This window comes from Populus trichocarpa, chromosome 18 (genome assembly GCF_000002775.5).
Source record: "Populus trichocarpa isolate Nisqually-1 chromosome 18, P.trichocarpa_v4.1, whole genome shotgun sequence".
Classification (NCBI taxonomy): Eukaryota; Viridiplantae; Streptophyta; class Magnoliopsida; order Malpighiales; family Salicaceae; genus Populus; species Populus trichocarpa.
The window spans coordinates 5,558,598-5,630,686 of NC_037302.2; the positions used below are offsets into that span (position 1 = coordinate 5,558,598).

The window sequence follows — 72,089 nt, forward strand, 5'->3', positions numbered from 1 at the left end:
GTAATTCTACCCCTAAAACCCTAAAAGTAATATCATAAAATATGCAAGGAAAAATCATAATTTTTCCCCTTATGACTGCCCACAACCAGCAACAGTGCTAGTATCGGCTATCATTACTCCTCTCAGAGTGAGGCGCAACCCTTGCGCTACCTCCCTTGCAATGCGAGGCTATTACCTCATGTTGTGCAACAAGCAATAGCCCTTGGTTGTTGCCTTCCCTACTAGTGGTGACTTAGCCATCTTTGGTGCTTTTTCCAATCAACATATGATTGTTTTTTAATTAAATGGTGGATTTCGACCAAACATGAAAAATCCAGCCAAATTTGACAAGAACAATAACCAAATGACTTTTGGGAAAAAAAGTTCATAAAAAATTTAATTCAAAATTAACATTAATAACAATTAAAAAATGCAATCAACAACTTTAACTGTTTAACGAAGGCTCCGTTATGACTGTTGGGTTTTTCAAAACACATATACTTAGCGGAAACTATACATTTAAATTTTTTTGGGAGTCCCAAGATCCTGTTAGACATATTTAGGGTTGTTTAGGGTTTATACAAAGATTATGAAAAGATCAGATGTTCTTTTTGGTTTTGAATAATTATTTCAAGGCTAGATTATTCTAAACCACAAGTCGTCCAAGTGTCTGGCTTCTAACAATAATCAACATGAACCACTAGTGAGAAATCTCCTAAATCTTTTTGGGAGTGAGGGATTGTTATGATTTTGAGTGCAAGCTCTTTTATTTTGTGTTTCTTAGGTGTTCTATATTAGGGGTGATCATTTTCGGTTCGGTCTGATTTTTACCTATAAAAACAACCAAATTGAAATTTTGTAAAATACAAAAAATAGAACCAAAACCAGTTTGATTTGGTTCGATTCGGTTCAGTTATTTGATATCAAAAACTGAAACCCAACCTATCAGTTTCGATTCTTTTCAGTTTGGTTTGGTTTGATTATTTTATATTAAAAACCAAAAACTATATTGTTTTTTGGGTATTTTTGGACTTTCTGATAGGTTTCGGTTTTGGTTCGGTTCAGTTTTCAGTTCGGTTCGGTTTATTTTTAACTAAACCAATTCAGTTCAGTTGAGGTTTTTTGGTTTCAAGTTTATGAAATTAAAACTGAACCAAACTAAATATTTTTTAAATATTCTAATTGGTTTAATAGGTTTTTTTTCATGGTTTGGTTTTTTCGGTTATTTTTTTTCAATTTAATCGTTTTGTTGATTTTTTTGCTTACCCCTATTTTATATTGTATTGTGTACTACTTTGAAAACAAAAGGCATAGGATTTTATTTACAAGGAAACTTGAAAATCCTATAAATGATAAAATATCAATTTTTTTCCTTAAATAACATCACATATATTATTTCAGGACTATTTTAGAAATTTATTCAATCAAGTCCCTACTTGATTTTTTCAGGTTTAGAATTGTAACTCCCTATGTAAATTACAATCTAGTTCTTAATTTCAAATACTATTTTACAATCAAGTCACACTTTATTAATTATCTCATTTTAATTTCTGACCAATGGTTTTTATATGTGTGACCCATTAGGTTTTCTAATAAGTTGGCCCAAATATAAATTATAATCCAAAATAAAATAGTTTAAATAAATTAATTTATTATCAATTTAATAATTGTTTATTTTATATTTGAAGATGAAGTACAATGTCTAGCAACCTGTCATGATATCTCAAATATCAAGAAAGTCATAATTGATTTAACTTAATTTTTCAGTGATCAGTTTCTCAGTGTAATTATTAACCATTCATCAACAATGTTCTAATTTAGGCATTGTAGCACGAAGTATGTCTACTACGTCAAATCAGTGTCATTGATTATTTGAATAAGATTTGAAACTCTTTATAAATTTCATTCCTCTTGGCACAAGGATTTACAATTAATACTATTTAAGACAATATGAAACATTTTTTCTAATTCGTCGAAGGTGGTGAATCCTCTCTTGATGACTTAAATACCTTCATATAATTTATGTTATATCGAATATCTGCCTACTTTTTACCCTTGATTTAGACAACATATAGCACAATCAAAACATAACACTCTCTATATAAGATAACTTAGTGATCTCAAGTCTAAGGATCACTTACATAATTTTCATATCCTTTCCATAGACATATATGATCTCTCTATATGAAGTTCTTATACAGGTCAGTTCAGTGTATATGTCATCTTACAAGCACATACATATTCGTTCTAGGTATTTCTCATACCTCAGCTTATGAGAACAACTGTTTCCTTTCATAAAGGAAATAACATAATATGTACTAGTTTCAACAACTCTAATTAATATTCAGTCTTAATAGAACATTGACCAAGAATATTTTAAGAACAATGCTTTGATGCAATATAAATCTCATAATCATAACAAATATATATTTTTCTTTGCAAAACATTTTTTTTCAAAGGACTTTATCTTTACTCTATATTTATTAATTAAATATTAGATTAATTAATCAAATATTTGATGAATATTAAGATAAATAAGCATTTATTGATAAATTAAATATATTTACATGAACAAAGTCAATGACACGTGTAACCAACTAATTGGTTATATGATATATACACTAACAATTCCTTATATTAATTATATTCTAATATCTAATTTCTAAAAATTATTTATAATCAAGTCACACTTGATTAATCATCTTATTTTAATTTCTAATTAATAGTTTGTATATGTGTGACCTATTAGGTTCCTTAATAAGTTGACTCAGATATAAACCATAATCTTAAATAAAATAGGATTAAATAAATTAAATAAATAAATTTATTATCAATTCAACAATTGATTGATTTATATTTGAAGATCAAGTACAACTTCTAACAACCTGTCATGATCCCCCAAATATTAAGAAAGTCATAAGTGGTTTAACTTAACTTTTTAGTGATGAGTTTCTTAGTTTAATTATTATAAATTCATCAACAATATTTCAATTTAGACATTATAGCATAAAACACATCTACTTTGTTTGATCATGTTTGTTCTAAACACCATAATCATTGATTCATTGAATAAGATTTTAAAATCATTTTAAACATCATTTCACCTTGCACAAGGATTTACAATAAATAATATTATTTAAGAACAAACGAAATATTTTTCCTAATTTTCCTAGGATGATGAATCTTCTCTTGATTACTCAAACACTTTCATATAATTCTTGTTATGCCTAATATATACCCATTTTTAATCCTTGATTAGGACAACATATAGCATGATAAAAACATAATACTCCTTATATAATATAACTTAGTGATTTGAAGTCTAAGGATCACTTACACAACCAAAATGTAAGCTTTTCCATTGACACAAGTAATCTCTCCATATGAAATTCTTATACGGGTCAGTTCAGTGTACATGTCATCACATAAGCACCTACATATTATTTCTATGTATCCCTCATACCTGAGCTTATGAGAATAACTCTTTTTTTTTTTTTTTTATAAAGAAAAGAGCATAATATATAGCATTGTCGATATCTTTAATTAATATCCAATCTTAATAGAGTATTGACTAGGAACATTTATGAACAATGTTTTGATACAATAAGAATATCATAATTATAAAAACTTTATAATTTCTTTTACAAAGTATTTTTGTTTCAAAGACTTTATCTTTACTCCAAATTAATTGATCAAATATTTTCTAAATATTAAAGATAAATAAGTCTTTATTAAAAATTAAATCTATTTACATGAACAAAGTTAATGTCATATTTAATCAACCAATTAGCTACAAGACATATACACTAACAATCTCCCACTTACACTAACATTAATCACTCATGTATTAAATACAATATCGTTTGTCGCACGTGTGTGAAAGGCGAGTGGGGGTTGAAGGAGTTGCCACCTAGTTATTTGGTTTAAGGTCGCTAAGAAACTCAGGTGTACTGGCTTTATCAGAGTTTCAAGGGTAAGGAACTGGTTGTGGGTAGGGAAGGTATCAGCATCCCTAGCACACCCTACATGAAATAAGCTGTTTTGTGTGGTTTGATGTGGTTTTAGAGGTTTATAATTGAGATTTACTCGTATAAATAAATCTGGTGTTAAGAATTTATTATGGACTCGTGTACCCAAATAAATTCTTAGGAAAAAGATTCTTCGTAATTTGTGTATTATGGTGAAAAATACTCCTAATTAAAATTGATGAATAATTAGAATAACTTTAAGAAATTTTCTGGTAAACTCCTGATATTTCAAATACCAGCCTCACTTGTAGGTCCAATGTTCTATACCAGGATTTTTAACCATTAATTCTTAATTATATGTTCTAGTTAGGGTTTTAGTATTTATATCCTATTTTTTAAAATGTTGGACAATTTTTCTCTTCTAGTTTTTTCTTCTATTTCTTCTAGCCTTTTTCTTTTCTTGCTTCTTAACTTATTACTTCATCTTCAAATCTTTTTTTTTTCTCACATCAACTTTAGTATCAAAACTAGGTTTTTAATTGTTTTTATAATTAATCGATCTTTTAGGGATTGTGAAAATCCTTAAAATTCAACAAAATTCTTAAACCCTAGAAATTATGTAGAATCATCATTAACAATTGAAAAAAAAATTAATCCTTTTGTTTTACAACCTAACTCTAAAAAAAACCCTCATGCAGCCACATCAGTGCCACATCACCACACACTGCTAAATCAGCCATTATGTCAACATTAGTTAGCAGTGACATGTCATCACAACTACCATGTCAGCGCTGCGTTAGCCATCAATGACATGTCAACTTTCTCACCACGTCAGCAGCAATAACTTCCAATATCTTCCCACCAAGAAATCTAGTCAGTAAATCACTTTACCTTTTGATACGTTGAATTTTATTGTTCTGGTATTACATTTGTTATTCAAATTATTTTTAATAGTACTTTCTATGCCTAAAAAAAAATCTTTTCCTACATTACACCCTTATATCTTTTCTCACTTTATATATTGTCATTCAAATTTTGTCATTAGTCTTTTTTAATTAATTACCAACTTGCCAAAACTAGTGAAAGTTGTGAACTTTTATTTGGTTAATCATTTACAATTTATTGTCATTAGTTGTTTTTTTTATTTGCCAATACATGCTTAATTTATTGGTGTATTCTGTTCTTGACTAATATCCATATTAATAAAAGGAATTAGTTTTATTTGGTTAATTTTTTTTTTATTTCACTTATAGGAATCATATGTGATCTCAATTCCATTTCTAAATTAATGTTGTATGCATTTATGAATAGTCATCTAGCATCCAACTTTAAGTTTATAGCTACTATGGATTTGACCTTGAGTGATATCTTTAAATCAATTATGAACAAAACACTGTAAAGATTGGGACAACTAGGTTGGGTGTAGTTAGATATGCCTTGACACAACCTAAATGAACCGAAGATTAGAGAAGGACTATTATTTTTCACACCTATATCAAGTGTGGGGATAAGGGTTGCAAGATGATCATAGATAATGAAAGTTGTATCAATGCAATATCTTCAAATATTATAGCTCACTTAGGCGTAAAACATGTTTTTCATCCTAAGCCATATAATGTGTCATAGATTAATAATAACTCCATAATAGTCAATGAGAGATGTTTGTTTCCTATCAAATTCCTAAACTATCACAATGACATTTGGTGTGATGTGATTCCATTGAATGTAGGACATGTCATTTTAGATAAACCATGAATATATGATTTAGACATCACCATTTATGGTCGATCAAATTCATGTTCTTTCAATATTAAAGGTAAAAAGATCTAACTCATTGGATTACAATAAGAACAAGGAGAATGTGAACGAATAAGGACTTAATTCAATGAGTCTAGATGAGTTTTAAGAATAAGGTTAAAGAACAACCTATTATGCTTGGTTTAGATGTCAAAGAAATTTCAAGAAACTCTCTAGTAGTTCTACCTAAAAAGGTAAATATAGCTAACATAATAGGTTCAAAAGATTTTGAAAATGGGGTTCATGGAAAGTTAGTGGTGTCTCTTTTAGTTGTAAAAGTTTATAGAGACTCTCTAGTAGAGTTGCTTGAAGAGGTAAGTGCAATATTAAAAGAGTTTCAAGATAGTTGTCATTTTAAGTTCCCTAATTCCTCGACCTCTATGCTTAACACCCAACTTGTCATAGATTTTAAGAAACCTTTTGAGCTTCCTAATTCTTCATTCTCTATGCTTGACATCCAACATGCCATAGATTTTAAACAACCTCCTAAGCTCTCTAATGTTTTGTCCCCTGTGCTTGAAATCCAGCATGTCATAAGTCTTGAGCAGTCTGCTGAGCTCCCTGAATCCTTACCCCTTCATGATAAGGAGGATAGGGATAACCCCAATTCACTAGGTTGTGTCTAATTCATATCCATTCAAGATTCAAAAAGTGTGTATTCCATTCCATACTCCCATTTTGAACAACCTCAGCTCTCTAACGTTTTATCCCCTATACTTGAAATCCAACATGCCATAGATTTTGAACAACCTCTTAAGCTCTCTAATGTTTTGTCCCCTGTGCTTGAAATCCAGCATGTCATAAGTCTTGAGCAGTTTGCTGAGCTCTCTGAATCCTTACCCCTTCATGATAAGAAGGATAGGGATAACCCCAATTCACTAGGTTGTGTCCAATTTATATCCATTCAAGATTCAAAAGGTGTGTATTCCATTCCATACTTCCCATCATATAAGGTTTATGGTCACAAACCTAGGATGATAGTAGATTTTCTTCTTTCGTCTCCTCACTCTAAAATGTTTTATTTAGCTGAGTATTTTGCATTTAGAGTTTATAATTTACATGTTGAGATCATAAAACATATTCAAGTAAGTAATGAACAATATAAATTTCGAGATAATTTACATAAGTATCATGATGCATTTAATGTTGAAGATTATTTTGTGATACATATTAGACTTGAACGATGTCCTTTAAAAACCAATCATAAATTGCAAGTGAGTAGTGCTAGATCATTCAAAGTGTTGCTAATGATTTAATCAAATAAATATCATTAAACTACTACTAAACTTTGATATTAGCTTTACTTTGGACATGAAAAACCTCATTATATTTAAAACACAATAATCTATCCCTAATGATCTTTTAGAAACCTCTACCTCATTATCCTCATATTTTGCACAAAAAAACATATTAATGCTATTTTGGATGCACAAGTTGCTTTTAACAGAGACGGCGAACTTCAATGAATCCCAATATATGAGCTAGATGACCAGATTCATACTATACTTGGAATATCAAAGAGACATCACAGCAACTTGATCTTGATCTTTGAAAGCATTATTAGAGTTGCCTTGAACTACACTCAACAGTGTCGAATTTATCTAACCCCGAGAGAGTGGGTGGGAACACTTGACTCGAGATATGATCATAGACGATGGAGGGTAGCCCAAATTATTGAGAGATTAAGCTTTAACTTATGTTTTGGTTTAATTTATTTGAACTTCTAATTAAGATTTATTAATTAGGCTTTATATGTTAGGATTAATTTAACTATTGTTGGTTATTTTATTTAATGGACTATAAGCTTAATTGCTTATTCTAGTTAGAGTTTTAGTATTTATATCATATTATTTTTTAAATGTTAGACAGTTTTTGATGAATTAAATAAAAAATATAAAATTCTAAACCTCATTCTTTTATTCTCTGTTTTTTTCTTCCTTTTCTTTTTGGCTTCTTCTTTTCTCTCTTCTTAGCTTATTACTTCATCTTCAAATCTCTTTTTTCCCACATCACCAAGTCACATCCATTGTCCAGTAGCAAAATAACCTCCAATACAACCCATAAATCAATAAAATAGTCATCCAAATCACCCTGAAACAACCCTTCTAAAACAACAAACACAACCACTGACAACCTCTTCATTTCAACCCAACCACGACCACCACTAAACCAGCAACATCATCCAATACCCACCACCACTGAAACAACAAAAGAAAAGCACCAATAATAAGGACAACCAACATCAAAACAAAATGCAACAGCAACAATTAATAGCAACCAGCGACGACAAGCAAAAAATAACAGCAACAACATCTAATATAAACTAACGATAGAAAAGTCAATATAGTAGCACTAGCGGCAATAATATAAAAGTCAGCTAGAGCAATATCACAACAACACCACCACATCAACCACAACAACAAAAATAGCAGTAACAAACATCCTAAATTTCATTATCCAAGTGGTCTCATACTCACCTTAAGCATCTTGATTAGTAAATCAATCAACACTTTGATTTGTTGAATTTTATGTCTTGTAATGCACTTGTTATTCAACATTGTCATTAATAGTAACTTTATGCTAGAAATTAAGAGAAAAAAAACTCATCTTGCTTCACTCATTATATTTTTTTTCCCCATCACCCAACTTTGTCATCCATATTTAACAATTAGACCTTTTTATTAATTGTGAAACTTGCCTATGCTTATGAAAAGTTGTAACTTTTTGTTTGATTAACTATTTATACTTAAAAGGTATAACATTGCATACTTACAATTTTCCTCGTGTATTACAGTCTTAAGCAATCTCCTCTAAGAAAATGAGGATCTACTTTATTTTTATATGGGGTTTTATTTGCAAGATTTGTTGGAGTCTTAATTATATCTTTAAGCTAGTAATGCATGCATTTGCATAATAGTTGTATAATGTCCAACCGTGAGTTTACATCTACCATGGACCCGACCCTAAGTGACGCACTTAGAACCATTTAAGAGCAACTACAACTTATGCAAGCCAAGATGACCAACATTTATAAGAGTTAGTCAATATAGATTTCCCAAACAAGATAACCAAATGATAGTGAAAATTCCAACAATAAATATTGTATGCATATTCACCATAGACACCATCAATATAACCACAATTAAAGTCACTCGAACCATGATAACCTTAATGAGTGAGTTATAGAGTGCATCAAAGTAGAGGCCCCTAATTTTGACGTTCGTCTTGACCCTTAGACTTTTACTAGGTGGATTTGTGACAAAACACTTTTTTAATTGATACACTTTGTTTGAAAATAAAAATATTAGATTTTCTAAAATAAAGTTTAGTGGTGTTGCTCAACTTTACTATAAGAGTATTAAGGACTATATGGAGAAAATGGGTGAACCTCTTGTCGCTAATTAGGTTGAGATAAAACAAAAATTACAGGAAAATTACCTACCTCGATCTTATAGAGGTAATCTTTTATACCAATAAAATAATTTTAGGTAAGAGAACAAGTATGTTAGTGAATATGTAGCACAATTTAATGAGTACAAGATGAGATTTGTTGCTAGAGAGAATGAGGTCGCGACTTTGAGTAAGTTTTGTTGGGTCTTCAATGATAATCTTAGAAAAAAGGTTGTGCTCCAAGGTGTTCTACTATTAACCAAAGTTATACCTTAGTGCAAGATTATAAGACAGTTACAAAGATCTTATGGATGACCATCAAGACCCCCATAACACCCTTAAAAGGTTTTAGTTTAGGAACAATGGTTTCTTATTAGGTACTCCACCCTTTATAACCAACCCTGGTGATGCCTCGCCTTATAAGAAAGACAAGGGCAAGAAAGTGCTCGTTGAAGTGTCTAAAATGAGTTCAGGGTTCAATATTTAAGATGTGAAGGTTTTTGGTCAAGTTGTAGCCAATTATACCAATACAACCCTGGTCATCTAGGAGCAAGAGGATATTAGAGAAAGACTTTGGTGATCAAGTGTATAAACTCGATATTGAGGATTTTCATGATCTAAACAAGTATGAGTATGGTCTTAATTTACCAGGTCATGTCCAATCCATATTCATTCTAGTTAAGTAACACATCATAGAGTTTGGTATAGCTAGGATGGGTGTGGTCAAATGTACCCTGACACAACCCAATAGAATCGAAGATCGGAAGGCTATTATTTTTCACACCTACATTAAGTGTGAGGATAAGAGATGTAAGATCATCATTGGTAGTAGGAATTGTACCAATGATGTTTCTTCTAATATTGTAGCTTGCGTAGAACTCAAGTTTATTCCTCACCACATGTCATAAAATGTTTCATGGGTTGATAACACCTTCATATCAATTAAAAAGAGATGTTTGTTTCTTATCAAATTCTTAGACCACAATGAAATCTTGAATCTTTTTTCCAATATGGTTCATTTCATTTCTTGTACCAAGAATAAAGATACCTATAGAGTTCCTAAATTCTATTTTAATGAGATCATCAAGTTGTATGGCCTTTCCAAAACCAGTTTTATAAAGAGATGTTCAATTATAAGTTACTTTTTCCCTTTGAAATATGGTTGGTACCAAGTTGAAATTCTTTAAAGTTTATCACCCCTATACAAATAGCCAAACTAAGATAATCAATCAAAACTTAGGCAACCCTTAGAGATGTATGGCGAGTGACCATAATAAAAACTAGGATTTGGTTCTCCTTATGATCTAGTTTCCATACAATGTCAACAGGTTTATAGGCATTAATCCATTTAAAGTTGTTCATGGTTACAAACTTAGAAAACTTATAAATCTTCATGTGTCTCTTTGAGCTACGGTATCCAAGTCAGCTAAGTCTTTTGCACATTAAGCTTTACATGTTGAGATAATAAAATGAATTAAAACAAATAGTGGGCAATACAAATAGTGGGCAATACAAACTTCAAGCTTACTTGCATAAATATTACAATGCATTTAATATTGGAAATTATGTCATGATATGAATTAGACCTAACAGTATTCTCTTGGAACCAATAAAAAATTGCATAGTGTTGGACCATTCAAAGTGTTACAGAGGGTGGAATCAAATGTTTATGTCAAACCTACTACATAACTTTGATATTAGCTCTATTTTTAACATAAAAGATTTGGTTATATATAAAAGACAATAACTAATCCTAGATGATCTTTTTGAGACCCCTGTCCCATTATCATTTTCATCAACATTAAAGGGATATATTTTGGATAAAGAAGTTTTTACTAAGAATGGTGAAATTCAGTGATATAATTCATTGTTAGGGCTGCATGATTTGAACTGTACTTTAATTATTAAAGATACATTACAAAAAATTTATTCTGATCCTACTAGTATTATCCGAGCTGCTAGAAGCTACATTTGACAAGGTCAAGTTTTTTCAATCCCGAAGGAGATGGTGTAAACACTAGACTCAAGCGATAAATCACGTTTGCATAGTTGGAGATGACATAGAATAGGCCAACTCATCACTCTTTGATTAACTACATCCAAGTTTATTTTATTGGACTTTTATTTCATTTATCATTGAGCTTGGACCCCGTTTGTTTCATGGAAAACAGTTTCATAAAAACCACTTTTTAATTTTTTTCATGTTTATTTATCATTAGAAAAGTTGGTCAATTTTTTTCTCAATTTCATTCTCCTTCAACTTTTTCAAGTCAGTTTTTGTCTATATTTTTTAATAAACTTGAAAAAAAAAACATTAATAAATTATTTTTCAATTTATTTTCCATGACATAGTCAAATATTGAAAAGTGCTTTCCAACTTATTTTTTATGATAGGGTTAAACATTGAAAAATAATCCACTTTTCATGGAAACTACATTTTAGAAGAAAAAAAAACTATTTTCCAACAAACAAACAACCTTAATTTGATCATAATTTAGATTTCATCTTATTTTAATGGTCTTGACCCAATTGTTGTTGTAAGTGTTTTGGATAGGATTTGCTATTTAGATATATTTTTTTCTAGTGGACATACAACTTTGATGATTGATTAAAGAAATTGCAGACATACCTTCTCTTCTCTTTTCTCTACTTCTTCTCTACTTCTTCTCTTTTTCAATTCACTATTGTCCTACATCAGAGTAAGAATATCCCTTGGAAGTTGCATGATTGGAGTGTTGTCCTTGTACGACCGCGATGGCTTCCTGCATAAAAAGATGGTAAGAGCAACTGAATGGATCTCTACCATTTATCTGTGGAAACCAAGACTAAATAAGCTTGAAGCAACTCTGGTTAGGCATATAACAAAAGGAAGAGAAGGGCCGTGGTCATTTCAAATAGACAACCTTGGAGAAATGGTGTACAGCTGAAGCCACACATTGAGACGGGCATTGATGGTGAAGAAATGCTAGTAACACTTGAGTAACTAATTTGAGTTTCAGTTAAGCTTTGTGTGTCTGGGTGTACATGAGCAAGGACAAATATTGTAGCAAACCACATCTTCATAAAGCCTAAGCTTGTTTGAAAAGTCCTCTATCATCTTAAACCTGTACGTTTATCCATGCATCAATGAAGACTAATATAGACTTGAATTCTGAGGGGCATTTTTCCATTTAGAACTTCCAGTTCGGATTTTCTTGCACAGTAACAAATGCTGAGATGAGAAACAAACATCATGACGACATCCCTTAACAGTAATTTATTCTACTATCAGTTACTTGATCTGGCTTTAAAAGACAGCCAGTCATTTCCTAAATCTGTTAATTAGTTATGCAAAAAAGCACACAGGAATGGATATAGGTTTACCTTGGTCATGTAAACTGGAGGGTGAATTCGTTGGGCTGTGAAAGATGGCACCCTAGCCTTGCATTCCAGGTACGAATATAACTGCAGAGAAAATTCTAGCCAGACCACTAATCGTTGCAGGATTCCAAGCAAATGGTCATCCATTCTAAAATTACTAATTGGGATCATTTCTTGGTGCAACGGTAAAAGCATTGACCTGCTGGGTTTCAGCACAATTTTATATCTCTATAAACAGATAAAATCTGCAAACAAAGAATTCTAATGAAAGAACAAAAGCGAAGATGGGGCAAGGAAAATTCTTACCATGAGCTGCTCTTATAGATTACATTCAACAGGAACCTGTTTATGAATCAAAAGCCAAATATATCAAAGAGATGACAAAAAATTTATTGTAATTGGACCTTTTCTTTGCGAGTCTTCTCAGGGACTACCCCTCAAAGAAGTTACTGCATCTAATAAAGTCAGTTTTATCATAACTTTGACTGTAACGATATCTGTAAGAATCAGAAACAAAGGACAGGAAAAGAAAAGATAAATGTGAGAGTCTGCAAGATATAAATCACTGAACAAAAAACTGATTTTATTAGAAATGTAAAATGTATGTACAGGAGGCATTGTTCTCTGATTTGTAAAAGCTACAGCCAGAATACAGTGTTTTGCTAACATGTAAATGCTAGGACAAACTAACTTGTACCTTGAACAAAAGTTCTTTACAGTTGAAGTTACCAACTTAATACAGGAACAAAATCGAAAGCATCCCAAAGGTTCACTTGAAAATCTTGTGAAGTATACAAAAGAATCTATATAAACTAATTGTGGACCAGTGGCTGAATGACCATCCATATAACTGGTCATCTTTAGACAACAGTGATTATGTTTTTGTTTGTCAATAGTATAATGAACAAGACTATACAGAGAAAGACTTCAAACCATCATATTTAGATCTGCAAGGTCATCCATTGGAATTTCAAGGCCCATGAAGTCAATGTCACCATGCTCTTGTAATCCATCATCATCAATGTTCAGCCATGAACCCAGATCCTGTCCTTGGTTGTCATCTATTCCTGGAAGCTGCAGGTTGGACAGATCAATAGCATCATCCAACGCATCCAAAACAAACCCATCATTTTCCTTTGCTTTGCTATTAGTATTGTTTTCACTTGACTTTGCCTCAGAAGGCAAAGTTGTTTTTGGTTGCTCTGATATCTTGCCAGCAAGGCCATTCACAGAAACAGATAGTTGAGTTGTTTTCTGCTTGGGCTTCGTTTTCGTTTTTCGTTCCCCCTTTGCATTAGAAAATGTTGGTCGACCAATTTTATTAGTTCCATTTCTAGATAAAATCTCTCTGATGTGCCCCTTTCCTTCCCTGTCTCTCTCACTCCTCTTCCCTTTTGTAATGCTCAATAGAGAACCTCCTATTACAGATGGAGCACTTGATGGACTACCAACAGTACAACCAACATCATCAAGCAACAACTCCCTCTTCTTCACCCTGTTTGACCACGTATCTTCCTTACCAGTAATTTGTTCAGATAAACGATTAAAAGGTGGAAGCAGATCGGAAGGATTTGAAATGTAGCTATCCTCATTCCCCAGAGGTAACGCTTGAGGACTTGGCTGTGAACCCATGGAAGCTGCAGAAAAGACAACATTAACAATCCAAATTTGTGCCATGTAACTGGAAAACACGAATACAAGAGGTAAAACAACACATTACAGACCATGAGAACCCAGAAAAATGAGATTTAAAAGTTAAAACACGCATCCAGACATGTATGAATTCCAAAAGCAAATTCTGAAGCAAAAATATTACCTGAAACTCTAGCTTCCAAAGAGCGGGTTGAGGTATTGCCATACAACTTTGCAGATTCATCATTGGTAGGAGTATCTACTGATTGTGCACCACTTAGGTGGGCAGTCCCAGACAGGAACATATCCCTAAATAAGGGCTCACTGAAGCAGCTGTTTCCTGTAACTTCAAATTTATGACATTGTTCTAATGTCCGTTTAACAAATGCTAAGGCAGCTTGCTTGGCCATTTTGTTACTGGAACCCTTCCCACCACCAGCGTTAGGACCCCAACAAGTCTATCAATTAATGCTGTGTTAGCTAACCTGTTAAGGAAGTTTTAAAATAAAAACAACCTAGGAAGTTTTTAAATAATAACAACCTACCGACCACCACATGATAAAAAGAAAATGAAACAAGCACCAAAAATGAAAAAAACCAGTTAAATGGAACAGTGGGTTTGCTGTTACCTAAGGAACTACACAAAACCCATTAAGAAAAGCCTACAAAGTAACCAAGTAGATGGATTCCAGGATGAAAATTGCATGCACACACAAGGATGCAACTCACCCCTCAGTGAAGCACATAAGAGAAGGGGGGGTGAGGGGAGCTGAAGTAGCTAACTAGCAAACCAGAAATGTATTTGTTTTCAACCAAGGATTTTATAATTAAAATCATGTCCTGGAAACTACATACTTCAGTTGTTTTCTTCTGACCAAGTACCCTGATGACACCAGTAGTGACATTCACACCTTTAGACTTCAAAACAATGCTGACATGCTGCATTTCTCCTAATTCTATCCTCCTGCTTGGATCAAGAGAAAATATGGCAGAAGGCCATTTATTAAATTCTTTGATCACACCCATATTGTCTCTCTATTAAACAACCTTCCACTGGATTTTCATCAAATCTTCCTGGAACAGGCATGCCAAATTGAGACAATTTGAACAGGAATTTCTCTAATTCTATCCTCCTACTTGGATCACGAGACAATTTAGCAGAAAGAATTCATTTGATGCTTCGAGAATTCCCATACTGTCTCTCTACTAAACAACCATTCACTGGATTTCATCATTTTTTTCTGGTAAGGGCATGCTATATGAGTTGAGTCGGGTAACTAGACACTAACAGTAAGATTACACTTATTTACACAGTGACAGTGTGAGGATGAACAAGTGTGAAACCACACCGATTATGATTATGATATAAACAAAAAAAAAAAGTTGCTGAAGAAGTAGCATGCTTAGATTATGCTGGTTGCATATATGATTCTAGGAACTTTTTGACGATTCACAAGGATTTTGCCTTGGGCAAAACAAGGTTTCAAGACAACTACTTAATAAACCTTCTGTACCAATTTGTTTTCTTTTCTTAGGCAGCCTTTGCAGGTTTTTCAACTAACATGCAGTGTTCTCCCTCTTGCCCGGGTTGCCTTTTCAGATTCAGTCTAATGGATTATTGTTTCTTCACAAATATATATATATATATATATATATATATATATATATATATATATATATATATTCTTAACCATCCAGTTTGGTGGGTGATGAAAATTGAAAAAGCATCCATGTCCATGAAATTCAATTCTTCCCCACATTACATGGATGCAGATGGTGATCAAAGGGATCAACCCATGTTTTTATGGGAAATAAAGACCTTTGGCTTAAAACAGAGAGCCAATGTCATGCACAAAGGGGAAAAAAGGTAAATTTTCAGCCAAGGACCAAGACCACAGATCTATGGACATTGTTATTTATAAGTAGAAATCACTCATTGTACTCTTTACTAATAACTTTATAAGCTAATCAACTAAATCATTACACTTTGGGTGTGAAGGTTGCTACAGGTCCTACAAGTGGGACAATTAATTGCAACAAATTTCCAAAGAAGGTACCCAAAAATCATATATAAATAATGCAATATAAGACAAACAAGATCACCAGAAAATACTTGTATGCCTCTCGTTTCCTTTATCTATTACTTCTACGAATCTATAATAACTCATTCTAACCCACTTAAGCCATAGCTTATTTTGCAGTGCAGCCCTGCAAAACGTTCCATTCATAGTTTTAAAAGGTCAGTTCAGATATATTTGGCATCATTGCCCTTTCTTTGCTTGCAGTCTCATTATACTGATATATCCATAACAAAAACTTGAAAATACACGTTAAAGCATGAAGTATAGGAAAGAAAAATAAACAGTAAGAAAATTACCATGTGCTTTTCATAAGCCATTGCAACGAGTTTGTCATGAGCACGTTGTTCAAATTCCCTATACAATCATGCAGTATTATGAGTACATAGTGAGAGTTTAAGTGAAAAGACAAGCAAATGGATCTGTCTCAAGAATGAATTCTTTACTTTTCTTGGAGTTCTTTAATTTCTGAGGCATGTTTCAACAGTTTGTCTAACAAACCTTTCTTCTTCGAAACCTATCATAATAACAGACAAAACCATGAGATGACCTTGTTAAAAGAATGAACTCATCGCAGAATGGAAAGCTCAACAGTAAATATCAATGCAAACAAAAGATTCATATTTCAACTTCCTACTTGAAATGAAGAGTAAACAAATTTAACAGTACAGAACATTGAACAACAGTCATCCAAAATCAGAAAGGAAGGAAACAGTGGAAATAAAAGAGAAACATAATCTTGCTTCATTTAATATTAGAGATGTACCCAAGGATATATACAGCGAGTGTGAGTGAGTGAGTGAGTGAGTGAGAGAGAGAGGATAATTGATTGAATTCATTTGCTATGAAGGGTTTTTACAGTATAATCAGAAGTACCTGCCCATGGTGATTCTCCTCTAATTTGCTGATATACCCACAGATTCCTTCATCATCCATCTGCATGTCAGGCTGAATTAAGAGGATTATGTAATAAATGGTATACATTAACATATCTTAGCGCTGTTGCAATAACATTACATAAGACATTCAAAGGCAGCCGCAGGAGCCATACTGCCAAAACCTGCCATGCTCCTGCCTCCCCACAACTGAGAGAAGGGGAACTTCTAAAGGGGGACAGAAGGAAGAAGGGGAAAAGGAAAGAAGCTCCAAGAAAGCAACACTTCAGATTAATCCTGACTTAATAATCAAACATTTGAAGCCAATTGCTGCTAAAATTAGAACCAACACATTACCCAGCCTCATGGTCCAAATACAGATCAAATGCAGGAAAAAAATGATGAAACAGTGAAGGATAACCTAAATGTGGAAGCAAACTTACCAATGGTTCTGGAAAAATTCCCAGACTATGAACCTCCAGACTAAGTTTTTCTTCTATCTTCATATTATCATATTGAAATTTGGAACAGACCATCTCAGGTACCAATGCATGATCTGAAAGCACACCATTTACAGTATGTCTGAAGTTTGAATCGATACTCATGTTAGGGATGCCTGATATATCAATATCTGTCTCAACATGGTCAGGCTTCCCAGTCACCTTGTAACCATTAAATGCAGCATGTCCAGAAAAATGAAAATTATCTAGGTGAATCACACAATTTGATCCCAATTCCTCATCCAGCTCGAAACCAACTCCATGCGCATCAAATTCCAGGTCTCCATTTCCATGGGTACAATCTTCCTCTGAAATTATGGCTGCCAAAAGTATCTGAGAAAGGGGAATTTCTCTCTCTTCATGCACTAACTGATCTGGAAGAAGTCCTGAAGTCCTAGTTTCAGCAGCATGCCCAACTTCCCTCTCATGATCAAATAACCCATACCCATTAGGGACAGTACTGCAGTTGTTTGGATCAGAATGGACTTGTGTTGCTGATAGTGCAGCATATACAATACTTCCCTGGAAAATGAATCATAGGGTTAAGGAAATTAATATAAGTCACAGTTTTGACAAGATTTTATTTGACAAAAACGATGCCATCACAGGTAGAAAATAATATAGGAAATTTTTTCACCATAATATTTCTTAATCAGTAATAACAGCTTTTAGAATTAGAGATTTTGAAAGGTATGAGATGAGTGCTTGTGACATTGTATATAGAGCACCTCCATAGAGATATTACAGATAAGTGGAACCTTAAATTTAAGTTATTGGCTAGTAGGATCCCCGGCCAGCACTGCAACTTTTTGTTAATTAAAACAATATGTAAAGAAAAAATCAACTACATTGACAAGCTTTTGCATAAAGATAAAAATATATAGCTTTGGATGTGCAACAACAATAACATGTCAGAAATGTCATACATTCAGTGAATATAAAAGAAAAGGAATACTTGTTTTTCATGAATGAAATATACTATAATTCATAATGTAGAAAAGGATTTCAAATACATGTGTTTGTGTTGTGTGGAAAAATACATTAGATTCTAGCAAATTTCACACTGATTGAAAGCATCAATACACTACCTACACAACATTGATTCCATACTCAAAATCAAGAAACCCAAAATCTGAGTTCATTGCCATATTTAATATATACCAGTCTTCCAAATCATTGGCTAGGAGATACAGGCAAATCTATTTACTGCTAATCTTAACCAAGATGGAGACCTTCACAAAAGAAAATAGAAGTGTACTAAGTAGAGATTTACTCCTAGTCTCAATCAAGACAAAGGAGACTTTCATGAAAGAATATAGAAGTGTACCAAAGAGAGATTCAAGTGTCAAGACTCCATACATGGTCTACTGTAGGTGGGAGGTATTTGTGAATGGTTGATAGTTCAAATTCAAAGGTATACGCCATTTGTCATTGGGTTGAAACAGGAGCTTATATCAATATGCATAATTTTATTATGGGGGTTGTCATCTCCCTTAATGAAAAACTCTTCTTTTTCTACCTACATGCTGTTGGCGACAAACTTATTGAATGAATGTTGCTGATAGCAAGAATATAATTCCACATAACAGGGCAACCTTAAAATGATAACAAAATAGAAAGAGAAGCAATAAAAGTACTCAATCTTAGCAACAATAGTTTGAACTTTTTTGCAACATGACCAGAGTGTGTTGACTGTCATAAGAAGTTCAACATATAGCCATGCGTAATACTGCTAAATTATTTAGCACACAAACAACAAAATTTTAATAAATATAGAAGTCTATTAAGAATGTCATTAATTAAGGGCTTGTAAATTCCCTACAACAATTTTGGGTATACAAGGAAGAGACTGTACTTAAAGGTCAGCCTTCCCTCTCTCTCACACACACATCCTTAAATTCAATGCAGGTCAAACAGGACTCATCCTTAGCTGTGTGCTTAAGCTTTCGCATTAATTAATCCATATTGACCATAGTTGCATATATAAAATGCTGGTAAAAGGAGGTAGAGCAATTGTAATACATCCTACATAAACTAAAACTAAAAACAAAGGGCTTTACCTGTTGTCTCAAGTGAGCAATGTCTACATTAGATATAAAACCAAAGAATGGCTCCATTTGCCTCCAAAATGAACTGGAAAACATTTGGTCTGCAGTGACAATCAAATCAATTAACCAACAACAACAGAATTCAAGCAATTAAACAGAATACAAATTTTCAGTGACAAGTACCAGGATTAATAACAGCACTTGCAGCAGCTAACAGCTCTTCATGCCCATCATCTGAACCAACTAAAAAATTAAGACCAAAAGTAAATAGACAGAAAAGAAAAGACGGAAAGAAAACATTTAGGGAATCAGAAATTCTCAGAGACTTCAAAGTAAACTACCAAGAAAATCTTCTGTTGCATTGACTGTTGTATGCTTTTGGCGTGTATAAGCCTTACGATCAGAGAGTTTTCTTGTTGGGGGACGGCCTGTCTTGCTGCATAAAAATATTTCATGAAAATATGAGTTTCCAATCTGAGTGCAGCAATGCTAGACAAAATAAAGACATTTGAAGGATAACTAGAAAAGTTGATGGAGAATGTTTGACCTTTCATTTTTATCTAAACCAAGTCTGGCACTTCTAAGCTGCTTTGCTGTTCCAACATTGCCAAGCTTCTCAACTGCTGTTGGCATAAGATACCTTGTTGAAGTAAAACCCCTCCCAATCCTCCCTTGCCTGCGAATGCCATCTCCAAGATCTTCACCTGAAACTGGCTTGTTCTTTCTTGATGGAAGGCCCAAAGGTGATATCTTTTGTACATTCTGTCCAGCTTTCTCATCCATCTCATCAGACTTTCTGCTCTTATCTTTAGATTTAACCTCTGTAGCCCCTGATTCTTCACTTTCTGATAACATGGCTGACAATAAGGTGTCACCTTTTAATTTCAAGCGCCTGGCCAATCCCGCCCCAATTTCATTACCTGAAACATCAGATACACTATCCAAAGTGGGACTCTCATCATTGTTAACAATGGGAACCAATTTTTTTCTTCTTGCAGTTCGAGAGATCTTCTGTGGCCTGTGACTGGCCCAGTGGGCAACAGGCGGAGATGAAGACTGAGCAGATACAGTGCGTTTGCAGTTGTTAGCTCCAACAGCAGGGGGCTTGTTTGTACAATGAGAGAGCTCCCAATCATTGGGAGCAGTTGCTCTATGGAAAACTGGGGAAAACTTCGATGTAATGGCCGAACCCGATCGGGGAGCCCGAATAGACAGATTCATTTTTGCACCGGAAATGGGACTAACAGAATTAAAATCATCCCTAACACTTTCCCTGAGCGTTGTAGAGGAACAAAGAAAAGTGAATCCATGCACATTCTGATCAAACATATTAACAGTGCAAAAGAAGGGCTTGATAAAGCAAAAGAAAGTGCCCTGTAAATATTCAAGGAAAAAACAATTCAAAGAACAAGAAATCTTCTATTTTTCCGAAGAGAAAACTCCAGAATGATATTGAAAGAAACAAAGCTAAATAAAAGTCCATAATACTAATATGCAATAGAATATGAATAACAACAAATGTATGTGAATGAATGTGTTAAGGATGCAATGCATACTTATTAACAGCTCTGACATTCACCCTTTCCTTGTCTGAACCAAGAGGGTGTTCTCTCCTTTCAATTTGAAGAGAACCGTTGTCCAGGTCAGTCCTAGGGGTTATTGATCGCACACTCAAGCCTGTCGATTGTGAGATACCATCTGTTTTTCCAACTCCAACGGCACTATTAGAAACTCCAGGCCTATAGTGAAATACAAGTTAATCTTGCTTCACAAACTGAAGATTACCGAACGTCAAGCGATTACCAAAATATATAACCAAACATATCTTCCTCTAAAGTTCAATTAAGCAGATTAAAGAAAACAAAAAGAAATCTAAGAATAATTTACCATAACTGCAGTTACTTTTAATTATTGTTTCAATGAAAGCCAGGACCATCACGTGAAGCCAAAACCTTGGAAAAAATCCTTTCACTGTTCCCAAAACTAGTGATGGGTTTCAATCTAATCAAAGAGTTGCAGGAACTTCACAGATCTTTACAGCTAATCAAGCACTGCATATGCTAACCAGATTATCGCTGTAGCAATACTTAAAGACAACAACTGAAACAAAAGGCGAATTGTATTATTGCGAAAATATCTTGACAAAATATGCAATTTTATCTCCTTCATAAATAGGCATTCAAGACAGTATCTGTGTGTCTTAGGCAGCAGGTGTAACCATATGTGCTTTGACTTCTATTGCTGTTAACTGAGTTGTTTTTCTTCCACTATTTCCTTGAAACTAGCCCAAATAAGAAAAATACAGCACAGGAAAAAATCACATATAGAAAAGATAATCACTGAATTCAAAAGAGATAGCTACATTTTTATCATATAGGTGTGCCATTTTTCTCCCCAGTGTTTTCGCTTTTTTATTAATACAACTTTGGTACGTACAGAAATTGATAGCTTTCCGAATTTCATCTCAAATTAACAAGCATTTGCTTATGATGAATTTCCAGCAAAAATATAAATGAAGTTGGCTCCCCCAAAAATTCTAGACTATAGACTCACAACCATAAATGGAAAGAGGATGATAACGAAAAGGAAAGAAACAAGAGCAGCGTAAAATAAATATGGTATTAAAATATCATGTCACAAACAATAGCAAACTGCATGATTGTTGTTACCAATCCTCCTATTGGAGCAAAATAGCCATAAGGCTTGAAAACAATAATCATGCAATAACAGAGGGTAGAATCAGGAACTCTTAACACTCATGGCAAAATGATAACTTCGCAAAATGGAAAAACATAGTGGTGTACATTCACAAGCACTATTGTAGTAATCACATGCAGGTATAGAATTATAGATCAATTTCAGAACGCATACCTGAACACATGGGAATCAATGTTCAATCTTGAACGAGCATCAGTAACAGGTATTTGCGGCGCTCCCTGTTTTGGTTCCCGATAGCCATCTGTGGGTTTAGTTGACAACACACTAGAAGAAAGATCTGGCTTTATCCCAGAACGTTTCTTCTTCATTTTTTTCTTTTCCCAACCATCAACACCAATTGATAAAGTTTGATCACCTTGAACTGCACCATTATTTGCAAACCTTAGCACTTCCCTATCTTTGTCAACAGTAACAGATGACCTGACCAGAGAATTACCCTGCATATTCATCTTTATCAATCAGAGCTTGTAAGTACTCTTTCACTTAAAGAAACTAAGACACGAATGTCCATGACATTTGGAAAACCTGGCAAGCACCACTAACACTATGATTAGGCACTGGAAACCAAGGTGCCACAAAAAATAAGTCTTATAATTAATAGAGCTGTAAATAATAGCTGGTAACTGAACCGCCTGGTACCATCCCTTCCTCCTTCGAAGGGGATGAAGAAGGGGTTCAAATCCAGTGAGATTCTGAATGAAAAGGAATAAAAAGAAAAAAGAAAAAAAAAGGTAAATTAGCTAAAGACAGGAATCTTCCATGTAATATTAAGGGAGATATCAATTTAGGGTCAAATATACTACTACTGGCTCACAAATGCAACCCAGAAAAGGAAATAATGCCTAAACAATAGCCAAAATCACAAGTCATGTGGACTTTACAGATTAATTAAAAAAATCATAATTGGTAATAAAAGAAAATAATAAACCATCATATATGAGTAGTGCAAGAACAAGTAGTAGGAAAATATAAGTCACATACCCGCACATCCACCAAAGAAGTTCGTGTGCGCTTGTTTGAAACAGCATTTTTGGTCTGTTCTTCTGGCTTTTGCTGTTCAAGTTCAAAACCACTGGTGGCTGAATGATTTTGAATTCCCATTTTACACAGACCTGGAGCAAGGACTGACCGATCAATTGATACTGAAGCATTAGGTCGATCATTAGAATAACCTTCTGATCTAGACCTCTTCTTTGATGGTATGGATGGGAAAAACTTGTTGAATGCAGACAAGGCTTCATTAAAAATCTTCACACGTTCCCTATTATTTAATAAGACTCAATTAAACTAGTAAAAAGTATTGTGTAAGATACAAAATATTCACAGAACTACCTGCCCTTGACTGAGCTTTCACGCAGACCAGTCTTGACTCGCTTGATTTGCTCAGGTGAGGGAGACGATACCACCTTGCCTTTCAAAGAACCAGTAGAGTCATCTGCTGAAATTCCAAGAGCAGCATTCACATGTCGTTTAAAGTCCCCTTGACGACTAGATTTGTGATCTGAGGCCACCACCTTTGGATCAAAACGCAAGCAATGTAAGAAGTTCACCACATCTCCCTGTACTACAACAGCACTGCTTCGGGTCATGTTCGGGAGAGAAGATAGGATTGGATTCCCCATGCTCTCACGAAAGCTACTCGATCTGTCCATCTGAGCAGCTAAGTGGGATCCACGCTGACAACTAGTGTATATTTGCCTATCTGGGCTATCAGAAGACAGATCAAACTTACTAGACGTTGCCATTGCATCAGATTCCTCACAAACTCTGTGTTATAAAACCCAATAAATACAATAATGCATGACAAAGTAGGAGTATTGTAGCACATAAAGGCAAATTGGAGAGTTCAAACGATAGTAAAGGATGATGCACCTGCAAAGGACACAAATCAAAGGATAAAAACTGAAATTCAAGTTCATCTATAAAATACTTTCAATGACAACTTGTACTAAAATTCCCAACATTACCAGAAATAGTTTAAAATTGCAGAAAATTAGGTGAACAAGACCAAGCTGAGATAATCAGGAGCATTGCACCATGCTGAGACTCATAATTCCACTACATTACAAGTTCCTCAATTTAGTAGATTTTTAATTTCTCCAAGGTTTACAGGCATATAGATGCCAGTATTATGAGATTGTTACTTCTTAAAGATCAAATCTTTAAAAGTTAAAGCCATACATAAAAACCTTATTAACCGAAGTGCAAATGATGAATGGTGTTATATAAGTGATTTACTTGCCATATACATGATTTATAAAATCATTGCATTAAATGTTATTAGTGCTTTTTAGTATAATTTTCAGTTTGTATAGTCTAACTCTTTTTTTTTATTGCATAAAAATAATGATACAATTAGAAATTGGGATAATGGTAATTTGTCCGTATATAAGAGGGTGAGGTGAGTCTACAATTGATCCCTACATCCCTGATTATGTCAAACTTTTTCATCCAAACTGACAGATTTTGGACATGAGACTCGTGTATGAAATCTAAATAAAATGTTAATGACAAAATTACCACGGCTCATATGACATGTATGAGCTCTTAACAGGACCACTAAAAGAAAATATTTCATTTTGATTAATTAAACTAAAAGAAATGGGAACAAAAACAGGGTTGCCTTCATCCTGAAAGTTGCAGCCTCTTACTGACAAATTATACTTTTTTTCTCCACCAGTTCACCATTAAGACACCATCAATACAAAGTGTAAATTCCTCGAATTAAAAAAGGCATTTCCTTTAAAATTGAGGATAAAAAAAAATCGGAAGTAGCTATGACTTTATGAGAACGAAAGTAGAAGGGACATGAGAGACAGGTTTGTGTGGAGCAATAAACCAAAACTGTCCTTCCTATTGTATTTTGGATTCTGACTTGATAGGAAGAGCAATATTCAGTATAGAACTACAATAATTGCATCAAAGTAGAAGATGATTACTTCTAAATTACTTGACATATTAATAAGAAAACAAAAAAAAAACTCTCAAACTCCTGGCATTAAATCAACAACACAGAAACGCAAACACTAATGTATTTGCGGAGATAGTGAAAATGAATTGTAACCATAAAGCATACCTCCAAATTCTTAATGCTGGATGCAGCGGAAGTATAATTGAACTACTTGTGCTTTACAATAAGATATCATAATCTGCACAATTTTTAGGTCATGCCCAGTGAAAACTATGTTCACCTCATCAGATCTCCTCCTTGTCTTATATGATCACTAAACTCAACGGGATGAATTGAATTTTAATATAAATCCAGTTTAGCCGGATCTATTGACTGCCACCGATGAGGAAGAATCACGACAGAATATTATTCATCTGTCTCTCAACTCTGAGGCTGTCCCTGTTGCTTTCCTCACTCTTCAGCAAACGCTGCTGCTCGCTATATATTTATTTATATATATGATACACTACGTAGCTAATTGGTGGGCATTTGCAAGGCTATGAATTATTATTATTATTTTATTATTATTATTATTATGACAGGCATGCACCTGAGAATCGACACCCATCTGCTTATACTGATGATGGTTGGATGGATGGACTGCTCTCAAGTGGTAATACTCAGAGAGTAACAAAGATAGTAGATTTTGGGAAATTCCTTGTGTTTGATCAGGATATTTTGGATAATTGGGGAAATCAGAGTGGAAGTAGTAGGATTTTAGGGTTAGGGTTAGGAAATTTGAATCCGGGAAGGTTGATTTTCTTAATTTCCTCTCTTTCTTTTCTTTCACAAATTATTTTAGTTCCATTTATCAAAATTTTAATTATTTTCTGTCATGTGAGAAGCACATGATTGTATTAGCTATGTGTGGGAAAGAGAAATCCCTTTTTTTCTTTTTTGCTATTTATTAAAAAGTTATTTAGAAACTAAATTATAGTTATTAAATTGGGTTACCGGTGAAGAAGCTGGGTCTCAGGTCATATAATAAGTTAATCCAATATTTAAAAAAATATTTGAGATTTTAATATCTCACATAAAAAAAGTTAAAAAAAATAATTTATGTAAATATAAGATATATATATAAATAGAAAAGTTAATAAATAATCTATGTGAATATAGGTTATATATATTTAATTATTTCACATCAAAAAGTTAAGAAACATTTCATATGTATATAAGCATGTATAGTTTATCTTACATCCAAAAGTTAAAACATATTTAATGCTAGTGTAAGCTTTGTATATAGTTATTTCACATTCAAAAGTTAAGTAGCAATCCATATTGGTTTTGACTTTAAAAAAAATATGAGGCTAAGTATTCATAAATTAATTTTATATTTTTGGGGTTTATTAAAAAATATAGGAAAAAAACAAATTCAAGTCTCGCTTGGGTTATGTTAGGTCATTAGGTTTCGGGTTGACCAAGCGGGTCACCTAAGTTTCACCTAGCCAATTGCAAGACTGGGTTTTGCCTATTTAAAACTCAGCCAAGACCCCAGGTTGTTTGGGTCCCGAGTCAACCTGTTGAGTTGAGTCGAGTTTCATAACAATGAATTAAACTACGTATCATGGATAGAAAAAATCTCACTAACTAAAAGGAATTTTTTAATACTTAGAAAATGTTTAGGTATTGAATGACTGGTTATTTACTTTAGCTAAAACTAGCCTTGGTGGTCGTGCTTCACTACGGGGTCAAATTATTTTTTTATACAAAAAATAATGTTTAGATGTTGAAACGGAGTTAAAAAATGATAAAAAAAAATACATTATTTATGGACAATATACCCTTATAATTCTGCTATATAGAAGCATCAACACTATTTTGCATATGCTTATTAATATAAAAAAACATTCATAAAAACACTCTCTTGCATAAAAACTCTTGTGGTTCTTTATTTTTGTTTTCCTCGATAATCTTTTTTTAAAAAAAAAATGGCCATTTTTTCCTCTGTTTTTAGCCAACTCATCATTTTCTTTTAACTCGACCACATTTATCTTGTAAGTTAACCTCACTGGCATATTTTAAAAAGTCATATTCCTGATTGAATGATATGAACCTCAAGGATATATTGATCTAGAAACCCACAAGCAAGATTGACACAATCCTGGAAAGTTAAAAGTCAGATTTGATAGAAGAGTATGACACAACAATTACCTTGAACTAAGGCACAATATTATTAGAATATGAACCCTCACTCAACGATTAGCGAATCGTGAATAAGAAGTATAAGGAAGATGCCACGAATACAATTATTTTTCAATAAATCAAATTCAATTCTTTCAAGAATTAAGAACGTGAGAATAACTCACAACACACAATTAAAGCCGCGCCAAAATATCTATAATCATCAAATTGAAATAAGTTCTTATAACAGAGTATTTATACTCCCTAAATAACTCTAATGGACCAAAAGGTTGTGGGCTAATTTGGACCCACTTATAATTAGACCTAAAATAAATGAAATAAACCCAAAACCTAGTAGAAATAATAAAAATAATAAGTCTGATTTGTAAAGCCAAAGTTTTCGCACATATAGGAAAAAAATAACCCTAAGATAGTCTAATTCCCTAACTTAAAAAGGTGTATAGCCAAATTTAATGTCCTAGTCTTTCTAAGATCAAATTATCAAACCTTAGAAATTTCAAATAAGCTAGGAGAATCATCTCTGAATATTGACACCATTGACTTGCCTTATAGAACTAGGAATCTTTGTAATACATGAAAAAAATACTAAAGTCAAATATATTTCTTTGTTGTTGCCTCTAGTTTCCGTTTGTAGATTGGAGAATCTTGATTAATCTTTGCCATACAAGGAAAGCCTTTGATGTCACTCATAATGAATCCTTGTAAAAGATGGAAACTCCTAAATTAGCTTCCCAAAATATCCTTATACGAGTAGGATTAATTGCCACCATATTTATTTCCTTGTTGCACATGGAAAAAATTATCCAAACAAGGCTTCCATCATGTCGCCTACCCTAAGCTCATCTTGTGGAAGAATTAGGCATTTCTTGCACTTGGATTAGGTTTGTTATAGGTTGCCCTATATGTGTTGTAACCTTTTAAAATTAGTCTTGGCCCAAATATGTTGAACAAGCCTATTTAATACCTTATTTAACTTCTTGACCATTGACCTAATTGGCACCTCTAATGAATTCTTTGTATTTGTGGGTTGGTTCGTATCACTAGAATTTCTTCACTCCCATGTATATGAACATGCACATAAACTCTTTGACCATAGATTAAACTTTCATACCGAGGTCCAGAATGTTCTCTCTCATATCCATATGAAAGCAATAAAGACATTAAAGATCAATACTTCTCATCCATATTACTGACGTGGCATCTCAAATGAAAAATGTTCTCTCTTTGCTACTCTAAATTGTCCTCTTTAACTTGTAAACTTAATGCACGCCTAACCACATGTTACTCACCCTCAACTTTATATTATACTTGTTCACCACTAGCATCATTAAGATCAGAATCAATGATGTCATGTTTCTTAATATATGAATCTGGATTTTCATTCGTTGAAGCATCCATCTCAAACGAATCAACTTTAGAGTCTTTTAAAGGTTTAATATCATCTAAATGTTTTGTGTATTTTTGGACTTGTACTGCATCTCTCCAGTTAACAAGTAGATTATTTGTCATTCACCCTTACTCTCCTTTACTAATCTTATTAATTTTTTTAATCGTCAGCCTCTAAAGTTTAGAGCCTTAGTTTCTTTTACCTCCTTGTATTAGGAACCCTTTGGGATTACTTCTCTTGCAAATTAGTAAACAATACATATTATTATATCACCAAACAACACATTCATATACTCAAATTGTTGTTGCATCGCCTGTAACAAAAAGAAAAGTGTTATTCTCCTCCTTAGATGATGACATGTTTTTGGAAGACATCTTTTAGATCTATAGTTTTAAAGTCCAATATTTGTACTGCCAACAAGTTGGAACATTCTTTGGCTTGTAAATCTAATATAATGTGATTTATTTTTAAAAGCTTTCAAATTTGGTGCATGCATTCTAGCTGAAGATATTACCTTCCTTGTTATTAAGACTCTATTTTATTATTAATAATTTCATTAAATATTCAAATTTTATGGTCATTATTGAAAGATAATATTGAGAGTATTTTTAGGAGATTTTATAGGCTTCTAAAAAGAAAATAAAAGAGAAAAAGAGAAAAAAAAAACGGATTAGATCAGACCTCTCTCTTCTTTCTTATCTCATCTCTATTCCCTCTTCTCTATTTTCTTTTTCTCCTTCGAGTTTTCATTATAGTACTGTGTAACTAAATTTTAATTTGGTTAAAAGAAACAAAAACCTCAGAATCAATAAGATTATGAGATGTAATTTGTTTTCATTGTTCAATTTATGATTTTAGTATTGAGTGTTCTTCAATGTCTATTTTCATGATTGTCTTGTTTAATTACTAGGAGGCCGACTAGTTTATTATTTGTTGCAATCTACTGTTAGGTTAGATATCAGATCCATAATTGTTTGGTCTCTGTAATCTGTGAAGCAACTAAGGTTAATGATTTGTTACATCAGAAATTAGTAAATCTTAGAAAGAATATTTGTCTAAATTAAATGCAATCGCTTGTGCTTATATTGTTTAGCTTCATCAATCTCTCTAATTCTTAATGCTACTACTAAATTAAATATTTAGCATTTTTCTTGAGTTGTTTAGTAGTTAGGGTTAATTAGATTACTTGTTTTCTAATTAACTGCAACTAAGGAGAGATAGAAAAATAGTTCCAATTGTGAATATTAAAAGTATGAATTGATATTTATTTGCATTGATGATCAATTTTAAAAGACCCAATGGTGAATGTTGACTTAGACCAATGTTTGTTCTTTTCATTAATTTTGATATTTTAAATTGAGTTGTTTCTTAGTTGTTTTTTTTAAAATTATACTCAAAACCCCCTATCTTTGTTCACATAGCACAAAATTAGACAAGATGCTCTCTATGGGAATGATTTATACTCATATTTCTACATATATTCTTAAGAGTTTAGGTTTTATTTTTGGTTGCCTGCAACAACACACCAAAAATCAAGTAAGGACTTGATTAAATGAATTCTAAAATTATCCTAAAATAATATATGTGATATTAGTCAAGGTAAAAATTAATACTTCATCATTTATAAGATTTTTAGGTTTCCTTATAAACAGAATTCTATGCCTCTTATTTTATGTACAACATGTAGTACACATTACATTATAGAACACTTAAAAAATACAAAAGAAAAGAGTTAGCACTCAAAAACATAGCAATCCCTCTCTTCTAAAAGGATTTAGGAGATTTCTCATTAATGATTTGTGTGGATTGCTATTAGAGGACGAATATTTAGATGACTTGTGATTTGTAACAACCTAACCTTGAAGCAATTGTTCAAAGTTAAAAAGAACATCCGATCTTCAGGTAATCTTCATATAAACCCTAAATAACTCTGGATATGTCTAACAAGATCTTGGGACTTCTGAAAAATTTTAAATTTATCATTTTTGCTGCGTATATATGTTTCCAAAAACCCAACACCTTTAAAGTTATTTAGGAAGTATAAAAACTCCATTTTAAGAACTTATTTTTAGTTGGATGATTATTGATATTTTTCCATATCTTTGCTTATATGTTATGAGGTATTCTCATTATTTTTTTAGTTCTTAAAAGAACTAAATTTGATTTATCAAATAATAACTATCTTTGTAACATCTTCCTTGTACTTCTCGTTTTCGATTCTTTAATTGTTGGGTAAAGGTTCAAATTCCAATAGCATTTATGCCTTAATTCAAGGTAATTGTTATATCACACTCTTCTATCAAATATGATTTTTGACTTTTCAGGAGTCAATCATGCTTGTGGGTTTCTGAATCAACAAATCCACAAGGATCACATCTTTGTTAGGTTATGAAAAACAAAAAATTACAAAAGAAACATTTCAAAAAAATTATTGTTGTTGCACGGGCATGCAAAAACATACCTTGAGGCCTCAAAAGGTGTTTAAGGTTGGCTTGTTGGTTGTGGAAAGTGAAAATTACAAGAAAAAAAACATATAGAAGAAAAGTTATGGTTTTCACACGGACATACAAAATCATACCTTGAGGTCCTATAATATGCTTGAGGTTGGCTAGTTCATTATGGAAAATGCAAAATTACAACAACAAAAAAAAAATCATTTGATAAAAAGTTATCTTTTTTGCATGGGCATGCAAGATATACCTTGAGGCCCCAAAAGGTACCTAAGGTTAGTTGGTCGGTCGTGGAAAGCGCAAAATTTTGAAAAAACTTATTTCAACGAAAGTTATGGTTTTTGTCATGGACATGGAAATTCATACCTTGAGGTCCAAAAAAGTGTCTGAGGTTGGCCAGTGGGTCATATAAAACATAAAATTACAAAAAAAAAAAAAAACCATTTTGAAAAACATTATGGTTTTACATGGGCATGCAAAAACATGTTTTGAGACCTCGAAAAATGCTTGAGGTTGGGTGGTCAGTTGTGGAAAGTGCAAAATTATATATAAAAAAGAGTCCATTTCAAAAATAGCTATGGTTTTTGCATGGGCATGAAACAACATACGTTGAGGATCTGAAATGTGTTTAAGGGTGGCCATTATGTCATGGAAAACACAAAATTACAATAAAAAACTCATTTCAACAAAAGTTATGGTTTTGGCACAAGCATGCAAAATCATAAATTGAGGCCTAAAATATGCCTAAGGTTGACCGGTGGGCTGTGGAAAATACAAAATTATGAAAAAAAAAGTTATAGTTTTTTTTTTATGGGCATGCAAAAAAGTCCTTGAGGCCCAAAAGAAGTGATGAGAATCAGTGAGCATCACTAAAGGATCCATACCAATTGAGCCTATTACAAGGTCATGATGTTTAGGTTAAGAAGTTGCAAATTTATCAAATTGGATCTTCATGTATTGTTTGGTCTATATCTATAGCTATAAATGGAATTCTTATACGATTCTAGTGGGGATGAAAACTAGATATTTCTAGATTTTCATACAAATATGATATGTTTAGTAACTCATTCTAACAAGAGAAAAAAAAATGTTTGAAGTCAAGCTTGAAATCTGCCAGCAAACAAGAAAAGTTGGAAAATGATTGTTTTCCATATGATTTGTGGATGCTTACAAAGTAAGGATCTAATTAAATATGGAATCCTTATTTTGTAAGGATTACTTACTTTCTAAGAACATCAATTAGGCAACAATCTTTATTTTTCAAGGATTTCTTACGCAACGAGGCAATAATCTCCTCTTAAACTCTTTTTTCATCTTCTCCACAGACTTCATCTTGTTCCTGTCCTTATAAGATTTGTTTCTGAAGATTCTCCCACCATTAAAAAAGAGAGCATATTTTCTAACTTTAAGAGCTATTAACTTCACTTTTCTATCATCGGATACTCTTTGAAATAAAATAAAAAACTCTTAACAGTTTAGAGCTAATCAATAAAATCATTAGGTTGAATTTTTCTCTAAATTTAAGGAATATCAATTCTCACATGATAATCTTGATAAGGCCTTTTATTCCTTTTACTTTGATGTTGAGAAGAAGAACTGTTACTAGCATCATGGTGTGGTCTATGATGAAAAGGATTAACATCCTCTTAATTATTGCTAGAGGAACCAATTTTAGTTTTATTCTCACCATCATCAACGTCTTGATTCTCATATCGTTCAAGAAATTTTTTAAGTTGATGGATTTGCCTTCTCATTTCATCCATTGTAAGAGCAGTGCGCCCATCTCAAATTCTTACATACGATATCCACGAATAACCATGGTTGTAAATCCTAAGTTCTGTTACCAACTGAATACTGGGATAATATGAATATCGTAAAATAACATGACACCCACATAAAGAAATGTTTTTACCCACCATTCTAAGGTATAAAACCAAAGAGATATAGATATGAATAACTTATTACTCTAAAGATACAAATTAAATCACCACTTTAAAAATACATAGTTAAGAGATAAGTCCACCACTTACAAAGAAAATAAAAAATAGTTAAGAGATAAGTTCACCATTTACAAAGGAAATAAAAAATTTGAAAGGTTTTCAAAAGGCCAAGTCATAGACTTTCAAATTAAATTTTTGTCAAAAGATCTCAATACATAATCTGAATCATCATTATATATACTTGAAATAGCCCTCCAAGTTTGGGAAAACACTAAAATAATACAATTGAGAACCAAATAAATGACTTTGATAGAAAACTAGACAAACATTAACTAGTACACATTTTTTACTTGGAAAAAATAGACATTTAAAAAGCTTAAAAACTAAAACAAACATAATTTCTTGTAGAAAACTTCAATGCATGGATGGTTGGATAATATAAAAAGATCACATTCTGAACTTGAAAACCAGATAAATTTATTTTTCCATGCAATGAAGAGATGAAAATTCAAGCTCAAAGTTGGCGATAAACATCAACAAGAACTTCATCTATTTGCTATGTTAACCCAACATGACACTCCAGTGTCAAAGGACGTGCATTTTCTGTGTGTAGGTCACTTAGACCCTGTTTGTTTCTGCGTTTCAAAAGCGCTTTTGACAAAATTTGAAAATTTTTTATTTTTTTATTAACTTGAAATTAATATGTTTTTAGTGTTTTCAAATCATTTTGATGTGCTGATATCAAAAATGATTTTTAAAAAATAAAAAAACATCATTGGCATGCATTTTAGTACGAAAAGCTATTTGAAAAACAACCACAACCACACTGCCAAACAACTGTCCTGGGCATGGAAGTATTGATGCACAATCTATAGTTGGAAGCGGAGGAATATCGAAAGGTACTGGTTTCTTCAGTTTTGTGCTTGGTTGTCTCTTTCTTGATGAAACTACACATGCATGCCCATTGTAATTTAGGTTGAGGATTTTCTTTGGTATAAAATTGTCTCTTTCCTTTTGGTTTCTTTTTTTCTCTGTTGGTGAAAATTAATTTAAACCCAGCATCATCTCCTAATTGACATTCCTAGGTATAAAAAGTTTTTCATTCCACAAGAGAACTCGTCTGTGGATGCCAATGCAATCGAGTAAATTGGCAGTTGTGATTTGCTAGAAGGACCGTTGAATTTGGTGTGATCTGCTGATAACCAGAAAACACAGACATCGGCTCAGGTAAGCTTGTGTTACGTTCTGGGACCTTGTTGATAAACGTACCGCTACATTATCTCCAGAAAAGCGCTTTCATGGAGCAGCCCCATATGTATGGATCCAGTTCCTTTAGTATTCTGTTGTTTGATCAAACCCTTCCCGTGAATGTTGGTGATGAACTCTATTTCTAATGGTAGTCTTTTCTTCTCACAAAAACAAGAAAGAGAAACAGCCTTCCGACGGGGAGAGTTGCATCTACTACTTTCCAGCAAAACCAGAAAAGCAAAATAATGAACGGTTATGTACAACATTAACTTCACAATGAACTGTTACGCACATTCAGCCATCTACTACCGTTGTGGTAGCACTTCCATGCTTGTCATGGAGGGCGTTTTGCGTCCGGCATGAACACTTCCACAAGAAAATGGTAGTAGAGTTGTGAGAAAATTCTGGGCCAGCTAAGTTCAATGCTTCTCACTTGTTTCAGTTGATACATGTGATTGATTTCTGGATGTCGAAAAATTCTTTTGCAATTCAAGATTTGACATCCGCTCACCTTCCAATGCTCGCTCAAGCTGTAACATGCCGGTCAAATTATGAGGTTATGCTAACGATATTATTGCTTCATGCAAAGGGTACATAGGAAGGGTAAAACAAAAAACAAGTACCTTAGCTGCCCTGGCACTCCATTCCCCTAAAATAGCCCTCAGCCTTTCATTCTCTTCCACGTACTATTCCAGCATTTCATCAACCAAAGCACAAAAGTGGCAATCCCAAAACACAGATACAAATCAGAATGCATCCTTTATTAAAGAACTGCGGGCAACAATTAAAGCAGTACCATGGAATTTTGCGACCTCAAACAATGACCATATGCATATATGAATTAATTACTATGAGAATATCAGCCTTAACATTGCTGGGCTGGAAACTTCAACAAAGTAGTAAATTACGGTATATTTATGTAGCTTTGCTTTTTGCTGGAGTGAGCTAATGAGTGCTCACGAGAGAGAACTTTTGGTAGTACTGGGACATGCATTCTGACATGTATTTCATGGAAACGACACGAGAGAATGTGTGAATGCATTTGGACATGACTTTTCAAGGAAACAAGAAGACAATAAGTTCACCCAATAGCGATATTTTCCTTCACAAAAGAAAATGAAACAGGACAAAAGCACAAAAGCTGAGTTTGCATCTCTCAATTTCTCAAGGAATAGTGCCCAATATTCCCTAATTATTATAACATGCCTGGCCGATTAGTAGACTTCATCTTTTCATTTTAAAAACATGCAGTTAGCTTTCTTTAACAGTACATTGTTAGCAGCCACATCTTTATAAGGATAATGTTGTCCTTTTAGTGAAGCATTGGGTTTTTAGCAATAGAGTTAATACATACAGCCAGGATTCTGTAGAGCAAGCACAACACTCCAAAATTCTAGGGTTGAATCTATGGATGGTACCTGATTGTTTGTGGTGCGCACCTGCTGGAGTTCAGAGTCCCTCTCAGCTATCAAAGATCGAGCAAGCCTTAGCTCAGATTGTAATTGATTCATCTGTACATTGAGAGGATAAGGTGGATGAGGTCAAATGGTTGTTGAACCAGTGCCTCATTTAATTTTAATAGCAATGGAAGGCATAGTATATCAGCAGTCCATGGATGGGTTGAACTTTCCACAACAACTGACTGATTATACTCCAAGAGCAACATGAGCTACAGCACCGTAGCTGATTATGCTACATCTTGCTCAAAAAGATAATCAAATATCCTTCTGACATTAAATACATTTTCTGTAATAAAGAGAAGAAAAGGCCCTGATCGTTTACAAATATCCATAGAAATCTTCATCTTTTGACAAAAAAAGATAATTAGAACTTTCTGCTTTAGTTTCCTAACCCATTGGTTCCTACTTCATCAATTTTGCATGTGAAATAATTTCCTCACTTCAAATTGAAATGTCAAAATTCTCCTGATGCTTATGTGGCCTAAAATAACAATCAAGTGACTTCATTTAGGAGCTAAAGTTATATGACGCTAACAATGAGCTTTTGATATATTGCCAATCCACCCATTACAGCACAAATAAGGAGTAGGTAGAAGTAGCAATGACAGCATGGAAGACGGGGAAAATTAAATATCCCATACAGATAATTCTACACAGTATTGTGTATGTTGGAGATGTTCTCTTAATCCGTAAGGTGATATTGTAAGCTTTAATTGAATTCTCTTTTTGCTTATTTAAGAAATTGAATGCTAAAGGACAGAATTTTATCATGTATACCTCAGCAGAAAGCGTCCGTAATTCCTGTTCACGAGCTGCTAAAAGATGGGCAAGATCAACCTGGAAAAGTGGACAACAGCAATCATTATCATTATTTTCAGAAAACCATTCCATTCCATTCCATACTGAAGTGCAGTTAAATGTAGTTGTGATATATAGAGGTCATTTAGTCATTTAAATCTCATTAAGCCATGTTATAAATTTCAAGGTGTGAAAGAAGTCGTCTGTTCTTGAGGGCTACAATAACTACAATTACATTATGGACCTCTACATTCCTTTACATTGTGATTTTATGAAATCCACAGTAAAGTTAAATAATTAGCAGTATGACTATCACCTGAGGTGTACTCCCATCATCAGAGCGTTCATATTTGCTTAAGCACTCTTGCAACCTAAGAACCTGCGTGAAGAATTAATGAGAATTTACCAAAAAAACAAGAAAATCAGTTAAACTGGTGCCAATAAATTAACTAACTATGCCAATTAGAGAAGATCATTGCCCATAACTTTCAGTAACCAAACAATGTGTATTTGTTAAAACCAACAACATTAAGAGATCAGGGACATAAAAACTGATGCTATAATAGGTTTCACTGACAGCTCAAGAGCGCAGCTATGTAAAACCAGTGCAATCATAGATTTTAACAATCTAAAACCTCCTAATAAAGGCTCTTGTATATGAACTTACAAAATATATAACCTTTAACAGATCAGATCAGGGAACAAAGTACCCATGTTGCCAACACTGACAAATTTTGGACTGACACTTAATTGAGTTTAGCATACCTCCTCACTCAAGAAATGAAGGTTCTCACGCTGATATTGCAGCAAAGCCATTTGCTGATCAGAAAGTCGACTGCCATCATGATACCTGTTTCACCAACTGGTACTTAGTGGAGTGTCATCTATTTTTTCACATACAACAAATAAAATAGTGATATCTTCAACTTTGAGTTTCTATATGAACTAATCCATGGGAGTTGGGATTTCTATCTACATGCCACCAACTGCAACAATGACAAAATCAGAATATTGAAAAAATGGATAGCTCCAGATGCAACAAATAATCTTACAAGAACACCATCATGCTTTGTAAGTTAAAAAAAGTACACAGTCTATTTCACTCTGAAACTTGAGAAATAGGCAAGGGTTTCTGGAATAACAAAATAAGAATATGACTACCTCAAACCTTCTAAAGGACTTGAATGTTGAAGTGGAGAATATAATGACTTCAAAATGTCAGGTTCAGAGTTTAACGAATTGTACTGGTGCAAGTAACCTGCAAGTGCACACAGAAAAGCAATGAGGGAAAGAACTGCGATGAAAGTTTTATAATCTCCAATGGAACATTGATTTATGAGTTTAAATTCAGTAAACAGGTATGAACAGTAGAGATCTTGAATTGGCAAAGATAAAATGATCTCGAGGCTATCTAAATTTGCATTCCAGAAGAAAATCCCATTTCAAATGCTCAGTACTGTCATGTGATAGCTTTTACAGAGTATCTTGTTCATAGGAAAGCTTAAGAAGTTCAAAATGGATGCTTCTTGTAATCGTGCATGCTCCATGGATCTAAGGAATTTCCAAAAGCATTTTTTTATTCAAACTGAAGTTTCAATAGTTACGAGAATAGCTACACAATGTCAAAATCCCGGGTGAAGGAAGCGTATAGATAAAGAATTTGCAAATATTCCACACTAGATCTGGATGGGGAAAGAGTTGTCTAACAAGCACCCTATAAGGTTTGATTATTGACAATAGCTTTTTTCATGGTACCAACGCTACATAAATAATGTTAAACTCAAAACACTACAAGGATTGTATAGGCTCACCAATATAGACACTCATAAATGATGCAGCACATATTGCTTCAGCCAACATGTTAATCCTGCAGATTTAATGAGAAGGAAAATGAATTTTCACAGCACAGTTAGAAAAAAGCGATACAGAGCAGGAAAATTTCCATTTTATCTAATGAGAGAACAGATCAGATACGATGTTACTTGTGAATAATAGGATCACAGCTCAATATCATGAGCAATAATAGGACATATCTTGAAAATGAAGCAATTGAGATGCACGTCAGCAAAGCAAATAATGTCCAGACCTCAGTAATGTAGAGACTGAAAGGACACTGATGTGGGGTTTCCATACCATGACAAGCAGCATAGTAGCAGTTCCTAGAATTTGAATAAACAATCATTACAATGATAACAATAAAAATTATGAGATGAAATAATAGATGTACATTAATTAACTTGTCGATGATGCAAATAGCAAAATCTCTGATTTAACTATAGCTGAAATATGTCAAAATATTCCAGAGTAATGGACAAACTTAATGATAGAATGATTGTGGTACCAACCCTCAAAAATTATATCCAAATTTTACCATGAGACCTAATTTTTCAACTCATTGAGTTGAGAAATCCAGGACATAGAGGAGAAATATGGTGGAGTTGTACAGACGAACAAAAAACCATGGTCAAATAGATAGACATATGAGAAGATAAGGACAGAACTTAAAATCATTTCCTTACCATACGCAGTAATGGCAAATGGTAAGCGAACAATATGCTTCAACTTCTGGCTAAAACTGTAATAACCCTACAAAACAAATAAGAGACGGTGATGGTTTGTAGAGCAGGTAAACGTTGTTCACAAGAGCCCACGATTTAAGAATCCAACAGCTCTACAGAGAAACAGAAATGTCAAAAAAGCGAAATCAAACATTTGCTGCGGGTTTCCCAGTAGTTATCTTAAAGAGCAACATTTAGGCTGGGAGAAAATTACATGGAACAGGCGTCAAAATAACATTTGTTTGATGAATATAAACTGCGCTTTCATTCCATAAAGAAATCCCAATAAGAGCAGCAAAAAGGCTATCGAGTGGACCCATAAACATCTAAAAATGAACTTATTACATTGAATTAGAGTAGGAAGGTAGTGGTGATTACCTGCAACCGTATTTTCTGAACTTGAGAAACGAAATATTGCTGAAAGATGCCTGAAGGAAGAAATGAAATGAATCTACTCTCTCTTAAGCATATCGTATTTGCCAAAATTTAATGGATAGATAGATATACCTGTGAGTATAAGAAGAACAACATCACAACTGCAAAGCAAAGACGGAACCAAATGCTTTATAGGGCGAAAGATATATGGAGCTCCGGCTGCCAAAACAGCATAACCTGCCTAAAATTAATTAATACCATTAATAATATAACAATAATTGAAGAGGAAATAGAAAGGATACAGTACTTGCCAGTAGAGCACAGTAAACGATAGCACCAAAAATACTCCTGGATTTCCGGTGACCGAATAGAGGAGCCTCCTGCACTATATCTAAGAAACTGCAATTGCAACCAGCACAGAATGCTTATTATAATCAATTGGAAATATTGTTTTTCTAATAAATACTTGATAAACTTACAGAGCGTTTTCTTCACGAGACGTTGATGAGGAATTGCCATGTCTCTCTGTCGACATCTTCTTCTTCTCTTTTTTTTTTTTTTTGTTGGATCAATCAAGCTTTTTCTGTGAATTTTTGTTTCTTTTTCCTTGTTTGATATTAATTGAAATCATTTTCAACGCTGGATATGGGCCGTTAATGGGCTTTACAATGTCCCATTGCCCGGGCCGAACCTTTAATATTTATCTATCTTTATATAAAAATAGATAAAATTTTAATGCCATGTCATCTTTGAGGATTCATGTTTCAACTTTTCTCTCCCGCCTGTATTAAATTTATTATTTATAATAATATTCTGTATTAAAAAATCAATTAAATAATGGTTTGCAAGGAAAGCAAAATTGTCATCAATTAGGACTTTCTATCTGCCTTTTATCATGAGTTTTCAAAGCGTACGGATTATCTTTACCGGGTTCTTCCTTCACTTAACGTGTATTAGCATCTTCAATAGAAAATGCTATATTAAAAAGTTAAATAAAAAAAATAATTTTTTAAATAGTATAAATATAGCTTTTTGAATTATGTGTATTCCAATAATAAAAAACTATTTAGAAAAGCTATTTATATTTTAATATATTTCATGTTAAATTAATTTTAATATAATTATATAACTAATTTAGATATTTTATATATAATATAATTATGATGTTATTAATTATATAATTAATATGAGTAATTTATAAAAGTAATATAAAATTAATGAAGTAATATGAAAGTTAAAAAATATAATTTAAAATTAAATTTAAAATTTATTTATATGAATATTTTTAATTTTAAGTTTTATATGTTATTGTTAACAATTTAATTTTTTAAAAGTAAATTCAAATTCAAACTTTGAAAAAATGACCGCCAACATAACCGCCAACATTTTAAATTTTAAAATTTTAAATTTTAAAAAAATAACCACCAATATTTTAAATTTTAAAATTTCAAATTTTGAAAAAATTACCGCCAACATTCTAAGATTTTACAATTTGAAAAAATAGTCCATCTATAAATATTCTCATATATCTTAACATTTTTTCTCATCATTTTCTTCTCTCCAATCTTTGTTATATTTCATTAAAATTCATCATGAATCATTCTAATTTTAATTTTTATGATGCTTTTGATTTTGATGATGACACTCCTGTGTTGGCTTTTCAAGTTGCTACTGCTGTAGTTGCTGAAGAAGAATCGAATAATCAAGGGCGGAGAACAGGGTATCGTGGCTCTATTCCTGGTCACAATATTGTCAATCGTAATAGAAAGGAAGGTGAGTTAAGGTTATATAATGATTATTTTGCAGAAAATCCTAAATTCACTGAAAGTCAATTTCGAAGAAGATTTAGGATGAGTTGTCGTCTTTTTCTTCGGATCGCAAATGTAGTGGAAGCTCATAATCCATATTTCAAACAAATGACAGATGCTCTTGGTGTTCTTGGTTTATCTTGCCTTCAAAAGATAACTGCAGCTCACAGAATACTTGCATATGGTATTCCTGCAGATCTTACTGATGAATATCTTCGAATTGGAGAAACCATTGCGATAGAAAGTCTTAGAGCTTTCGTCAAAGCAATCGTAGAAGTTTTTGGTGATTGGTATCTAAGGGCACCAAACGAGGCCGATATTTGTCGATTATTATCAATTGGAGAGCAGCGTGGGTTTCCAGGGATGTTAGGGAGCATTGACTGTATGCATTGGAAATGGGAGAAATGCCCAATTGCATGGCATGGGATGTATACTGGTCATTGTCGTGAACCAACTATAATTCTAGAGGCGGTGGCTTCACAAGATCTTTGGATATGACATGCCTTTTTTGGAATGCCTGGATCATTAAATGATATTAATGTTCTTGATCGGTCACCTATCTTTGCTGCACTTGCCGAAGGTCGTACTGCTCCTGTCAATTATACAATTAATGGGCTAGAATAAACAATGGGATACTATTTAGCAGATGGAATTTATCCTAATTGGTCAACCTTTGTTAAGACAATCCCAAGACCATTAGGAGCAAAGAGAAAATATTTTGCAAGCAAGCAAGAGTCTGCAAGAAAAGATGTGGAGCGGGCATTTGGGGTGCTCCAATCTCGTTTTGCAATTGTACGTGGACCTGTTCGATACTAGGATGAAGAAACGCTTGCATATATTATGAAAGCTTGCATAATAATGCATAATATGATTATTGAGGATGAAGGAGCAATGAACCTTGGATTTGACCATGAACATGAAGTCAATTCCTTTATATCAGTATCACATGGTGAAATACCAGAACTACATGATTTTCTTCAAACTCATAATCGAATTAGGGATAGAGCAACTAGCTCTCAACTACAAGAACATTTGATTGAACATTTGTGGGAACAATATGGCAACGAGTAGAATCTTTAGATTTGAACTTCTTATGTTATCATAATTTTCAAGTTTTTTTATGTTTTTTTTTTCATTATGTTTGTTATCTTTTAAGTTAATTAATCCTACTTGTTATTGTTAAGTGTTAGAGGAACTTTAAAAAAGTATTATGAATTGATATCAATTTCATAACAATGTATTTAAAATAACCAAGAATTTTCTACATATTTAATTAAAAATACATTACATTACAATAAATCAATCAAAGTTAATTAAAAATCAAAACCCCTCTTTTGCATAATTTCTAACTTTCTATTTTGAAAATACGTTGCAGAAATTGGATCCAAATTAGAAATATCCATTTTCATAATTTGTTCTTCTTTCTCAATCCTGTCCAATTCTTGTTTCTCTTGACTTTGTTGAATCATCATGGCTTGTTGCTCTAACATAATTTTGTTGTCTTGTTTCTTCTGATCCTCAATTTCAACTAGAGTATCCCTGAATTGTTGTAAGAGATTCGTTACAGTTACATCCCCAACTTTATCTTTTTCTTGTCTACGTTTAAGTCGTTCCTTTGCAGCCTTCTGACCGATTGGTCTATCTTGATAAATCAATGGTTCACTATCTTCTCTTAAACTAACAGAATCAGGGGTAGATGGAGTTGATGAAGCTGGACTTGCATTGACATGACCTTTTTGTTTCTTGTTTGACCTTTGATGTTGACTTGCACGCTTAAATTGCCATTTGGGTTCTTTTCTTAAGATAACCCAACAATGTTCTAGTTGAAATCGTTTGTCAACGCAAGAAGCATACATTTGCCGAGCATCATTAATCTGGTAAAAAAATAAATAATTTACATAATGTTAAAATATATGTTAAACAATTTAACATAGAAATGAATATTAACATTACCCTTGATTCTTCGGTCATTCCACTTTGCTGATGATTTTCAATTTGAGTAACAAATCTAACAAATTTACCGACTTCTCTATTTATTTCTTGCCATCTACTTGAGATGCTTATTTGTGAACGATTATTCAAGTTTCCTCCATTCTCTACAAAGTAAGCATGTACGCGAGCCCAGAACTGTTTTGTTTGTTGTTCTACTCATGTAATTGGATCCTTGCTTGTATTTAGCCATGCAGAGACAAGTAAACAATCCTCCTCTGATGATAAATTTTTACTTCTTTGTGATTTTTTTGCCGAATGGACATTTAAATTCGAGCATGTTAAGTCATCAATTAATTAATTAGAATCACTTGGTTGAGAGAGAATATCTTCTAACTCACTCATAAGAAAGTTGGTAAAAGAGCTTGGAAAATTTGAATCCATCTACATTAAAAAAAAAAACTCAAGTTAAAACCTTATAAGAGAGTGTAAAAGAAGCTCACATTCAATGTCTAGCAATTTTGTAGTTTTCATACATGCGAATTAATAATAAGCATTGCCTCCTACTTGTTCTAACATAACAATTTGACCATTTTTTGGAACTAAAAGAGAATCGATATACTAGTTTAATTGCATTTTCAAGAAGACAAAATATAATTGACCTCAAATTAAAACAGACAATCAAAAATAAATTTTAAATATGTAACTCTATCTTTTTATCAATATCAACTACCATTATTAATTCCTCTCAATTTTATCAAAGATAACAACATAAATAAAAATTGTCTTCCTTAACCCATATTAAAAACATAAAATAATAAAGAAATAAAACTCATTACAAATATTAAATTAACAACAAAACGTCTAAAAAATCAAGAGATATAAAAAAGAAAATAGAAAAAGCTTTTAAACAAGCATACCTTTTAATTTCAGCTAATTAACACAACCGATGTTAATAATTAACCGGAGAATAATTGATTCTTGTTTTTTTAAATTTGAGAGAAGGGTGAGACACAATACAAAAATTTAAAACTACAAGTTTTTTCTTCATGTATTTATAGAAAATTTCTTCTATATTTAAAAAAAAAGAAAAAAAAAGTTGTTGGCCAACGGCTATAAAAATAACCGTTGGCCAACAGCTATCATTTTGGCCATTTCTACAGTTAAATGTAGAAATGGCTGTTAAGGAAACAAATAGCCATTTTGGCTATTTGTTTAGCTCCTCCGTTGGAATGCAAACAGTGAAGAAATAAAAGGCAAAGGACGTTTGGCTTCTTATTTAGCTGCTCGGTTGGAGCTGCTCTTATATAAATATAGGTTAGGTTAAAAACTAATTTTAAAATTGAGACTGAATTAATCTCTCTTTTAACTTCAATTTTTTCTTTTTTTAGAAGAAACTAAGGCCCCGTTTGTTTACTGGAAAGTAGTTTCTTTTTGAAAAGTGAATTTCGAGAAAGTGAATTTCAGAAAAGTGAATTATTTTCCGATGTTTGGTAGTGTAATGGAAAATAAGTTGGAAAACACTTTACAGTGTTTGATTATGTCATGGAAAATGAGCTGAAAATAACTTATTAATGTTTTATTTTCTCAAGTTTATTAAAATAATGAGAAACAAATCTTACAAATTAAAAGGTTGAATGAGGATGAAATTGAAAAAAAATATAATTTCATAAATTATCTCAAATAAAATAAATAATAATCAAAATAATAGAAATCAAATCTAAAAAATAAAATAAAAATGAAAGATGAAGAAATTAAAATAATAATAATTAACATTTCATAAATTATTTCAAATAAAATAAGTAACAATTAAAAGAAGGAGGACCAAATTTGATAGATAAAAAATTTCAATAAGAAAATGATAAGGGAAAAACAAATAACAATTATAAAAATGAGGACCAAAGTTAATATAAAAAATAAATTTTAAGAGATGAAATTGAAAAATAAATATTCAAAACCATATATATATATACAAAAGTTTGAGGATCAAATTTGATATAATCAGCAAATAATATGACATTTCTAAATTTTTCACAACTTCCAGAAAGTGTTTTCCGCCCAAATTTTCCAGAAAAACACTTTCCTAGAAACCAAGCCAAATTTTCCTTTGACTGGAAAGTGTTTTCCGTCGACCAACTTTTCTAATGATAAACAAACACATAAAAGTTTGGAAAGTGGTTTCCCGGAAACCACTTTCCGGGAAACAAACATGGCCTAAAGGTGTGTTTGGGATAGAGATATTATTTGCTGTTTTTAGTGGGATCCATAAAAAAACAAAAAAAAACATGTAAAACTTGTTTTTGATAATAGCTTTTGATATATTAAAAAAGTTATACATTAAAAAAAAATCACCACACCCTCAAATGCCTTATTAATCACCATCTTTTTCACGACAAACTTATCTACACTCTTGAGAAACAAACTTAGTTACCTTTTCTTTTTCTTCATAACTAACTATCATCTCCTTTTCTCTCCGAAAAAAACTCTTTGTTTATTTATTAATATTAAAATAATCAAAAGTGGAAGTTTGGGTTGGCATATACCTTTTTTTGAATGATATTATATTGGATTTTCCAAAACATATAAACGCAACAGAAATGATAAATTTAAAACTTTTCAGGAGTCCAAAGGATCCTATTATACAGATCTAGAATTATTTTAAGTTTTTATATGAAGATTACATGAAGATCAGATTTTTTTTTTGCTTTAAGTATTTGCTTCAAAAGTTAGGTCGTCGCAAACCATAAGTCGTACAATTATTCGTCCTCTGACGGTAATTCACACAAACCACTAGTGAGAAATCTCCTAAACCCTTTTAGGAGAAAGATATTGTTATACCTTAGAATGCTAGTTATTTTGTATTGTGTTTTAGGTATTTCAGTATTGTATTTAACTCACCTTTTTCACCATCCAAGAAAAATAAGAGGCATAACTTTTTATTTATAGAAAAACCTAAAAACTCTATAAATGAAAAAAAATATTAATTTTTCCCTTAAATAATATATATACACTATTTTAGGCTAATTTTAGAAATTTATTCATTCAACTCCCTGCTTGATTTTTATGTCTAGAATTATAATTCCATGTATAAATTACACTCTAATCCCTAATTTTTAAAATTTATTTATAATCAAGTCACACTTGATTAATCATCTCATTTTAATTTCTGACTAATGATTCTTATGTGTGTGACTCATTAGATTTTCTAATAAGTTGGTCAAATATAAATCACAATCCTAAATAAAATAGGATTAAGTAAATTAAATAAATAAATAAATTATCAATTCAATAATTAATTGATTTATATTTGAAGGTCAAGTACAATGTCTAGTAACATGTCATGATCCCCTAAATATTATGAAAGTCATAAGTGGTTTTACTTAACCTTTTAGTAACCAGTTTCTCAATATAATTATTATTCATTCATCAACAATATTCCGATTTAGATATTATAGATATTATAGTATAGAGTATGTCTACTATGTCAAATCATGTTTGTTCTCAACACCATAGTTATTAATTCTTTAAATAAAATTTGAAACTCTTTTCAAATCTCATTCTATCTTGTGCAAGGAATACTATTTGAGATCGGGTGAAACATTTTTCATAATTCACCTAAAGTGATGAATCCTATCTTGATTATTTAATTACCTTTTTATAGTTCATGTTATACCCAATATCTGCCCATTTGTTACCTTTGGTTAGGATAACACATAGCAGAATCAAAATATAGCACTTCATATATAAGATAACTTAGTGATCTCAAGTATAATGATCACTTACACAACTATTACATGAGCTTTTCCATAACCACGGGTGATCTCTTCATATGAATTTCTTATGTGGATCAGTTCAGTGTATATGTCATCTAACAAATACTTACATATTAGTTCTAGATATCATTCATACCTTAGTTTATGAAAACATTTGCTTCTTTTTATAAAGGAAAACACATAATATGTATCAGTCTCAACAACTCTAATTAATGTCCAATCTTAATAGAGCATCGATTAGAAACATTTAGGAACAATGTTTTGATGCAATATGAATATTATAATTATAACAACTTCATAATTTTCTTTGCAAGAAATTTTTGTCTCAATGACTTTATCTTTACTATAAACTCATTAATCAAATATTATATTCATTAATAAAATATTTCATGAATATTAAAGATAAATAACTCTTTATTATTAAATTAAATATATTTACATGAACAAAGCCAATGCCACGTGTAACCAAACGATTGGTTACAAGGCATATACACTAACAATCTTTCACTTGTACCAAAGTCAATCACTCATGTATCAAATACCATATCGCTCTATTTGATGATAATACTTTCACTGAGATAGTTTCTCAGTACGAGAATCTACAAAATTCTCTTTAGTAGGTACTCGCTCTATCTTTACATTTTTCTTTCTATGATTATCTAATCAAATAGAATTGTTCAAGTACATCTTTGGATCATTAATGAGACATTGGTTTCTTTGCTTGTGCAATGACTCCATTATTATCATTGTACAGAGCTACTAGATCAACAATGCTAGGAACCACACGTAGTTCAATGATGAACTTCCTAGTCCAAACAACCTCTTTTATCTCTTCAAACATAGAAGTGTTCTCAACTTTAGTTGTAGAATCTACTTTGATCTTTTATTTGGAACTCTTTCAACTTACAACACCATTATTTAGAATAAAATATAACCAAACTAAATTTTTTATTTTCAATAACTTAATGAAAACTAGCATCTAAATAACCAGGAACTACTATTTTATCTCCTTCATAGACTAGAAAAACATTTTTTTTCTTTTTAAGTATTTAAAAATATTTTTAACTATCTTTTAGTGACTCTTACCTAGATTAAATTGATATCTACTTATTATGAAGCATAAGATATATCTGGTTTTGTACAAATCATCGCATATATTATGGTTCTTATATCCATAGTCATAGTATATGGAATCATTTCCATCATATCTCTCAATTTGTGTTTTAAGGCACATATTCTTGGAGAGATGTATCATATGTGAAATAGGTAAAGTATTCTCTTTTGGATTCTTTCATACTAAACCATTTTAGCATCTTATCTATATACATGGATTGAGACAATTCAAGTAACCTTTTAAATATATCTTTATAGCTTTTTATTCCTAGTATAAATGTTGTTTCTCTCATATCTTTCATGGAGAAATTCTTGAGTTCAAGAATCATACAGTTTTGTCCAAGACTTCATTTTATCCACATTTTAGTCTTTGAGTTTGATAAAAGAGAGAGAAAATTATCGATTTTCATATTCTAACAACAAAAAAGACTGATCTTGGTATCAATAGATTTTATTTGACAAGGGGTCCCATTAATATCTTTTTAAACCTCATCTTGCCTGAAAAAAGATCGAAGTTAAGAGATAATTTTTTTTTCTTGATTTGATTTTGTATTTTAGACTATTTTTGGAATTGTTTTGGGTTGCTTAATTGGTTTGGGGAGGTTCTGGGGGTGTTTAGAAAAAAATGAGTTGAAAATGAATATTTTAGGCAAAAATACCACCTCTAATTTTTTAGTCACCTTTGTGGCGATTGAATTTCTGGTAGTAGACGATGCGTCGTCTATATCTTTTTTTTTAATTTTTTTATAAAAAAAATAGATGGATAAAACATATTTAAATAATTTAAAAAATATTAGGTTTAGAAGTTTAGGCGTGTGCTGTTAGGCCCACGTGTTGGACTTTAATTTTAGTGAGCCAGACATGTTGAGCCTCATGTACTCATTCCTTATTTTGCCTTTTTTTTTATTTTAACTTTATTTAATTAGAAATTAAATGGTTGAATATATATTATACACATAACTTTATTAATCTCTTAATTTAATTGAAAATATATTTAAGTTATTGTTTTTTGGAAATATCATTAGAATTTTAGTTTGTTTTTAAATAAGATTGTGGTTGCAAAAAATAAAATTGAACCAAGTTGGGTACATAACTTGGGCATGAATTTGATGGGTAAACTTGAGTGATCTAAATCGATATGATATATTATTGTTTTAAAATTTAAAAAATAAAAATAAATATATTTTTTATTTTTTTTAAAATTTACTGTTAACATTTTTTATTGGATATTCTAATTTTTATTAAATACTCATTTTTATTAAAGACATATGCAAAACACATACATATTTATTTTGATCTATTATAAGCAATGTTTTTAATAAAACTTTTTTTTATATGTTAAATATAGGCATGGTATAGACAACATATCTAAGAAAAAACAAAAATTTTAGGGATTAGTAGCATAATACTAAAAGCACAAGCACAACTTGTGTTCGGAATAATACTTTTAAAATATATATTTTTAAAAATATATTAAAATATTTTTTTTATTTTAATGTAAATGTATCGAAAAAATTAAAAATATTAAAAAAATTAATTTAAAACTTTTTAAAATATAAAATTTAAAAAATTACAGTCGAACCTCAGTACTGCAAAACGGAAGAAATCTTGTATGGTTAACAGCATCAGACAGGAAGTAAAAAAATGAAAAAGAAAAGAGAAAATGGCATGCATTTTGCAGTGTTTCTTGTAGGAAAGGGCAAGTCCCGCTTTTTATATCGAAACCAAATGCCAATCCACTGCCCCTCTCTATCAAAAAAAGAAAAGAAAGAAAAAGAAAAAGAAAAAGAAAAAGAAAAAGATTTCTTTGCTTCTTCAGTCTTGGCTTCAGTGGCCTTTTAGGTTTAAGATTTGGATCGATTTATTAATTAATCAATGGCTCCGGCAGCGGTTGACGACGATGAGATATTGAAGGACGAGAAGAATCCACCTCCTCTCGACGAAGACGACATCGCTCTCCTCAAAACTTATGCATGTTCCATTTCGTTGTTATTTTTCTTAACAATTGACTTTTCAGTATTGGTTTGATTAATTAATTAATTAATTAATTAATTAATGCAGGGTTTGGGTCCGTACTCGAACAGTATTAAGAAAGAAGAGAAGGAAATCAAAGAATTAGCTAAGAAGATTAATGATCTTCGGGGTAATAATCTTTAGGCTCCTTTATTTTTTTTTGCTTTCAATTAAAGATTTAAATAGCTATCTTTATAGTAATTTTTTTTTTTTGATCTGGGTCTAGGCTGCCAGTGATTGAAAGCTTTGAGATTAATATCGTTCATGGTCACTGCTGTAGGTCTAGACTTAAAGAATCAGTTTTTGATACCTGCACACACACACACACGCTCTCATATATACACAGAGAGAGAAGAGATTGGTTTTCTTTAATGTAGTGCCATTAAAGCTTCTCTCCAAATTAGTTGTTGATTGAAAATGTGCTGTTGATAAGATGCTCGTTTCATTTTTCATGTGTGTTGTTTATATCATCAAACTCTTCTTGTGTGATTACCTTGCTCTTCCAAGGAATGCACCATTTAGATGCATTTAGTATATATATTTTGATTATTGATGCTTTTGCTTGATTCATAGGCATTAAAGAATCTGACACCGGTTTAGCAGCACCCAGCCAGTGGGACCTTGTGTCTGATAAGCAGATGATGCAAGAAGAACAACCACTACAGGCATGATGATTTGGGAATTATTTTTCTCCTTTTTCCAATAAAAAGCAAAGAAAGGTTGTAGAAGTTCTGAATATTGAATAATGAATTTAAGACTGTCTCCCCTCCCCCTCACATCAGGTTGCAAGGTGCACAAAGATTATTAGTCCAAATACCGAGGATGCAAAGTATGTCATAAATGTCAAGCAAATTGCTAAGGTGTGTTTCTTTAGAATGTTGTCTTAAACCATTTTCTTCTGCCTCCTTATTTTTTCATGCTTGTGCTGGTTATATCAACAACAGCTCAAATGATGTGCCTCATTGCTGACCTTTTGTCCTAGTTGCTAATTTTTTATGTATTGAAACACTGCCAATTGTGTTAAGTGTTCTTGTCACTCAGTTGACACATGCTACTAATGTGTTTTGTGGACCATTCTAACTTTATACTTTCTTTGTAATATTAGTTTGTGGTTGGGCTTGGTGACAAAGTTTCCCCTACTGATATAGAAGAAGGCATGCGAGTGGGGTAAATTTCCCTCGTTGATCTCTTTTAAGGTTCTTTACGTTTTTACATGTTTGGCTGTGAGTACATGTATGTGTGTGTGTGTGTGTGTGTGTGTTTGATTTCATGGGATATAGATACAACTATCTCACTGCCATTGCAGTGTTGATCGCAACAAGTATCAGATTCAGATTCCATTGCCTCCAAAGATTGATCCAAGTGTTACAATGATGACTGTAGAAGAAAAGCCTGATGTTACATATAATGATGTTGGTGGATGTAAGGAGCAAATAGAAAAGATGCGAGAAGTGCGTATACTATTTATGATATTTATTTTCATCCGTTCATACACACATTATATTATTTAAATTAAATGTTTTCTTAAGATTATTTCTTAAAATAAATTGCCTAAAATTTAGGTTGTTGAGCTTCCCATGCTTCATCCAGAGAAATTTGTAAAGCTTGGAATTGATCCTCCTAAGGGTGTTTTGTGCTATGGTCCTCCTGGAACGGTTAAAACTCTCTTGGCAAGAGCTGTAGCTAACAGAACTGATGCATGCTTCATTCGTGTTATTGGGAGTGAACTTGTCCAAAAATATGTTGGTGAGGGGGCACGCATGGTTCGGGAGCTTTTTCAGGTCAAATACAGTCTCTCAAATTTGTAATTTATCAATAGAACTTATCTGCTACTTATATTTGACTGGAATTTGATTCACTGCAGATGGCACGGTCAAAAAAAGCTTGCATTGTCTTTTTTGATGAAGTTGATGCAATAGGTGGTGCACGTTTTGATGATGGTGTCGGTGGAGATAATGAGGTCCAACGTACCATGCTTGAAATTGTAAATCAACTTGATGGTTTTGATGCTCGAGGAAATATCAAAGTCTTGATGGCAACAAACAGGTTAATGTGCTACTTAACTGATGTGTGTGTGTATATATATATAATTTGTTTCTTTCTAATCCCTTCGAAGTAAGAAATATCCTTTTCAAGTCCACTCATTAACTAGTATTACTTTTGCTACCTGTTTCATTCTGATCTCTGATGCATCTATATTTTGTTGTCTTGCTAGCTAGCAAGTGTACTAGTTTGTGATTTCTGTCTTGCTGGTACCTTAATTTGTTCTGTTGTTTGCAGACCTGATACACTGGACCCAGCTCTGTTACGTCCAGGAAGATTAGATCGTAAGGTTGAGTTTGGGCTGCCTGATTTGGAGAGCAGGACTCAGATTTTCAAGATCCACACACGAACTATGAATTGTGAAAGAGATATTCGTTTTGAGCTTCTTGCACGCCTTTGTCCAAATTCAACCGGTATTGATGCCTTTCTAAGCTCATTCTATACTTTAACTGCCTGCTGTTAAAAAAAAAAAAGGGGGGGGGGGGGGGTAATGCCTTTCAGGGCATGGCTTTAGATCTAAGTTGCAAAGATGGGGCACTCTTTTCTTTACCAAGGGAGTGAAATCTTTGCTCTTGGTGTGTGGATCAGAATGTAGAAGCTAAAAAAATATGGTCACGTAGGCTGCGGATGTAGTTCAGGGGAAGTTGTGCTATATTGAAGATGAAATTATGTTTCACATAATTCAACTAGTACTATGGCGTGAGTTCAAAGAATCCTTATTCTTATTTTGCAATTTTGAAGTGGCATGGATAGCAGCCTCCAACTCCAGCAACTTGTATGGTTATATTTGCTGGTCCACAACCTTTTAAAGTCTCTCTAGTCATTTTATCAGAATTTTTGATGTTGGATTGTTATACAGGAGCTGACATTAGGAGTGTCTGCACTGAGGCTGGGATGTATGCCATTAGAGCACGCAGGAAGACAGTGACTGAGAAAGACTTCCTTGATGCAGTAAACAAGGTCATCAAGGGTTATCAGAAGTTTAGTGCAACGCCAAAGTACATGGTCTACAACTGAGGGAATGCTGTGCTTTAGGGACTTCTTTCATGTTGGAATTGTGCTTATTTAATCTCAATCTATATTAGCTTTCCCCTTGTCACCCTCGCTTTCCTCCAGTGTAGCTCCATTCGGGGGGGAAGGAAACACTATATGTCATTTATTCGGTACTCAGGTACTCTTGTGTTCAAGATGATGTGGTCTTTGGTGCCCCAAATTTGGTGAAATATTGGCTAAATGTTGTTTCCTGTAACAAGTGGCTAGATATGTTCAACGAGGCAAAACGTTTTTGTAATGGCAGAGACAATAATATTCCAAGATCGATGGATAATGGTTGTTTTAATCACCACCGCCTTATAGACAAAGAAATGGGAAGATTCGAATTGTTCAAGGATGGGCACAGAATTTGCTTCGTGTGAGAACAGAGTGTGAATCTACTAGGGTTATGTGAATATCCACTTTAATGATTCTAAATTAAGATTTCAAAACTAAGCTATATGTGGCATCTGAAATCTCCATGGGGACGAATGAGGCCTGGATGAGCAGTGGCGCGGGCACCGTCCAACTCAGATCAGTATTGGCGCCATCTGGAACTCAGTAAGCACCACAAATGATCAGCACCAATATGAAAGCCATGGTTGTTGCCGGATTTTCCTTCTTGCAATTCAATAGCTAGGAGCAGGAGGTTTCTCATGCTTTCCTAGATCGATCATGATCTCAAACCGACAAGCATTTTGAGATGGATCAAGACTTGTAAGGGTCGATAAATTAGAAAGAGGAACACGCACCATTCCTTTGATCCATGGTCTGATGATAGTACATGTTAAAAGCATAAGAAACATTGCTTCTAACATCCAGTGTGCCGCACGAAGATCCATATCCCAGGCTGCGTAAATGCAGGCATAGGCAATGCTGTGAGGCAAGTTGGGGTCAGAAATGCTGGCTTCAGGTGACATTATACACCATTGCCTTGCCAAATATTTTACACCTTGCGCGGGAACTAGAGGTTTTCCAGTACCCATATCCATTGGTATAAGATATGGAGCCATCGACAACTGGGGCAGACGTGCCATTGAAGAAAGCATATATAGTCGATCGGGAAATTGGGGTCAGCATAAAGGCAGAGGAATGGCTAGATATTATTGATGGTAACGCATTATTATCTCTGAGAAACTTGATAGAGATCATGAGGTCGTGAATCTGGTACACATCTGCATGCATTTAATGGTATTGTGACCTTTACTTGCCAGCCTAACCCAGCTTTTATCAAGAGTGCTTGAATATTTTGAAGTGCTGGAGATGTTGTGTGAAGGAAAGTGCTGTTGAAAGGTTCATTTCCCACAGCTATGTATGATGTAGGACATGAGGAAGTTAATACTGTTAGTTAGTTTATTTATTAGATCTCAGTCATTTTAGGATTCTATTTTTTTATTTTCGTTTCTGTGGTTAGTGTTGGAAACAAATCAAACTTGTTTGATATTAGTTTCCCATTCCTTTTAGATTCTATTTTCTATTTTCGTTTCTTTTAAAAGCACAAAGTTAGGAAGGTTGTAGGGACATTATTATTCATCTATAAACTTGTTCTTTGAACACAACTATTCTCATGGATTCGAGATTATTTAGCTTCCGCTACGTCAAGTGGTATCAGAGCCTACGCTCTCAGCAAAATTTCTGATGGCACGCAATGATATTGGGAGTAGTCGTTCGACTGACGACGATCAGCGAATAAGGGCAATAGCAACCGGGGTTGTTACTGCCGCCATCAATGACATACGTCCACTATTCAATGGGGTTCCGTTACTGCAGGCTCAGCTTGAAGAGGTTCTTCAAAGATTGGAGGCGTTGTCTCCTAATGGCAACAGGATAGACGACCAACGACGAGGAAGGGCAGATGAGATCACTTGTGGCCTGACGTCCTTGACCCGTAATCCTGAAAACATACCACAATACCAAAACACACAATCATTACCTGTGATGTCGTCAACAAACTCTCAAGTTATTGAAACTGAAGATCGGGCTCCAAGGTGACCGAGATTATAAACTCAATGTGGAGATGCCAACCTTCAAAGGAACACAGAACGTGGATGAGTTTTTCTCTTGGATCGACTAGGTTGAGACGGGATTTGGGGTGATGGACTGCTCTGAAGATCGGAAACTCAAAGTGGTGGCCAATAAACTGAGAGGATCAGTTGCAGCTTATTGGAAGTACTTAAAAAACAAGCGAGTGCTAGATGGAAAACCTCCGATTGCAACATGGGAGAAGATGAAGAGCAAATTCATGAGCAAGTTCTTACCTTCTGATTATGAGCAACGTTTATATGTTCAATTACAGAATTGCAAACAGGGGAATCGGACCGTGGAAGAATACATCGACGAGTTCATTCGATTAAATTCACGAAACTTACTACCAGACAATGAAAACATGCAAATCGCAAGGTTTAGAGGAGGTTCGAAATGGGACATACAAGACCAAATGAAGATGCTTAATACATTCACACTCGGACAAGCTTTCGATTTGGCACGAAAGGCTGAAGAGCCAATCCGAGCACCATCTGTATGACCCAGGTTTACAAACCAGCAGTATCAAGCAGGACCAAGCAGAGTGACACCCACGACTGAACCAAGCAATGAGACCGTGGCTACTGAAAATCGACCAAGGAGAGCTGCACCACAGCAAGCACCGAACCCCTATGCTAGACCCACGCCCTCGCTATGTTACCGATGTCATCAACCAGGACACCGTTCGAATCAATGTCCGCAAAGACCTGCTGTCAACTTTGTTGAAGGTGACTATGAAGTAGAGGGGGCCGATGATCATAACACAGAGGTGGTGAGGAGGACGAATTCGTTGGAATGGTGATGCGTCAACCGTGTGATATTCAAGCAAAAAAATTAACAACATCAACTCGGCACAGGTTGGTAGAAAATCTGAAAGCAGAAAAAGGTGGGAACGAAAAGTTCAATTGCATAGTTCAAAGGGTCTTCTTGACGCCCAAAAAGGGACCAGAGATTTCAACTCACCATCAAGTTTTCCGAACCAATGCCATTGTCAATGGAGTGATAGCGAAGGTAGTAATCGACACAGGAAGTTCTGAGAACTTCGTGTCCAAAGAACTGGTTCGAAGGTTGAAACTGACCACTGAGAAACACCCGCAGCCCTATGGTTTACGTTGGATTCGAAAGGTGGAAGGCGCTGCTGATTTAGTCAATGAAGTGTGTAGGGTACCGTTGTCAATTGGTAAGAATTACCAAGATGAAATTATGTGTGATGTAGTGGTGATGGATGCTTGCCAAATTTTGTTAGGAAGACCATGGCAGTACGATGTGGACATCGGCTTTAAAGGAAAAACCAATACCTATGAATTCTGGTGGAAAGGGAAACATATCTTTTTGAAACCACCTATTTTGAAAACAGAGGCACGACAAGAGGAGGGAGAAAGTTTCCTAACCATAGCAACAAAACATGTGGCTGAGGAATGCCAAGCTTGTGCGTTACTAGCTCAAGAGGAGGATACGACAGAGGAAACAATACCTGAAAAGGTCCTCCCTTTAGTGACCGAATTTTCTGATCTGGCACCTACAGAGCTACCAATGGGTTTGCCACCAATGAGGGACATACAACATCATATTGATCTGATTCCAGGAGCCAGCTTACCAAACCTAGCACACTATAGAATGAGCCCCCAACAACACAAGATACTACAAGATCAAGTTGATGACTTGTTATGTAAAGGATATATCCAGGAGAGCAAGAGCCCGTGTGCAGTACCGGCATTACTAGTACCCAAGAAAGATGGCACCTGGCGAATGTGTATCGACAGCCGAGCAATCAATAGAATCACCATCCGTTACTGACATCCAATACCCACTATCCAAGACATGATCGACCAATTGGGAGGGGCAAAAGTGTTCTCCAAAATCGATATGCGAAGCGGGTACCATCAAATTCAAATTAGACCTGGGGATGAGTGGAAAACTGCGTTCAAAACACGCGAAGGGCTGTACGAATGGACCGTGATGCCATTCGGTCTCTCCAACGCTCCAAGCACTTTTATGAGACTCATGAATCAAGTGCTGAGACCATTCTCATGCAAATTTGTCGTCGTTTACTTCGACGATATTCTTATTTACAGCCCTGATGAGGAGACACACTTGAGACACCTGAGGGAAGTGCTGATAGTACTGCGGAAAAATCACCTGTACGTGAACAAGAAGAAGTGTAACTTCTTGCAAGACCGGCTGGTCTTCTTGGGGTTTGTCGTGGGAAAGGATGGGGTTCAAGTGGATGAGACCAAGGTCAAGGCAATTCGTGAATGGCCGACCCCTTCAACTGTGGCAGACGTGCGAAGCTTCCATGGGTTAGCAACGTTCTACCGAAGGTTCATTCGAAACTTCAGCAGCTTGGCAGCACCGTTGACCGAGTGCACAAAAAAAGGTGGTTTCCATTGGGAAGAAGAGCAAGAAACGAGTTTTGCTATACTGAAAGAGAAACTAAGCATGACACCCGTCGTCGCGTTACCAGATTTTGACAAATTATTCGAGGTTGATTGTGATGCTTCAGGGAAGGGAATTGGGGCCGTGTTATCTCAAGAGGGCAGACCGGTGGAATTCTTTAGTGAAAAATTAAGCGATGCGAGGCTGCGATGGACAACTTACGAGAAAGAATTTTACACCGTCTTTCGAGCTCTCATGCATTGGCAACATTACTTGATCCAAAAAGAATTCGTGTTGTACAGTGATCATCAAGCTCTGAAATTCATCAACAACCAACACCACATGAACAATATGCATGCCCGCTGGATCACATTCATGCAGAAATTTACCTTCTCCTTAAAGCACAAGGCTGGACTGATGAACAAGGTCGCCGATGCATTGAGTAGGCGGACCACACTGTTGGTGACAGTAGAAACTGAGATCACGGGTTTTGAGACTCTGAAAGAACAGTACATCAATGACGAAGACTTCAAAAAGGTGTGGAACAAGTGCAGCACCCAACAAAATGTGAGTGACTTCCTGATACACGGTGGCTTCTTGTTTAAAGCCAATAAACTGTGCATTCCAAAGGGGTCCTTGCGAGAGAAAATCATGCGGGAACTTCATGGGGGTGGATTGGGCGGCCACCTGGGACGTGACAAGACAATCACGTTGATCACCGACCGTTACTACTGGCCACAGCTGAAGAGAGACATGGGGAAAATCGTCAAACACTTTCGAGTTTGTCAGTAAGCAAAAGGACAGACCCAAAATACCGGTTTGTACACTCCCCTGCCCATTCCAAAGACGATTTGGGAGGATTTATCGATGGATTTCATGCTTGGATTACCACGAACTCAGAGGGGCAAAGATTCCATTATGGTGGTGGTCGACCGGTTTTCAAAAATGGCGCATTTTGTCGCCTGTAAAAAGACAGCAGATGCCAGCCATGTTGCCGACTTGTTCTTTCGCGAAGTAGTGCGCTTACATGGAGTTCCAAAGACCATCACGTCAGATCGTGACGTCAAGTTCGTAAGCCATTTTTGGAGGACTTTATGGAAGAAATTTGACACCAAACTGCAATTCAGCAGTGCGTTCCATCCACAAATGGATGGACAAACAGAGGTGGTGAACCGTACTCTGGGAAACATGTTGCGATGCATCAGTGGAGAAAAACCAAAATGATGGGACCTTGACTTGGCTCAAGCAGAATTCACATACAACAATATGACCAATCGCTCGACAGGAAAACCTCCTTTCGAGGTCGTATATACTCAGCAACCAAAACATGCGCTGGATCTGGTCACATTACCAATCCAACCAAAAGTTAGTAGAGCCGGGGAAAATCTAGATGAAAGGGTTCAACAACTACACTCGGAGGTACGAGCTAGCTTAGAGACTGCGAATGCTGCTTACAAATCTGCTGCAAACCAGCATCGGCGCAAGAAAGAGTTCACAGAGGGAGATTTGGTGATGGCCTACCTGCGAAAAAATCGGTTCCCTGGAATTCGAACTAAGCTACAACAACGAAAATATGGACCCTTCAGAGTCGCCAAGAAAATTAATGACAATGCCTATACCTTACAGCTACCAGATGATTGGAACATCTCCAATACCTTCAATGTGGCCGATCTGTTGGAATATCATGAGGACGTGCCTTTGTATTCGGATAACTCGGGGCGAGTTTGTTTCCAAGAGGAGGAGACTGATGTAGGACATGAGGAAGTTAATACTGTTAGTTAGTTTATTTGTTAGATCTCAGTCCTTTTAGGATTCTATTTTTTTATTTTCGTTTCTGTGGTTAGTGTTGGAAACAAATCAAACTTGTTTGATATTAGTTTCCCATTCCTTTTAGGATTCTATTTTCTATTTTCGTTTCTTTTAAAAGCACAGAGTCAGGAAGGTTGTAGGGACATTATTATTCATCTATAAACTTGTTCTTTGAACACAACTATTCTCGTGGATTCGAGATTATTTAGCTTCCGCTACGTCAATGTACCTAACAATTCCACATGTTAAACAAATGGCAATACATGTGCAATAACCAATCACTCAACATACTATTCTTTGACGGTATAGGGTAAGTTGGTTTTGTGAAGAATATTTTCCATTTCCAGAAAGAAGGATGATAAAGGCGGCGGAGAAGAAGAAGAAGAAGAGGGAAAGGACCGGCCGGGTTCTTTGCAACACATTATATGATTCATTACAAGAAAATGGAAAATGCAACCATGCATGCATGAAGCAGTACATTCATGCCGATAGCATCAAGTTTCAGGCTATCTATAGTTTTGTTTCCGTAAAACAATAGTATTGCCCTTTCTCCCTCGTAGTTACCTGTCAAAATACTCTATCAAACGACACATGATGCAACCATAAGCAACAGGGTTTAAAAAGGCAAACACACAACTTGACCATTGAAAACAGACTCCTATATAGCTATAAAAAGCTTTTCTGCTCAATGCAAATCTTAAACACAATCAAGTTTATTTCGGGAAGCTGATTCTTGAGTTTGACTCACTCTTGCAATATATTTTATTACAAAGAATCCAGTGACAATTTAGCACTGCGCCTATTATTCTTTTGGATCAAAAGTTGTAGATGATGTGGAAAAAACAAAAAAAATTGTCTTTTTATATGGTTTAAAAACTTTGAAGTTCCACTTATTATTTTCATCACCAAAAATCTTAATTGATATTCATAGTTTGGATAAAAGGATTAATTGTATATAGAAAATATAATATTATCCTAAGTACATTCTATCTAAAATAAAATATATTGCTCATTTGTTTTCTTATTATTAAGGTTTTGTTGTGTTTTTCTAACAATTGGTTTGTCTATTGGCTAAAGTAAATCCACCCAGTAGGGAAGATCACGGCTTTATGGGTCAAACCTAGCCATTCTAAAGCCATAACATATTTTTTGCATTTGTTTTTTTTAATATCAGGAATATATATATCCTAAGTATAAGTTTATAATCTTTGATATTAAAAATAAACAAATTGATTTTTTAGTGATTTTGAAATTTAGGCCAAGTCTGATGACTTTAATAAACTTTTTTTTTTTTTAAAAAAATCTATGATGCTTGCAAAATATAAAAACTATTTTTTAAGTTTTTTGGTATGCTAAATCATGCAATTTTTTTTTTATATTAAAAATGCAAACATGATTTTTTTTTGTTTTGCGGAGAAACTTGGCCATATACAATTTTAAACACAAATCTATTTTTTATATAAACTTAAAAAGTTTTTTTTTGTTTTTAAAACGATTTTATTTAATACTGGAAAAGCGCCTTGCATATAAGTTTGCTATCTCAAATATTAAATATGAAAGTGTAATAAGATGTGAGAAACCCAAATTTAATTGCAAAATAGTCCTTTTAAAAATATAAAATTTAATTGGAAATTGAGGTTGCGTTTGACAAAAAAATAAAATAAAAAACATAAATACAAGGCTTAAAAAAAAACATTAGCGGGTGTTTGCCAAACACGCCCTCGGCTAAAAATCACAACCTTTAAATTTTCTTTAAAGATATGTTTGCTAAACATGACTTAAGGGCCCCAAAACATATTTTTATTTAATAAATTTCATTTTTACCAAACAAGCCCTTAAGCTTTAATAGGCCCGACCCAACCATATGAACTGGGCTTTCCAGCCTCAAAACATGACCCCTGCTCAAAATTGAAAGAACGAAGATCAAAAGGGTGTTTTTGGTTGATTTTTTTACCAAAAATATAAAGAACATTATAAAAACCCAAAACCCAAATCAAAGTTACAAACTAGATTACATCAAATCAAAGGCATATAGAGATAGAACATGGAAGATCAAAGTATAATAAGGCATCATAAATAAAAAATAGGTTGTGAAATGCACAAATCAACCCCTAACAGTCGTAAACCTAAACCTAGATATTCAAAGTTGATTCAGATCAATTAACCCAAACCAAACCTTTAATGGACAAATAAATGGCACAAAATGATAGTATCTAGGTTTATGCTTCTATCGAAGCTCACAAGAAAGGACAAAATACTAGTTTATAAGAAATTAAAAAATTGGCTTATGAACATTCAAACAGAAATCCATAAAACTGCCTAAACCCAGAAAATATCTAAAATCCCTTAATAGTGACCTAAATCTTGCAACCATAACTCAAATATGCTTATTACAACTTATCTGAATCATCAAAAACTCAAGAAAAAAAAAAGAAACAATGAAGCTAATAAAATCATATTCAACACTTAACTTCAAAATGATATTTCTCCAACTCTAACATTGTTACATTGAACTAAATCTATTTTTAATTAATCCAAACATGAACACAGCTTGCTAAACACCAATAACATATCCAGAAACCAGTTGATAGTCAAAGCTTTAGTAAAAATCCATACAATCAAAATCAAATCCAAATGTTTAAACTAAACTTTCAAATATCATTACTAATATCTAAATAATTATATGACATGATAAATAACAATCATAACAACATCAAACTATGCATTCAAATCATCTTGAACTTATCAGAATAATGTATATCATTTTCGATAATTAAATCTGCCCTACCAAAACAATACACATTGCCTTTAAAGCTCCTAGCTAATCATTACAAATGAACATTGAACAAATTAATTACCCTAGCTTAAAACACAACACACAAGATAGTATAGAGCAAGCAAGGGATCGATCCCATGAGGAATGTTAGATTTTTATGCTAGATGATATGCAATTTTAGGGGGGGTTTGGACGTTATCTAGGCTAAATAAAAAAAAAAACAGAAAACTATCAAGCAAAATTAAATAAAATCAGAAAATTATCAAGAGAACAAACCTTAGTCACAAGTAAACATCCACCTACAGAAATCAGAATTGATCATGGAAACAAAACATCAATTTATATTCTGAATATTTATCTCTTCTTAACATTAGATAATTAACGGACAACTTTAAGAACTAGATAAGTTGATTAATCAAGAAAACATAACTGTCCGCAATCTATGTTTGATTTGATTGAATGTTCTTCCTAAGATTAATAACGTAGATCCGCCACAATTATTAAACTCAGTTGCTTCACAAGTTCATATACCACAACTCCGGTTTTGATATCAAACTTAGCAATAGATTGTCTACAATAATAACTTAGAGCCTGCTCTCGCAATTAAAATAAACAATTATAGAAAAAATAAGTATAAGAGAACATTCATATTCATTATATAAACTGAAAAGAAAAGGTAAAATAAATCTCACAGTTTTTGAAATCCGAAGGTTTCCATATCCTTGCAACTAAGAAAAAGAGTTTAGCCTTTCATGTTTGTTGAACAACTAATAAAAAAGGAGGAATGCATGATTTTGAGTTTCTTAGAGGAAGGAGGCATTTTCTCTTCTTGGTTGGCTGCCCCCCTTCTCTTCTCTCATTCTTTTTATATCCTAGGAAATCCTAGTCTCTATTTTACAAAATAATCCTCCCTTAAGTAGACAATTTACATTTAAGTACTTAAATAACTATTTTTCTAAAAAAGAAGAAATAGCCTTGCATGAAATCTTCAAGCTTTGACTTAGAGGAGCTAAATTGCTGAAATAAAAACCTGGATGTCGATTTAGATAGTTCGAAATGTAATTTGAATTCGTTTCTTCATGAAACCTATTTGATGGCGGAATTCAGTTGTCATCTTTGAAAAATCATATCTCCCTCATATGACATCGTTTTTGGCTGAAATTTGGAGTGTCGATAGGTCGTTAAGTCAGGAATCCAAAACAATTGAGTTTGCATCCATTGGACTTCTGTAGCTCCAGATAATCAAGTCAGAATGACTGAAGGTCAACACTGACAGATTGCGAGATTTGACTTTGAAGGCTGCGATTTCCATGCTCTTCCTTATTTTATTTTCTTGCCTCCAATTTACTCCTTTTTGCATCTTTCATCCAAAAGTGCCTTCAAAACATAAAACAAAGAATATCAAGTCATTTTATATATAAATCATAGGCAAAACACTAATTAAATGTGGGTGAAACTATCGAATAATATGGTTGCATCAGGTGTGCTCATTATGCAAAACTATCTCATCAAAGTTCAAGATATACCTTCTCCAATCGATGATGCCTTTTTGTTTGGAATTTCCTATCCTTTTTTTCAACTCCAGATCCTTAGTGTTTCCAACTCCTACTTGCTGATTTGTATATCCTTCTCCCTTTTTTTCTTCATTCTTCCCACCTTTGAACACTATTTTTCTTCGATAAATGTCAATGACTTAAACATGTTTCTGGTATATTTCTATCAATTACTTCTAAAACTTCATTTTCTTTTCTTTTTTTACCTCATATTTATTGTGCATTTTTCCTACTCAGACCTTACGCTCGTTAGTTTCAAAACTAAAAGTCTGACCTTCCTCTGATACGACTTGTCACACCCGGACATCGCGGCGACCCGTTAAAAATCAAATCTCAAATGGAAAAAGAACAGATATCTGACATCTTGTTCTTTGGGGGGAAAATGTCTTGTTCAAGGAGTCGCCACCTAATATTATGGTCACTAGGAACCCTAACTGGTCAACAGAGATTTTATGGTACGAGACTGGTTACGTGAAAGGGAAGATGCTATCACCCCTTAAGCGTCCTACCTGAGATAGACTGCATTGCTGGTTTTGTCTAAAATTGCTAAGAGTTTGTTGTATTATGCTTTTCATGGCCCGCCTACGATATTCCTGACTCTGGCGTCAGTGAATACTCGACTACAAATATTTCCAACTCTGGCGTTGGTAAATATTGCACAACCCAAAAAGTACGGTATTCCTGACTCTAACATCAGTGAATAAACCTGCAAAATCTAGATTAAAATAAAAAGAAAATTATTTTTTTTTTAATTTTTTTTTATATTTTTGTTTTTTTAGGGCTGGATCTAGTCCTATCGTGTACGGCCTGGAACCAACCAGCCCAAACCCGGTTACTAGCATAAGCCAGTAACCCGGTTTCCCTTTGCCTTCATTTTTTTTTTTACCAGAAGGCGTGCGTGAACTGCTCACGCATGCTTTCTACAGAAACATAGTAATTAAAACGCAAACCGAAGCTTACCTGTCGCTGCACTTGAAGATGAAGATGACGGTGATGGAGGGCTGGTCAGCTGAAACCATTTTCTTCTCCTATGTTTTCCTTTCGTTCTTCCCTTGATCTTCTTTCTGTGCTCTCCTTGTCTGTACTGTGCTCGTCCATTTTCCTTCTCTCTCTTCTGGTTTTTTTTTCATGCTAGCGCTGAGGAGGGAGGTCTGCAACCATGGCTGAGGAGAAACAACTGCTGTTGCTCACGGTATCTGCTGCTCAAGTCACTGAAATTCGTGCTGCCACTACTGAGAAGAGAAGGCTGCTGCTGGAAATACAGGGGTGTAGCTGATGTCGATGGCTGTTGTTTTAGACGAGGAGGAAAGGAAAGAAGGGTCCCCTCTGCTGCTGCTGCTGGCTTGCATTTGCTCCCCCGGTTGCTGGAGCTATTGATGATGTTGCTGCTAATATTGACTGCAATCAACATTGAGGATGGAGCTTTCAGTTGGAGCAACACTGTTGATGGTTGAGGATGGAGTCCTGCTGTTGTCAACATGAACTAGCTTTGCTGCCGTATTTCTCATAAAAGGGAGCCAGCCGTTATGGACAGGGATGATGTTGTTGCTGTGGCGCAGAGAAGAAGTTCCTGCTGGATTGGAGGGAAAGAGGAGACGAATGCCTCTCCTGCAACACCGGACGAAAGCTTATATGGTGGCTTTTGGAGGTTGAAGGGGGGTGGCGACAGGGAGCAGAAAGTGAAATACCACCCCCTTTTTATGTGTTATTCTTTTTTTTTTTCTAGGTTTCTCTTGTAATGGCCTCTTAGGTTTTTTTTTTTTTTTTTTTCCTGATTGCTTCCTCCTAGGGTTTCTTGTAATGGCCCCTCTTTTTGTGCATGCACTGGTATCTGTATTTATAGTACAAGAATCCCATCACGGGTGAGAAACAAAGTTTCAATCAAACTCATTCTGTTCTTTGAAGTTTGAATTTGATTAAGAATTAAATTCGAAAGCGGACAACTATCCTTATCTTAATTTGATTAAGAATTAAATTCGAAAGCGGACAACTATCCTTATCTTTGACAAAAACACATTGTAGTTCCTAGTTTTCGCGCAAGCTGGCAAATCACACTTTTCATCGAAATAAATCTCTGATATTTAAATTTTACATTTTACCCCCGTAAAATTAAATTAAAAGCACATGGATCAAAATTTGGGTTACAACACGACTTATGAACTTTGATGACGTGAGTGTCTCGTGTATGCTTGATGACCGGTAGCTGCTCCTGGTTATGGATGTGGTTGTAGCTTTCTAAAACCTTTTTTCCTCCTAAGAGTTTCATTGTTGCCCTTGAATGATGTTTTTATTGATGTTGACACTGGAAAGTCGAATAATGTTTTGAGCTCCAACGAACATGCACAAGTTGATAAAGATGATAGAGATAAAATCAACGTACAAGATTGCGATGGAGATGAGGATGAGTCAATGGACAAAGAAGAAGAGAATTTTGATTAATTTGCACAACACGAATGTATAATGCCATAAACTATAATGTAATATTTATGGACAAAATTCATTTCAATGTAAGGACAATGATGTTAATTTATTATTGAATGACAAGGAAATATTTATTTTATTATTGTGTTGTATGTGTAGTTGTGAATTTAAGTATTTGTAGGATGGATCGATAGGGAATACAAATATAATTTGTCATCAGATATTGCTTTACATCAATAAAAATACCGACAGATTGTACATTACATATGGGTGTACCGAAAAAATATATCTGTCGGTATATTCCAGAGACCATGGGAACTGTTCCCCTTCACCCTGACACTGTTCACAGTATTCATTACATATAGGTATACCAATGGAATGTGTTCGTTGGTATATTCTAGAGACCATGGGAACTATGCCCCTTCACCCTAGCATTGTTTATGATGTTCATTACATATAGGTATATCGACAAAATTCTATTAGTGATATGTTATATTTACCGATGGATATATCAATAAAATAAAGCGAGTAAATTTGTTTTTTGGTGTGTGTTATTTGTTTGTAAATCCATCAGTATGTTTATTACCGATGGACTCACCGACAATCCATAAATTATCAACAAGAGTTTTTCCAACGAACTATTTCCGTCCGTGAGTCTATCGGTAACATACGTACTGACAAATTGCTAGTGTAATAATGATATAAATTTTTGTTGGTGAACTTGTTAAATCTGGTAGTGAATTTCTGGATAAACGAATTCCTTATTTCCAAACCTCATACGTACAAATGGCCTTCGTGAATTCTTCCTGATTAGCCAAGTCATTACTGCCCAGATTTCAGCCATTCCTTTTCCAGGGAAACAAATGTTCTTTCCACCAATTGATGAACTAGTGTGAAATGCATCTTGAAAACTTCTTACATTTCTTTATCCATCCCCGTGGATTCTCCCCTTTTAAAGTTAGCAATTCTACCCTAGATTTGGAATTATTCTGTGTTTATACCTTCCATTCATGTGTTCATTCTGTGATTTGGAATTATTCCATCAACTAGATTGTTCCTTCTTTTCCAGTACTCATCAGCTTCTTGACTGCTTACTATTGTCTTGAGTGTAGCCACCATTATTCACTGATCCGGAATTGTAAGCTGAATAATCATTCCTCCTGGCTTGTTCTTCCAATTGTCTTTGATTTTCCACCTCCTGCTGTTGAAATTCTTCATGCAGACGTTGCATTTACTCATCCAGTGCGCTGCACTATTCTTCAAAGGCTCTAGCTTTACTATTCTCCACCAGTATAATTACTTTTTATTCAACCTGTACGGTCGTGGATCTTATGGGCTCCAATACTAATCTGTTAAGATCTTACCTGAACAAAGCAATTACGAAAATAAGCAAGAAGAAGAAGAAAAGAGAAAGGATTGGAATTGCTACAGCAAAAAAAATGATATTTTTCATTGCTTGTTTGAGTTTTCCTCTAGAAAGTAACAACTACTAATTAAAACCAAATCAGTTGTTATTCCGCACGTGCTTCATTAATTCACTCATCAACTACTATCCTCAATATGATCCTTCGATTTTTTGATTTTGTATTTTTTTTTATGCATATTCTATTTCCATTGGGTAAAATCTCTTTGACGATTTAGGGGTGCTTGGCTTCAATTATATTTTACGGATAGATCGTATATGATACTGACAAACATTGAATGATTAATGCTTAGGTCAACATATTTTTCTTCATCTCCATTTTTTTTTTAATTAAAGTCCAAAACAAAAATGACAATCCAATAATTATGATTTTTTTTTTATAATTCTAACATATCGTAAGTAATAAAAATAACAATTTAAAACTTTATGGTAATTTTATTATTTCACTACCACATTTAACAGTTTTACCGACGGAATTTTGTGTCAGTATTTACACTACTATTCTGTCGGCAAGAATTTTACCGATAGATTTACAGACAGAAACCGTCCGTCGGTGAACCTTTCGTTCGTAATTTCATTTCTGTCAGTAAAAGAAAAACACTAATGGTTTTACAGACGGAAAATACACAGAAAAAATTACCCGCTTTAATATACCGATGAAATAATTCTGTCGGTGATTGGTAGTGGCATTTATTGCAATTTTATTCCAACCCTTTGTATAATATCGACGGAATAATTCCGTCGGTGATAGTGTCATATGAAGTAAATTGTTTCAAACTCTTTGAAGATACCGATGAATTATGTCCGTTAGTATATCCGTCTGTAATAATTAAAAAAAAATATTTTTAAAATCTTTTGAACAAAAAAATAAAATAATTAAAAAAATAAAATCATATGAAATTCAAGTATGTAAAAATAAATTTGAATAATATAAAATCCAAATATTCATTACAAATTTATATGTTCAAATAAAATTAAATTAGAACAATAGCGGAGCTGGAGGAGGAGAGAAGGCTAGTTGTTCCCGGGACCAAATGACTAAAAGAGGGCACACACGTACCACCCATCTGTGATCTCATGTCCATGACCATGCGGTAGAGTTCTTCATAATTTACTGAGAGTAGTTCATATTTTTCGATGAGATGAGCTGTATGTTCTTGCAAGGTCGCGAACTCCTGAGACTGGGTGCTCGATACCAATTGCGAGCTCCTAACAGTTAAGATACTATGGGCCGTCTGCAAGTTCTCGGCTGTAGTGTTGGAGAGTCCATATACCCAATTTCTATCGGGTCTACCAGACGATCCTGCCTCCATCCACAAATCCGGATCAAAATCTTGGTAGGTCGAAGGATTTTATGTCTCCTTGTATCTCCCCCTCAACCGGTTGTTATGTCTCCTGGATATAAAAACTAAAATCATCAAATTCCATTCAAGAAAATAATAACTTACGAAAGAAAATGGTTGAACAAACATACCATAAAGTGTTAAGCGTGGTTATCGACGAACTGTTGCATCCCCCTTTTAGCGGTCTGACCACACATGCGTCTCCATAAAAAGCTCAATTGGGCTCGGCTCACGTCTAAAAGCCGTAGCCTGTAAAAACAAATGTTGCAAGTTAAATAGATTTATAAATAACAACAAATTAATTAAAGATAGATGCGATTAAAATTGATTTTACCATCTACTTCGCATGCAAAACGAAAGGAACAGAGCCGCCGATGTGTGTGGTAACCGAGCCATGAATTTGCCGGCTCTAGTTCCTCACACCGAACTGCGAGCGTCGTGTGAAATGCTTGGATGTTATGTTCTGAATATATTCCGCCCATGTATCCTCCGAGATGTATGGCGGCCTGAAATTCTTCCAAACCACCACGTCATTCCAGCCTGGTAGAACGTTTTCTTTGGCATATTTTTTAGCTTTTTTTGCGTCTCATACCAAAAATCACACAACCTACATGATACAAATGTATTCTATATGAGTTAATGACAACTGAAATTTTAATATTTAAGATAAAAAATAATTATCGTATTGTTCTCGTTGTTACCTAATTGTAGCATGATTCTCCCAAACCCTCCTCGCAACATTGTCATTTTCTCTATCCCACTCACATTTACCCTTGCATTAATAATTTATAAAAAAATAAAGCAATAATCGAAATAAAGTAAATGAATTTACATAAAAAATAGTTAAAAGTTTAAGTTAACACTAACTTTATTTCTTGTTAACCATGCATCGACACGAGGTTTCCAATCAGGATGTTCGGAAATCCGACTCCATTGAAACAATAGAATCTCCATTGATGATTTAAACACCGATGTTATTACTTGAGCGGCCTCAATGTTTGTGAACATGAAAATCGATAAAATTAATGAAATATTAGTTGTTCATAAATTGTTAAACATAAACTAACTCAAAGCAAAACAAACTTACATTGAAAGGTCGTCTTTCCAATGTGCCTCGTACTTGCAGGTGAATAAATCCTGTTGTGAAGGGACACCGCCTCTATGCTGTGGAACAACAGTCGAAGAGGTAGTGTCGTGAGTTGACACAGATGCCTTTTCTTGGTTAGCACCCAATGACACATTGTTGTCATCATCGCTGCTAGAAGAACTAGCTGTGATCATGTGGTCGACGTGCAGTTGATTTTCCGTTATGCATTTACACAAATGTGATGAATATTTACAAAAATTCGGCAGCACCTCCTCTATACTAGAAACTATCCAGAATTTTCAATCCTGTAAGTATATAAAATATATACTACAAACGTGATAATGTTTTTAATCCTAAATTGACAATAATTTTTTGTAATTAAATTTAATCCTATATATTCAATTAATATTTATACTACAAATTTGACAATAACAATTAAATTTCAACAAAACAGTAAAACATTATTGCAATGTAGACAATAAAATAGAAAAAAAATTATTCTTATATATTCAATTAACATTTATAGTACAAATTTAATAATAACAATTAAAATTCAACAAACACAATAAAACTTTATTGCAATGTAGATAATAAAATAGAAAAAAAATCAAATTTAATCCTATATATTCAATTAACATTTCAACTACAAATTTCACAATAACAATTAAAATTCAACAAACACAATAAAACATTATTGCGATGTAGACAATGAAATAGACAAAAAAAAAAAAAAACAAAAAAAAAATATAGGCTTTAGGAATGAAAAATGCTTACCTTAATGGTGTGCTTAATTTCAAAGTTTATCTACGTGTGATACAAAAAAAATAAAAATATTGTTAATAAACCAAAGAAAAGAACAAAAATAAGAAAAAAAATATGTCAAAGATTCATCATATATACCTGTTAATTGTGTTGAGAAAAAAATATTCAAAGATCTTGACACAAGAGAGGATTGAGATTGTGAGAGTGGAGGGAATGAGAGAACTTGAGAGAGTGAGAGTTTGTGAGAGAATGAGAGAATTGTGAAAATGAAGTTCTGGTGTCCTCACGAAGTTTTAATACCTCGTTTTTACCGAGAAAATCACCAATGGACTATTAAATAATATTATTTTTAATTATTCCCTCAATAACTCCACCTTGAAATTTTCATTTCGCACTAAATTTTTTTAAAAACCCTCCAAATTTTTGGCGGTCTATCCATGATTCCACCGGTAAAAAAATAAACTGTACACAGTCAAGGATGCATTAATTAACAAGGCATTGGAATTCGCTCATCCGTCAGTAATTCCTTTGGGAACTTGACACTCACACAGTGCACTTTAATTGTCGTAACCGACATGAGAAGGGGAACAATTCCCCTTACCTCTAGATTACACCGACGGAAATAAACTGTCGATGTTTCCATCAGTGTTTTCAACGGTATTTACCTTGGTGTTGTTAACTGTGAACAGTTCCAAGGGAGGGGAACAATTCCCCTCGCTTCTGGAATACACCGACAGGCATGAACAATTGGTGTTTCCCTCGGTGTTATTGATTGTGAACAATGCCATTGGAGGGCAACAATTCCCTTTGCCTCTGAAATACACCGACAGACAACAAAACATTGGTGTTTCCATCTGTGACTACATAGTGAATGACGCCAAATGGTTTCTGTATTTCATACTTATCCATTCTGTAGATACTTAAATTGAAAACTACTTGTATAACATAATAACAGAAGTTCACATAACAATAATAAAATAAATACTTTTTTTTTGAGAATTTCATCAATAACTATTATATTATCGTTTATGGCATTACACTTTCGTGTTTTCATAGTTAGTCAGAATTATCTTCTTCTTCTTATATTCACTCGTCGTCAGCTCCAACACAATCTTCTACATTGATATCATTGTTATCATCATCTTCATTG

General features: G+C 33.7%; 5 protein-coding genes across 16 annotated transcripts; 2 read left to right on the forward strand and 3 right to left on the reverse strand.

Moving 5' to 3' along the window:
• Positions 1 to 13,056: 13,056 nt before the first annotated feature.
• Positions 13,057 to 26,084, reverse strand: LOC18107601 (uncharacterized). 7 transcript variants are annotated; one of them, XM_024590112.2, is made up of 15 exons: positions 25,422 to 26,084; positions 23,678 to 24,217; positions 23,327 to 23,606; positions 22,499 to 22,782; positions 21,184 to 21,366; positions 20,175 to 20,900; positions 19,969 to 20,063; positions 19,811 to 19,861; positions 19,640 to 19,728; positions 17,523 to 18,101; positions 17,081 to 17,152; positions 16,651 to 16,721; positions 16,504 to 16,561; positions 14,311 to 14,584; positions 13,057 to 14,131 (listed from the first exon to the last, which is right to left on the reverse strand). In XM_024590112.2, exons 2-15 carry the CDS (start codon positions 24,088 to 24,090, stop codon positions 13,422 to 13,424), a joined length of 3,885 nt encoding a protein of 1,294 aa, XP_024445880.1. In that variant the 5' UTR covers positions 24,091 to 24,217; positions 25,422 to 26,084; the 3' UTR covers positions 13,057 to 13,421. The 7 variants fall into 7 exon arrangements, with proteins under 7 accessions (XP_024445880.1, XP_052304933.1, XP_052304932.1 ...); XM_052448973.1 differs by having other exon boundaries at positions 19,811 to 19,870; positions 23,678 to 24,047; positions 25,422 to 26,083; XM_052448972.1 differs by having other exon boundaries at positions 17,081 to 17,140; positions 25,422 to 26,083.
• Positions 26,085 to 34,576: 8,492 nt separating this feature from the next.
• Positions 34,577 to 40,252, reverse strand: LOC112324960 (protein FIP1). 6 transcript variants are annotated; one of them, XM_024589864.2, is made up of 14 exons: positions 40,136 to 40,252; positions 39,964 to 40,055; positions 39,789 to 39,893; positions 39,660 to 39,709; positions 39,243 to 39,309; positions 38,810 to 38,882; positions 38,535 to 38,590; positions 37,885 to 37,981; positions 37,489 to 37,573; positions 37,040 to 37,102; positions 36,703 to 36,762; positions 35,884 to 35,976; positions 35,089 to 35,151; positions 34,577 to 34,995 (listed from the first exon to the last, which is right to left on the reverse strand). In XM_024589864.2, the coding sequence occupies exons 1-14, from the start codon at positions 40,189 to 40,191 to the stop codon at positions 34,885 to 34,887; spliced, it is 1,071 nt and encodes a 356-aa protein (XP_024445632.1). In that variant the 5' UTR covers positions 40,192 to 40,252; the 3' UTR covers positions 34,577 to 34,884. The 6 variants fall into 6 exon arrangements, with proteins under 6 accessions (XP_024445632.1, XP_024445633.1, XP_024445635.1 ...); XM_024589865.2 differs by having other exon boundaries at positions 39,789 to 39,875; positions 40,136 to 40,228; XM_024589867.2 differs by lacking the exon at positions 40,136 to 40,252 and having other exon boundaries at positions 39,660 to 39,698; positions 39,968 to 40,055.
• Positions 40,253 to 41,572: 1,320 nt separating this feature from the next.
• On the forward strand, positions 41,573 to 41,962 carry LOC127904718 (uncharacterized). The gene has a single exon (XM_052449080.1). It carries the CDS (start codon positions 41,573 to 41,575, stop codon positions 41,960 to 41,962), a length of 390 nt encoding a protein of 129 aa, XP_052305040.1.
• Positions 41,963 to 42,097: 135 nt separating this feature from the next.
• Positions 42,098 to 44,398, reverse strand: LOC127904727 (uncharacterized). The gene is made up of 2 exons (XM_052449163.1): positions 43,418 to 44,398; positions 42,098 to 43,338 (listed from the first exon to the last, which is right to left on the reverse strand). Exons 1-2 carry the CDS (start codon positions 43,433 to 43,435, stop codon positions 42,778 to 42,780), a joined length of 579 nt encoding a protein of 192 aa, XP_052305123.1. The 5' UTR covers positions 43,436 to 44,398; the 3' UTR covers positions 42,098 to 42,777.
• Positions 44,399 to 49,942: 5,544 nt separating this feature from the next.
• LOC18109521 (26S proteasome regulatory subunit 7) lies at positions 49,943 to 53,677 on the forward strand. Its single transcript, XM_006387741.3, has 10 exons — positions 49,943 to 50,250; positions 50,341 to 50,422; positions 50,866 to 50,957; positions 51,075 to 51,152; positions 51,398 to 51,459; positions 51,599 to 51,743; positions 51,855 to 52,073; positions 52,157 to 52,338; positions 52,573 to 52,748; positions 53,195 to 53,677. Exons 1-10 carry the CDS (start codon positions 50,155 to 50,157, stop codon positions 53,350 to 53,352), a joined length of 1,290 nt encoding a protein of 429 aa, XP_006387803.2. The 5' UTR covers positions 49,943 to 50,154; the 3' UTR covers positions 53,353 to 53,677.
• The last annotated feature ends 18,412 nt before the right edge of the window (positions 53,678 to 72,089 follow it).

What these genes read in the sequence shown, in the direction of transcription:
- LOC18109521 (XM_006387741.3), top strand. Translation starts at nt 50,155, where the DNA reads ATGGCTCCGGCAGCGGTTGACGACGATGAGATATTGAAGGACGAGAAG. An exon ending in AAGAAGAACAACCACTACAG is followed by an intron (nt 50,958 to 51,074) that starts GCATGATGATTT and finishes CCCTCACATCAG; the next exon opens with GTTGCAAGGTGCACAAAGAT. An exon ending in GAAGAAGGCATGCGAGTGGG is followed by an intron (nt 51,460 to 51,598) that starts GTAAATTTCCCT and finishes CTGCCATTGCAG; the next exon opens with TGTTGATCGCAACAAGTATC.
- LOC112324960 (XM_024589864.2), bottom strand. Translation starts at nt 40,191, where the DNA reads ATGTCGACAGAGAGACATGGCAATTCCTCATCAACGTCTCGTGAAGAA. An exon ending in TTACTGTGCTCTACTGGCAA is followed by an intron (nt 39,894 to 39,963) that starts GTACTGTATCCT and finishes AATTTTAGGCAG; the next exon opens with GTTATGCTGTTTTGGCAGCC. An exon ending in TGCGCACCACAAACAATCAG is followed by an intron (nt 35,152 to 35,883) that starts GTACCATCCATA and finishes ATGCTGGAATAG; the next exon opens with TACGTGGAAGAGAATGAAAG.
- LOC127904718 (XM_052449080.1), top strand. Translation starts at nt 41,573, where the DNA reads ATGACAGATGCTCTTGGTGTTCTTGGTTTATCTTGCCTTCAAAAGATA.
- LOC18107601 (XM_024590111.2), bottom strand. Translation starts at nt 24,090, where the DNA reads ATGGCAACGTCTAGTAAGTTTGATCTGTCTTCTGATAGCCCAGATAGG. An exon ending in CTTCTTTGGTGGATGTGCGG is followed by an intron (nt 22,783 to 23,326) that starts GTATGTGACTTA and finishes ATGAATATGCAG; the next exon opens with GGTAATTCTCTGGTCAGGTC. An exon ending in TTTGGAAGCTAGAGTTTCAG is followed by an intron (nt 14,132 to 14,310) that starts GTAATATTTTTG and finishes TCTTTTCTGCAG; the next exon opens with CTTCCATGGGTTCACAGCCA.